We start from the raw sequence: 72,089 nt of genomic DNA on the forward strand, positions 1-72,089 counted from the left end.
CTGTGTAAGGGAAGGTGAGCTGAGTGAGGGGGAGAGCTGTGGGGGGTGTCTGAGCGGGGGGAGTGTTGTGTGTGTTTGAGGGGAAAAGAGCTGTGTGAGGGGGTACATGCTGGATATGCCCCCTACCTGTAGAGCACACATGCTCCGGGTGCCATGGCCACACGCTACATCGCACCGTGTATGGACACCTTAAGTTCAGCAGTCATTTTTTTTTTTTTTTTTAAGACATTCTTTCCTCATCTGATATAACCTTTTAGAATAACAAAAACAATCCATTCCCTGTTCCCCACACGTGTGTATGGTGTCTTTAGAACACAGGTTCTCAAACTCGGTCCTCAGGACCCCAAACAGTGCATGTTTTGCAGGTCTCCTCACATAATTACTAGTGAAATAATTAGCTGCACCTGTTGATCTTTTAAAACATGTCAGTGAGTAATGAATACACCTGTGCACCTGCTGGGTGACCTTGAAAAAGTGACCTGTGTGGGGTCCTGAGGACCGAGTTTGAGAACCACTGCTTTAGAATATATAAAATAAATAGCATATGAACAGACTTTTAATTCAAGTTAATCTACAGCCATAAACCGGGAGTATTTTATATGTTGAAGCTTCTGCTATACACTAAGCCAGAGGTTCCAAATGCGGTCCTCAAGGCTCCCCAACTGTTCAGGTTTTAGAAATATCAATGGTTGAGCACAGGTGGTTAAATCAAATTGACTGAGGCACTAATTAAGTCACCTGTGGTCAAGTATGGTTATCCTTAAAACCTGGACTGTTATGGTGCATATACACACAGTCAGATTTTTCTTCAGATCTGAACGATAACTATTTAAAAAAATCGTTCATATCTGAAAATCTGACATATCTGTCAGATGAACGATGCGCGTTCCCGATGGTCAGATAACGATATCTGACGTGTTTGCAGTCAGACCTGGACGATTCCATTCATTTTAATGCAGTCAAAAATCGTTCAATCGTTCATCTGACAAATCTGACCGTGTGTATGCTCTATTAGGGTGCCTTGAGTTCGGGAACCTCTGCACTAATCATAACCTCACACTTTGCTGTGTTTACATTCAAACAATGTACATGCTCACCCAATAGCTGGCACTATGACAAAGCCATCTGGCCAATGGCAGTGGCTTTCCAGTCCCCTGTGACAATAAGTATATAAAAGCTGCTTCCATGGAATAAGAGCTAGTGGTATGCAAACCTTGCCCATACAATTCATCAGATTCAAAGTTGTAATAGAAGTCAGATGATATGAGATAACCTCTTAGTTACAATGTTAAAAACAAATCCCAGGGGCTCATTATATATGTAGCTAAAATGTATCACTAGTGTTATAAACAACACTCCATTAAACCACGTTTTGTTCTCGCACAAAGAGGATTTCTGGTTACTTACCGTTGAATCCTTTTCTCTGAATCATGCTGTGGGACACTGGACTATGGGGTTGTAGATGGGACTGCAGGAGCTGGCGCTTAAATTATTAACAGTTTGTTATATAGCGCAGCATATTCCGTTGCGCTTTACAATTGTAAGCATTAATAGAACAAAACTGGGTAATAACAGACATATATAGGTAGGAAGGCCCTGCTCACAATTAAATAAACTAAACCTGTAGCTTTAACACCAGCTCCTCCCCTCTGCAACCCCATCAGACCAGTACAACTTCAAAAGTGCCTGGTAAGGAAAATCAGTAACCAGTGACACTGCTATAACAAAAAGAAAACAGAACCGCAGGGAGCAACCCGTCAACAAAGACAATGCAACACGACTGGGATAACCCCTATAGGTGTGTTAAACAGTTCAAAGTCTACTGTAATGAATGGAGCAGGGTCAGGCAGAGGGGCATTTAAAAGTTATCCAAGTTCTGTATGGTTACTGGTGTTACAGTTCTGTATTAAACATGGTTTTATAACAAGTTCAGTGAATGTCAACAGATATGGGGAAAAATTGTTATCTGCATACGTGTTTAATGTGCAAATCTGTTTTGTTTTTTTTCTCCATTTACTTACCTTTACCCCAATGGAAGCATATTGCAAAATGCAGTGAGCTGTGTGTTAGGAGGGAGGGGGGATACGCTCCAATCCCTTCAGCTTCAAATAGATCCAGCAACTCAAAATACATTTTAGGTTTAAAGGTTCACTTTGTTCTCCAGCAGATTACAATCCACATTGGTAAAACTTCCCCCCCATTGACCTGAATCTTCATGTTATAGCCTTACATTTGGCAACTAATGAGGTCACTCAACAATTTCCAACTGCTGAGCTGCCAGTAGTCTGTGGATGAGACACAATGGGCACGTGGGAAAGCGGTAGAAAGCAGGAGCCTAGCCAATACACATCCTAATGAGAGCAGACTGCACCTAAGGTGAGTAATGGTGTGTACACATAGCGATTTGAACAATATTGTTATATTTCAAATAGTTCTTTTAAATGGACCCTACCAACTTACCATCGCCGTGCGCCCACGTATGGGCAATAGCGATATCATCCATCGGCCGTGAATGCTTGTCCTAAGTGTGGTGAACTGGGGGCACAAATTATTAAAATCTCTCCTTGAAAAAAACGTGTCTTGACAATTTTAGCCTCTTGCTCAGTGTTTCAAATCTCTGGTATAAGTGTTCCTAGATGGCATAGATCAGTGGAGGCATCACACCTGAATACAAGTAAAACCTCATCCAAGTATATGTATGAGAAATAAAGTGACCATACTACAGTAAAGAGGATACTAGAAGTCATGGCAATGCTCAGTGACCACTGTAAGAGTACTCCCTGTAGTCTCATGGAGAGCAATTCTATTCAGTGCAGCGTTAATAGCGCTGGGAAGGAGTTTCCGGAGCTATTCAATTCAGTGCTGTGTTAGGCCAACTAAAGGATTTCTTCTCGCATCCTCCTGAGGGTACAAGCAGAAATCCAACTAAAGTGCTTGGCCCGTGGATGTTTGCCGCTTAGTGCTGCGCTAACAGCCTGCGGCCAGCACTTTAGTCACGCTAACCGGCATCCTCCGACTTAAGTCAGACTTAGCGCTCTGAATTAGAAAGCTCTGGGAACTCCTTCCGGGGGATATTCACAGCACGCCTAATTGAATCGCCCCCTAAATTTAGTATGGTCATAGAATGCCTTGCTGGCTTCAACATATTGTTCCGGGGAGAGTGTAATGTACTACACGTTACAGGATTGTGTGGCAGCCGGGCGTCAAACAGAGGATCCTGCACATCCGCTCCAATTGTATTTTAAACATATCACAACAGCATTCTCTTCCTGTTTCGAAGCTATGCAACATATGGTTGTAGAGGCACGGGTCATCCAACAATCAGAGGGGACAGGACCAAATTTTAAACCACCCCCCCCCCCCCCCCCTCTTTTTTTTGGATCCCCTACTGTGGGGGGGGGTTTGGTGTGAGATTTTATATTATGCACAACACTTATATAATACCATCAGTATTTGTAGATGGCAGGGCACATGAGCAGCCCTGCTGAAATCACTATTGGGGGAGGTGAAGTCCAGTTGCCGTCAATATTGGGGGTGTTCCCGGCCCCTACAGAGGTGCTGGGCTAACCCCAAGCTCTCCCTTAATGTGAAGGGATGCCGTGCACATCACAGAATGGAAGCGGCCAGGCTGTTTCAGCCCGCTAAACAGCCAAGTGTAAACACTATATATAGCTATATATCACAATTTGTATACCAATGTTTTCGAAATGTGTGCTGTATAGTACGTGGGTAAGTAATAGGCTTGATTATTTCAATATAGATGAAGGATCAATTTTTCCCCACTCTTGTCTATAGAAGCCAGCACAATAGGAACTGCTGTGCTATTTCAGCACCACCTACTTATAATACAGTAACAATAGATGCATTCATGTCAATGCTAGTCAGCTTTTACACATATAAACCCTGATAGACTGCAGTTAGCATTCATAAGTAGAACAAGCATCACAGCCAATCAGCATGGTGCAGTTTGAAGGAGGACACGTAATGGGGCTAATGTTCGTACAGTACGTACCATATTTTCCTCTTTAACCTGTAAATCAAATCTGCTGGAAAGAATATGAGCCACATTAATATTCTTGCATGAGAAGACATCATATAAAACTATTTATTCATAAATATTTTCCAAAATGAAAATAGGTTACGAAAAATATTTTAAACCAGCTTTCCATACCATTAATTCCATCGGTACAGATACTTGTATCGAGGATAGGGGTGGGAGAGGGTAAGTGGCAAGGAGGAAAAAAAAAATAATAAAAATAAAAACACTTTAAACCTTGATGCACTTGTTATCAAAACAAACAAAAAAAATCCAGTATCTGCCAAAAAGGACAAAATGATAGAAAACAAAAAAGTTGTTTTTAAAGAGGAAAACAAAAACAAATGGCAGCCAGTAGAAATCCCTCTACGAAGAGAGACGAAAACTTCCCGCCTGCAGAAACATCCAGGAGGGGGAAGAACAACTTTTCCTTCCTCTTGCAAAGACTTTTATGCACTTTGTTCATTTTTTTTTTTTGTCGTTTAAATTTGAACCAAATACATTAAAAATTGACTGTTGACATTTTTCGACCCCTTGTAGTCTTCTGAAAAGTGAAGAGGGTCTTTGTGAGATGTCGGGTGTAAATCATGTTCTCGTCCGCTCTCCACCATCACGCACAATCTTAATCCATTTTTAATAGAATTTTGTAACTGCATGCATTAAAGTGTTTGTCCGAACTTCCCCTCCTCCCAACTCTTCTTGGGAATGAGACCGAAGAGACTTCTGCCCCTCCCCTCTTTTCCCCCCGGTTGCGGTTTGCCCGTGTGACACTGGAAGGCTGAGTGGGTTGAGAGGTCATTGTAAATCACGATCCTCCAGATAACGGTATTCAAATGTGAATCCTTCTTTCTTCCTCTGGCCCCATTTCTCATAGTCAAAGTAAATATATGTCCCCTGCAGAAGGAAGAATGGAGGGTTATAGTTCCACATATCGTATAAAAGTAGAATGTACATTTATACACCTACCGTGAAAACAGAAGTGGTGTACCTGGAACATTTTGGGCTGAAGCTGCACTATGGTGTCATTAATGGCCAATTATACACCAAACTGTTGTAGAGCCCCAAACATCCCTCATGTGCATTAAATGTAGCCTAATAAAGCCAGCCTGGTTTCCTTAACTGCCTACGTCATACACGCTCACATGCCATCCTATACAGTCATGTTCACTGCCAGATTTATAAAGAAGCCACACATACTTTACCAAACCCCTCTAGCAATATGTATACCTGGGGAATCTAAAGAGATTTACGTGGGTTTCTTCTGGGTGCTTTGGTTTCTAACCACATTCCAAAAGCATACTGGAGTGTTTGTGGTAGGGAATTTAGACCAATGGAGCAGGGACTGATAATTTCCTTCATTAGGCGTGTACAAGTAGTAAGCATTAAAAACAAATATAGTAAATAGCACAAATATAATGCACACCTACAAATGATTCTCTTTACATCACTACATTATGACTGGTGCTGTATAAGGGATATCTTGGGTAGTGTTTGTTGTGGGATCTCCAATAGTTATTTTATTGAGGCAACACCTGACTATATGAGTGCTTTCTTCCATATGAAGGACTGTTTACTTTGACCCTTGATTGAATATGCTAACTGGTTAAAATCTTTGAGTAGCTGGGGTAATGGCATCAGTGCAGACCAAATGTACTGAGTAACAAACACTTTTCAAGTTTGCCACACACAGGCAGCCCAGTGAGAAAAACATGGCTTCCAGCACTCTAACAGGACCAAATGGGTTGATTAAAAACAGAGAACCTGTCGCCACTAAACACAACCTTTGCACAAAACATAATGCAAGCTATAGCCGACAGGTCGACAGTAGAATAGCATTCATAGGGCGGTATTCAATTGTTATAGCGCGCACAATCTCCCATCTAAAGTGATGGGAGATTGCAGGGCGCTATTCAATTGTTGCAGTTTTTCATGCTGATCGCACCCAAAGTAGTCTGGTTTAGCCACATAAAGCAGCTACCCCCGACCAAAGTGCTGAGCGCGACCACGAAAAGTGATGTTTGGGCGTCCAAGCATGTCACACTTCGCCCATTTCAGCTTGCACCCCACTGGGGCTGTGAGCGGAAATGGTGTACCGGCAGCTGATCGCGCCTGACAGGAGAAACAATTGAATAGGTACTGTTGGGCACGAACAGGGGCGCAACAATTGAATACCGCCCATAGCACTGTGCCAGTCAAAAAGGTGTCACAAAAGAACACTGTTGCACAAAATAGCTATCCCATAATTCTAAACACAGCCATAGGCTGAGAGTAGTGGTAGGAGAAGACTATTAACATGTGGAAGGTTATGGGGTCTTATGAAATGTAAAATAAGCAGGACCATTCATTCATTGTCTGTGAGAACCACTCACTCAATTGCAGAGATAAAATACAGGAATACACAAACCTGCTCAAACTCATCTGTTATCGTCTTGGGCTCTTCATGTCTCTGAAACCACATCATGTATTTGGTATGAAACCTCCAAGACTGTTTCTTCAGAGCTTTAGCAGCTAAATACTGTGCTTTCGTACCCTAAATGACAGCAATACTAGATTCAGTTTTAACTCAAAGAGGCCTACAGGGATTGTACAAGTCAGTATGTATTGAATAAATGCTTGCGCCTCCTGAGGGATTGTAAGAGTGGAAATAATCCAATAAATAAAATAAACCACCACACACATTGGTTCATGCATGAGGGAAAAATCCCATAGCCTTTAATGGCCAACATGGAGCCTCTAGAGCAAGTGAATGCATCTTGGCATGTATTGTACAGAGGTCTATTACTCTAGGGCAGGGGTGGACAAACTCAGTCCTCGAGATCTACCAACGTTTTCCAGGTCACCCAGCAGGTGCACAGGTGTACTCATTACTCACTGACACATTTTGAAAGATCCACAGGTGGAGCTAATTATTTCACTTGTGATTCTGTGAGGAGACCTGGAAAACATGCACTGTTGGTAGCTCTCGAGGACAGAGTTTGGCCACCCCTGCTCTAGGGGGTAGTGTTACTAAAGTGAGGGTTTTTAAGAAGTGGAAATGTTGTCCATAGCAACCAGATTCTAGCCATTATCTTCTGGAAGGTGTTCGATAAATGTAGTAGAACATGATGAGTTGCTATGGGCAACAACTCCACTTCTAAACACCCGCACTTTAGTAAATATACCCCTAGTAGTTGATGGTAGTGACCATTTTTACACAAAGATCAGATGCAAACAGACTAACTTAGTGCCGTGATACTAGTTGCGGGCTTACTGCATGTGCCAACAACATCGCACCCTGCACATAAGGCAGAAAACCCTGTTTACCATGATTAAACCCCTGGCATTAGGCGCGGTAAACTGCACGTCCTGACTTAAGCACGGGGTTGAAGTCTCTCCCTCTCCCTCCCCCCCCCCCCCAAAAGACCTGTCTTATCTTGCAGACCTTGTAGAAGGACCACCTAACACCAAAGCGGGAATTGCCAGATAAGAATCACAGAAGCTAAAAAAAAAATTTCATCTGATGCAGTTCAGTTAAGTTCACTACTCCATTACAAGCAGCTGAAGCTCTTCCTGCATCTTTAGCAGAGAGTGTCCTAATAAAAGCTTAGAATGCTGTCACATCACTGGTCTTACCCCTAGGTAAGAACCCACCAATCCACGCAGGGCATTCCTGCCAAGCAGTCATTCCTGTGCTGCTTGCTTAGTCCGAGAAGCAGGTCGCTCCTATAATGTTGTCCTATTCCAGAGGAGTGAGCACATGGACAGATTTAAACAGAAGCACTCTAGTTATTGCTTTATTATTCCTTTACTGTGTGTCAAACTGTGGCTTTACGTGCAGTATGTACTCTAATTAAAGTGGATCTGGTGGCTGAGACCATCCATTAACCACTTCGGTCCTGTGGATAGGCAAACCGTAATCCTGAACATCTCAGTCCCCCAGCAAGATAGAGATACTCTGTATGTGTTTCCATTTACCTGGGACACCACCAAGAGGCTGTAATAATGTAATACTCCCCAAGCCATCGCTATTTCACCATGAGACGCAAGACCATGTAATGGATGTGAAACCATAATCAGCCCAGCCATACACAAATACACAGGCTAATGAAGGAACGATAGCATATAATTAAAGCACAGAGGTTTTTATTAAAATTTCTTACACCAATTTGTCTACGCTCCTTTTGCCCAGGAGAGGGGAAAGACCGCATGTCATGAACACGGATGTAGAGGCTACTTCAGCATCAGGCCACATCTTGCTCTACACTGCCTCAGCTCCCTGATCACACGAGTATAGAGCAGTGCATTCGTTTCTACATGTAGGGAATGCTTTTATTTATGGCTCCTCTAACTAGGGGCTTGAGGAGAAAATAAAAATTTACACAGATTTGTCTGCATACATCCATCCTCAAATGGAGCCACATTAGCCCCGTGGACTTTGCGGTAAAGTTGTGCTGTGCACAAAGTACGAGTCATATTTGCATCACTTGCATTGCAGCTGCTGTGTGCCGCTCAGAAGATAACCTGGGAAAATAGGCGACAGCACAAGTAAGCCACCCTATGCTCCGTCGTGTTCCCTCTGACTTAAAACCAATTCCTTTATGACAAACACACTAGCCCCAAGTGCCCGGGACACTATAAAAGGACTGTGTGCAGCTACTAAGCAGACATACCAAATTCAGGAAAAAGTAGGAAAGTCCACTACCCATGACAGAATAGGTCGCACCAAGTATCTCGTACCATATAGTGCTAAAAGGAATGGTTTAGGAGGACACATCTGTAGTTATATAGGCTCTTTACTTCACTAGATTCACTCAGAAAACGAGATACTCCATTAAAACATCCTTTCAGACTTGTGGAGCAATTGCACACACAAATAGAAAAACCACTAAAGTGTGCCTAAATGGAGACTACAAATATAGGTCATTTGGTTCCTTTAATATAAAGACACACATACAGCCGCAGAACACAAATTTATACTCATTAAGTTTTCCATTGCACAAGTGTGTCTGAAACATGCATACAAAAGTCACAATCGGCAGAAGTTGATGGCGAAAACAGATATGGTAAGAACTTACCTTTGTTATCTCTGTTTCTACGAAGTTCATAGGGTCCACAGGGTTGACCTTGGGGTATAGCTGGATCTGGATCCACGGGCACCACGCAGTTAAAGCTTTGCTGCTCCCAGGATGCACTTGGGTCCGTCCTCCTCTATACCCCGCCACAGCCACAGCACCTCAGTTGGTAAGCAGCCAAGGCCGGAGGAGGAGACTAAACAGAGAGAAGGAAGACTGGAACACACAAGAAACCATACTCACAGAAATGGGAGACGGAAAACCGGTGACCAGCCACACAGCCCATTTGAAGCCAGGTGCGTCAGGACGGTTGCCCTGTGGACCCTATGGACTTCGTAGAAACAGATAACAAAGGTAAGTTCTTACCATATCTCTTGTTTTCTACTTCAGGGTCCATAGGGTGTCCACAGGGTTGACCTTGGGGATGTCCCAAAGCAGTTCAACTAAGGGCGGGGACGCTCCTGTGCTGAAAGGAGAACCCGGGGCCCAAAGGATGCATCCTGAGAGGCGAAGGTGTCAAACGCATAAAACCTCAAAAACGTCTGAATTGAAGACCAAGTGGCCGCCTTACACAGCTGAACAGCAGAGGTGCCACATCTAGTAGCCCAAGAGGGACCCACAGAACGAGTGGAATGTGCCTTAACAGAGGCTGGCACAGGTATAGCCTCCTGTGCATAAGCCTCACAAATAACGGAACAAAGCCAACTGGCTAACGTTTGTTTGTTGGCAGGCCAACCCCTCCTGTGAAAAGAGGACAAACAATGAATCAGACTTTTTAACAGAAGCAGTCCGGTCCACATAGATTCTAAGCGCCCGGACTACATCTAAGGAAGCCTCACCAGCTGAAAGATCAGGTGACTGAAAAGCTGGCACAACAAGTTCCTGATTGCCTAAAGTGGTCTCAAAGTTCCACATCAAAAACTCAGGACGAGTGCGGAGCACCGCTCTGTCCTGTTGAAAAATCAGAAAAAGAGAGCGACAGGAAAGCGCCCCCAATTCTGACACCCTCCTGGCAGAAGCAATTGCCAGGAGAAAAACGGTCTTAAAATGTCAGCCACTTGAGTTCCACTGACTCAAGAGGCTCAAAAGGAGGACCCTGCAGGACCCGTAGACCCACCGCCAAGTCCCAAGGAGCCACAAAGGGAGGCTGGATCCTGAGAACACCTTGGAAAAAGGTGTGAACATCTGGTAGGTAAGCAATCCGTCGTTGGAACCACATGGACAAAGCGGACACACATGGACAAAGCGGACACATGAACCTTCAGAGAAGCAAGGTGTAAGCCGAGGTCCAAACCTGATTGAAGAAATTCCAAGATTCTAGAAACTCGGAACACCTGAAGATCATAGCTTTTGGATTCACAACACTGAAAGTAAGTGCGCCACACCCTGAGGTAAACCGTGCGGAAGCAGGCTTGCGTGCCCTGAGAATGGTACCAATAACCGAACTGGAGAAACCCCGAGACCTCAAGACGGCTGTCTCAAGAGCCACGCCGTCAAAGACAGCCGACCCAGATCCGGATAAAGGCAGGGCCATTGAGACAACAGGTCCCGACACTGAGGAAGAAGGTACGGAGCGTCGATGGAGAGGCTCCTCAGATCGGAGTACCAAGGACGTCTGGGCCACGCCGGAGCCACCAGCACGAGTGTGCCGCCGTCCTGCTTGAATTTCCGCAGGACCCGAGGAAGTAGGGATATCGGAGGAAACAGATACGCCAGGTGAAACTTCCATTTCACCGACAGCGCGTCCACCAGACATGCGCCTGCGTCTCTTGTCCTTGACCCGTAAACTGGCAACTTGTGATTGTGACGGGAGGCCATCGAGTACAGCTCCGGCAGCCCCCATCTGTCCACGAGTAGCTGAAACACCTCTGGGTGAAGCGACCATTCCCCGGGATGCACGTCGTGATGGCTGAGGAAGTCCGCCTCCCAATTGAGGACTCCGGGGAAGAAGACCGCCGAGATCGCTGGAATGTGGCACTCCACCCAAGCAAGTATGCGAGACACCTCCGACATCGCTGCCCGACTGCGCATTCCTCCTTGGTGGTTGATATATGCCACCGTGGTGGCGTTGTCGGACTGCACCTGAACCGCCCTTCCGTGAAGAACGGGGCTGGACGACTGCAGGGCCCTGTATACTGCCCGCAGTTCCAGGATGTTGATGGGGAGAAGAGCTTCTTCCGCAGACCAACGACCCTGAAGCGACAAGGAGCCGGTCACTGCCCCCCAACCCCGGAGACTGGCATCAGTCGTGAGCAGGACCCAGTCCAGGATCCAAAAGGGGCACCCCTCAACCAGATGAGCTGTCTGAAGCCGCCAAGCCAAAGACTGCCGAACCTCCGGGGACAACACCAGCATCTGAGAGCGGATCCGGTGAGGTAACCCGTTCCATTCCGATACAATCAGCCCCTGCAGGGGCCGGTAATGGAACTGGGCAAATTCCACCATGTCGAATGTCGACACCATGGACCCCAGAACTCTCATAGCCAAATGGACCGACAGGCGGCAACTGCTCAGGCAACTGCGTATCCGCAGCTGTAGGGAGAAGACCTTCTCCGGAGTAAGGAAGATCCTATGCTGACGAGAATCCAGCAGGGCTCCCAAATGAACCATCCGCTGTGATGGAATCAGGGAGGACTTTCTCCAATTTATCAACCACCCGTTCAGTTGCAGGCAAGCGATCGTCAGGTGGAGATGTTGAAGCAGTACCTCCGGGGAGCTCGCCAGCAACAGGAGGTCGTCCAGATACGGCAGCAGCCGTACATTCTGGTTCCGAAGATGTGCGGCCATGACTGCCATAACCTTTGTGAATACCCTCGGTGCCGTGGAGAGGCCAAAGGGTAGCGCACGGAACTGATGATGCTGAAGGATAGCGAACCTCAGATACCGCTGGTGCGAAGGTGCTATCGGAACATGGAGGTAGGCGTCCTGGATATCCAGGGACACCATGAGATCCCCAGGTTCCATCGCCAGAATGATGGAACGTAACGTTTCCATCCTGAATTTGGGAACTCTGAGGAATTTGTTCAGAGACTTCAAATTGAGGATAGGGCGATGAGAACCATTGGGTTTCTGCACCAGAAACAGTAGAATAGTACCCCGTCCCTCATTGTGATTGAGGAACGGGAAAAATGACCCCTGCTTTCAGCAAGGACTCTATAGCCTTCTGAATCTGTAAAGCCTTGGTCTTGTCCTGAGAAGGACTCCTGCAGAAAATCTGGTGGGGCGGTCTGTGCCGAAAAGACAGGGCGTACCCCTGGGAGACCACTTCTCGAACCCAGGCATCCGTGGTGGTATTGTGCCAGCACTGGGCAAATTGAAGAAGTTGGCCTCCCACTCTGGGGTCCCCCAGAGGGAGGCCCGTCCCATCAGGCAGAAGGTTTATCTTCCTGCTTGGAAGAAGGGCGTCTGGCACTCCAGGCCTGCTTCTTGGGCTTAGAAGCGGCCTTGGTCGCCGACTGCCTCGGGAAGGACTGACATTTTGCCTTGCCCTGAACCCGAAAGGACCGAAAGGCAGAGCTCCGTACTTTGGTAGGTGCAGAAGCCGAAGGGAGGAAGGTTGATTTAGATTTAGCCAGAGTATCCACTATTTTGTCCAAGTCTGGACCAAAAAGCAACTCTCCATTAAAAGGTAAGGCCTCCAGGCCCTTTTTGGAGTCTGCGTCAGCTCTCCAAGACCGCAGCCAAAGGACCGACGCGCCGACACCCTAGAGGTCAGCAAACTTGCATCCAACGATGCTTCCCCAATGTAGGAAGCCGCATCCCTCATTTGTCCTATCAACGCTCTCTGGATATCCAGAGCATCATCCGGAAAGGTATCCTCCAAAGCGTTGGCCCAGCTCTCAATGGCCTTAGCCACCCAAGAGATAGCCATGGACGGACGGGCCACAGCCCCAGAGAGAGAGTAGATAGACTTTAAACAAGTCTCCACTTTCCTGTCCGTGGGATCTTTCAGGGAGGAGATAGACGGCAAAGGCAACGTAGCGCTTTTAATTAAGCAGGTGACATGGGAATCCACCGCAGGCGGAGTTTCCCATTTCCTGCAATGAGCCTCAGGAAAAGGATAGTTGGAAGCCAACAGTTTCTGCGGTTGGAATCTCTTGCTGGACAACTGCCAGGCCCCCGCCATATGATCCGTCAACTGGTCGGACAGGGGAAAAACAGTCGAAGCTACTTTGGCCTTTTTAAAAGTAGGGTACCTCGACCTGGGGAGCTGGCGCATCCTTCTCTATATGAAGGTTGGCCCGCACCGCCCTAACCAATGCCGGCACATTAATGGAGGACTTAGGGCCTGATTCAGACCCACTCGCGAGTGGCTGTCCGCTCGCAAGTGGGTCGATGGTCTGCACTGAGCATGCGCACGACGGAGGGAGCTCCGTCGTGCGCATGCGCCAGACGCGACGAGCGAAGGACTTTCCTTCGCTCGTTGTGTCTGATCAAAGGGGGCGTGCTGTCGATGTTGATTGACAGCACGCCCCCTTTGGTGGGCGTGCCTCCCTGACGGGGGCGTTCCCTAGGGAACGCCTCCCGTCAGAAGCCGGCCCACTGACATCACTAGTGATGTCAGTGGGAGTGATTTTGGCTCTGATAGAGCCAAAATCACTCCGGGCCTTGCGGTTGAAAACCTCAACCGCAGGCTCCGGCTCGCAGTTTTGATGGTCGCGGTGGTCACGACCATCGCGGCCATCAAACTGCACGCTCGTATAGGATGTGGGTGGTGACCCACAGCTATACGAGCGTCCAGGAGGACGCTCCATATTAATGGAGGACGGCCCTCATTCAGAGCGTGGGCTCTGCTCAGAGCGTACGGCTCTGAATGAGGGCCTTAGCCTCCACCTCCTGGGCCCCGGCATCCGAGTCAGAGTCCTCATGGATCTCTCAGTCATCCGAAGACACGTCCGTGTCCATGAACTACGCCGCCAGTGAAGCCAGAAAGGGGCGCTTAGATGCCTTTGGGGGCAAATCACTGTGCAACATTGATTGAAAAGCCGATGACGAGGCCGCTAGGCTCTGAACAGAGCTGGAGAGGACACCCACCCACGGAGGGGGTACCGTCTGAGGATACCCCTGAAAAGGTACCATTGACTGCTGCGTCACCGTGGGAGACTGCACGTATACAGGCAATCCCGCATAAGTACCCACACAGCCCGAGACCCGGGAGGAGACTGCACCAGATGCGTAACCCCCGGGGAACGGGGGATGGTAGGCTGGGGCAACGCCCTAGAAGGGACCAGTCCGCGATCGATGCCAGCACTTGTGTAAACATCGACCAAGGAGGATCCTGCGCCACCAGGGGTTTAGAGGGACCAGGTACCAGCTGGCACCGCCCGCACAGACCGTCCTGAGACAAATCCACCCCATCAACCCCTGCCGAACAGCGCCGGCAGGAAAACAACACAGGAGCCACGGAGCGCTCATTCTCCTCATCAGACATGCCAATAACTTTTGCAATAAAAGTGTATCACCGAAAAGAGGTGAGGCGTAAAACACCCACGCACGCAACACAAACAGCCCACAATATGGTACTGTGTAGCACACCACTGTATGAGACGGACCTCACAAATACGTAGATCTATATAAGTGAGGTACACAGAAAGAACACCCCTCTCCCACGCACCTGCGGGCCGTAGGAGAAGGAAAGGGATAGGTATAAGCTGACAGTAAGAATAAATAAGCACAGACAGCAGCACTAGCAAAAGTCACATACCATGCAGGAAGTTATACTCACTGCACCTTTCGCTACAATCAACCTCCCAGATTCAGTGTCTGGGAGGGCTATAGCGCTGCGAACACGGTCCTTAGCAGGGGAGAGGTACGCAGGGGGACCGGTCCACTTGATACCGCCTGGGAGTTCTGCGTTGCTGCCACTGAGATGGCCGCCGGAGAGCTCTGAGGAGTGGCTGAGAGATAACAGCCCAGCGATGCCAGCACGCATGAGAGAAGGCGTGCTGGGCTGAGGGGAGGAGCCGCTAAACCAGGGAAGGCTGCCTCCCCTGGCTAGTGATTAACCCCAGGGACGCTGGTCCCTTCCAGCAATTATTCCCTGGTGGTCCAGCAGTCACGCAGGGCATTCCTTAGCAGGGGGAGCCCGCCGCCGCTACTAGCGCCGCCGGTCTGTCCCCAGAGACCGGCGGCTAAAGACTGCATTTCATCTCCCCGCGCAAAGCGCTACACGTGGCTTACCTGGCCCCGTAGAATCCGGCAGCAGTCAGTGGAAGGTCCCGGAGCCACACTAGTACTGACTCCGGGGTCCCGCTGCGATCTCCAGATCAGTACTGGCGTCGCAGCGCCAGTGGGGCTGTCCAGATGGACAGTCTGATGCCGTCGCTCTGAAGATAGTAAGGGGGCGGGGTATAGAGGAGGATGGACCCAAGTGCATCCTGGGAGCAGCAAAGCTTTAACTGCGTGGTGCCCGTGGATCCAGATCCAGCTATACCCCCAAGGTCAACCCTGTGGCCCCCTATGGACCCTGAAGTAGAAACGTAGATTCTTCCGGTTTAAACAATCGCGCCCTTGTAGACGTGGCAGTTTGGCTCCTGGATACAGTGTGGCGATCTCAGGGACCCCTTACATGAAGTGGTTGAACATAAAGTGTGTGTTGTCCAACAGTGACAACCTTCTTACATGCGCTTAGGATTTCAGAGACTATTATTTGCCAAGCCAATGCCACCATGGGGCCATGCTGCAATCGGGAGCGCATATAGTTAGTTAAGTTCATACATACCGGATGATTTGAACGATATATTGTTCAATGGTATCATTGCCTTTCATATCATTAAAAAAATCGTCCAGTGTGTAGGCACCTTAAGTCAATGGAAAGCACTCAATTCTACCTTTAAGTAAAACGGCGCTGGGGAAACACTCACGTGGCACTTAAACATTTTTCTGAACTAGAAGACGACCCTATACACGGCTATACATTTCCTTGATAGTCACATTTTGTTTGCTGTTTTTTCAAGTTGTGCTTCTGCAACAGTGTGAGGAAGAAAAGTAATTTGATATGGCAGTGGGAGCTGGCTGTATGCACCCACTCCAAATCTATTACCACTTTAAAATTGTTCAAATCAGTGGTCTAAATCTAAAGCAGCTAGATTGAGGAATCTATGTACTAAGCCTTAGCGGTATATTTACTAAGTGAGTTTTTAGAAGTGGAGCTGTTGCCCATAGCAACCAGTCACATTCTACTTAACATTTATTTAGCACATTCTAGAAGATAATAGCTAGAATCTGATTGGTTGCTATGGGCAACATCTCCACTTCTAAAAACCCGCACTTCAGTAAATATATCCCTTAGAGCAGGGGTCTTCAACCTTGGCACTCCAGCTGCTGTGGAACTACACATCCCAGCATGCACTGCCATAGTTTTAGCATTCTGTTATAACAAAAAGGTGGCAGTGCATGCTGGCTGGAGGGCCAAGGTTGAAGACCCCTGCCTTACAGAGATAAAGTGGACGGATATAAAGTACCAACTAATCAGCTCCTGTCACTTTACAGGCTGCATTTTAAAAATGACAGTTAGGAGCCGATTGGTTGGTACCTTCTCTCTCCCTCCCTCCAAAGCTTAGTACATAGACCCTTTAGGGTGCCAACCGCCTCTGCTTATGTAAAACATGTAGGTTCTAGAAGACCTAACCTTTATAACATTTCTCAATAACATACTCTGCACAGGAGGGAGATGCAACAATACTGATGTACACAAAGTAACATAACATTGATTTTCATTTAATTTTCTATTCACTGTACACGTGAAGAGAGCATAAACATTCCCACATTCAGAGACGTCGCTGAACTCTTCCTATTGAGCCATCATAGGAAGAATGGAAAAAACTACTGTGTATATATAGACATCTTAGCCCCTTGCATTGCATCATACCTCCAGATAGTAGAAAATAAAGAAGAGTGTTTCTGTGGAGAGTCGCTGGTAGAATTCTACGGTGTCTGAGTGAGGCGGGGGCATCTGGTGGTGATATTGTGGCGTCGGACACGGATTTCGCGGGAGGTATTGCCTGTTAAAAGATTTGTATATTCAAACAAAGTTCAGAAACAAAAACCCATTGAACATATATGTGACTGAAAATCGCACAGAAAATTTGAAGCAACTATTAAAACATGCATCTGAGATACATTAATATATAAATATGGTATCAATTGTGTCTAACAGGGAACGCATCTAATTCAGTAGTGTTCTGGTTATAAAGCAGGCAATAAGGAAACTGTATTAGCATATACCGTATTCTTTCTGAATCTGACGGGTGAGGCATATGATGCCATGCTGCATCTTCCATTGCTTGCTGGTAAAGCTGATCTGTGGTGAGGGGCACAGGGCCCAGGGGACACACCCCCAATGATAGGGGGATGTTCACTTCAGAAAGCTGCGTTGAGGGCTGAGTAGCCGGAGGCTGGGTCGTGGTTGTAGTGATCAAGATTTCTAGAAGGAATAATATAACGTAGGTATGAGAGACAGCAGAACAATGTTTTAGAAACCCTGGGGCAGGAAACTTAGGGGGGAGATGTACTATAGCGACAATTATCGTGCTGCTAGAAGCTGTTCTTGCTTCACCAGGGGAAGCAATAACGTCAAGATGTATTAACATTTTCGTCCCTCAAAGTGGGGGGAGATAAAATCCCCCCACTCAGTCTTACCTCCTATCTGTCATACTTATGGAAACCTGGTAGCTGCTATCACGGAGTTTAAACTTTGGTGACTGTCTTGCCTTTAAAAGCTATAAGTTAGCTGGCAGGTGAGCTTTAAACCAGGTAAAATTTTTTCAGTTTAAACGCTGTGATAGCAGCTACCAGGTTTCCATAAGTATGACGGATAGTGTAGGACCTGCAGAGAAGTGATGTGGGCTGCAGGCTTAAATGCATTGATCAATCCATGAACCAAAACCCCATTATTTGTGTATTATTGTGAGGGATTTAACAATGGTGAGTGCAGACTTTTCTGATTTTATTTATTTAAGCAATGTGGTCACAAGCCACTTGTACCCCAGTCCTGGGAATGGAGAGTGCAGGTTTGCACCCCAAATCTGGGAGTTGCGAGTAGTGGATTTCTGACACACGAAAAAAAAAACTAATGCCCAAATAAATCCATTTAACATGTTGTATATTCATTTATTGCGGACAGATTTGGTCTTCATCATAAGTATCAACACTGAAGTTATACAGGCAGCAATATGGGGAACTTTGGCCAATTATGGATTCTATAGTTGACGTAATGCCAATACAAGTTCGGGTGGCGGACATGCCATTTTGTGCTACTTGATTGCTTTTGCACTTGCCTAACTCTTAAAGGTGCATACACACACACAACGATTTTGTTACCAACGATTTTATGAACGATTTTCTGTCAGATTTTTTAAAGTGTAATGAACGATTTTTTTGAACTACGAACAATTTTTGCATATTAACTTAATGAAAATCATTGAGTTGACAAGTCTAACTGAACTACAAACGTGAACGCGCATGAACGATAATCGTTCGTTTGACTCAGAAAGTGAACAATTTTTTTAAACGATTATCGTTAAACTATATCGTTTAACGATAATCGTTCAAAAAATCATTGTGTATGCAGCTTTATTACTACAGCAAAATAAATAAAATAATGTAAACAAGGTAGCAAACTACAATAACAGTGCCAATTAAAATGTGGATTTTGTACAGTAAAATATTCTGCTACAACCCTTTAAACAAAAGACCGACCATAATGATATCACATTTAAATCATAATCATTACCCCGTTCAGGCAAAATAAGAGGAACTGAATCTTCTAAGCTGGTTCCAATAGCTGCCCGTTCAGCCATGGATTTCAGTGTACTTAAAGGCTCTGGTGCCTAAAAGAGAAGGAAAATTTGTCACATTGCTATAGAATATGTAAATCATCCGCAATCTATGTGTAAACAACTTGGCTCTGTTCCGACAATTTAATCCATTGTAAGAAATGAGGCCACATTTTTTCAGGAGCTTGTTTCTCCCCATGTCCTGCAATGGACCAACCTATGAACAATCAGAGGGAACATTCCACTTTATGTACAGATGTGTCCTCATACTCTATTGGTGCAAGTGCGTTAAACAGCCCATCGCTGCACGCCAGGTCCAGTGCGATTCAGCTCGCATTGAGCGTTTTCTTCCCCCAAAAACGCATTATATTTATAAGTTGATGAGAAAAAACGATTCACAAGACTGCGCTAATTGGATATGAGACACTTGTATATCTGTGTGCGAATGAGGCAGAATTTGTATAAAAAGGGATACGATACAGCAGCCGCAGTTTACACCAAATTCTGTTGTGTTCCGTATACAGTCTTGTGAAGCCATCTGCCGCATCCTTGTGTCCAAGGGCCGTATTCAATTAGCGGCAAAAAAGTTTCGCCGGTGACGTCATTTCGCCAGCGGAAACTTATCTGCGTATTCAATTTTGGCTTTTCGCCGGTGTGAAAACTCAATTCAATGAACCTGGTGGAAAAGTTTCGCTTATGAATAGCAGTAGAAAAAAAGTGCAGAATTGCGATTTTAAGGAGCAAAGGTGGGGAAACCACCCTACACCCTTAGGACAGGTCCCCAAAAGGTAAACTGCGTAAAAAAAAAAAAATAGAGAACACCCCACAAATTGATTTTGGAAAAGCGGGCAAAAAAGTTCTAAGATGGGGTGCAAACTTAAAAAAGTGGCGAAATAGACTTTGGTGGTGTCTACAAGTACGGGGGAGATGTTTTTTTATTGCAGGTGCTTGCTGAAGGTGCGTTTTTCAAAACCTCACTTTTGCGATTTTTAACCATGCTTGCACCCATTTTCATGTACCCCAAATACACTGGGACTAGTTATTTTCACAAAAAAAAAAAAACCTAAATGCCATTCTTCACCACTTATGCAAAGTCGCTAATTAGCAGCTATTGAGAGCATTTAAGTACCCCAAATACCTTCAGCATGTCTATTTGGGGGTATCTATAGTGATCCCCAATGTTAGTGTATCTTTTGGGGGGTGTCAGGCTGATATCCCCAAAACTTACAGCACTTTTCCCTTGTTTGCGTTTCGCCCGGGTCCCGTTTTCGCGCCCTTTGGAATTTAATAGGGCGATATGCAGGGACGCACACAAAGCTTTTCCGCAGGTAAAACCAGCGATGACGGCAAAAAGTACGGCATGCAAAACGCGGCTGACTTCACGGCTAATTGAATACGCCCCTAAGACGCATTTTCAGCCAAAGGAAAAAAGACAAATGGCACAACTGGAGACACGTGAACTGGCAGCTCAATCGCGCACGGTGTCTCACACTGCATAGCGTATTGAGGTTACATGTATGAGGACACATCTGTACGTCTAACCATTTCACATGTTATAGAAGGCAGCAGTCACCTTGATCTCTGGCATGGAGCTGAATTGGGGTGGCCCGTTTAGCAATGGCTGGCTGGGTTTAGGGTCACTGAAGCTGGGCGTTGGCGAACTAGGAGGATTTACATTTAATGGTATAAGTAAACTGGGCCCGCTGCTGGTATTGCTGCTGTTGGATGGCTGTGAGACACTGTTTGTCTCTTTCCTAAGAGAAATGAAAAACAAATTGACAGTGAAGCGTTTACAACAGACAAAAAGCCAATTCCAATTCTCATCAGGAGGCCATTAACAAGACAGCATGTAACGTAGATCTGTATATACCTCAGTACTTACAAAAGGAGAGCTAAATACAACATCCTAAAATCGCACTTCGCTATCAAGTAATACATTGTATTTTTTTTTGTGGAATTATTATTCAGTAGGTCAGTTTCCACGAGGACACTTGTAAACCAAAGGGCCATAAGAAACGTTTATTAGAAAACGGATACACAGCAAATGCATAAGCAGCCAAACATTAAAATGAAATCGCTTTTCTATTCTGAATAAAATATAAATTACACTTTTATTCGGAAATAAAGGGGCCTATCCATTAGCAGATGTATTTCTGAGCGATGAAAGACAAAAGATATCCCTTGAATATTCCGGTGGCTGCTCTGAACGATATCGGTCATGTAAATGACCGATTTTGCAAAACGATGAATGATATCTTATGACATCATTCAGGGAGTGGATTTTTTTTTAAATGATTGTTTGAATATTCATTAAAGAAGGAATTCGGAGCGCCCTGGGAGTGGCTTTCTAAAAAATATCTTTTGTCGTTCACTGCACGGTATTGCTGATATCTTACAGCTATATGCGATAATTGACCAACTTGTTGGAGAGATAGATGCGATTTAATCGGCCGCGGGTGTGCGCATCTGTCATCGTTCAGGGCCTATCCAATAGCAGATATAACGAACGATTTATCGTTCAATCGTTCCTTTTATCTGCTAATGGATAGGCCCCTTATGTATATTTTCTAATTATTGTTGCTACAATGAATTACCAGCTTAGTGTGATAGCTATAAATGTCTGTCTCCTACAGGTCTCAGGATACTGCAACCAAAAGTTTATATGTTGTTATGTTTATCACCATACAGAAGAACCCCTCACTTTGAACAAAAAGTTACTTTAAACTACTGCAGGGATAATATTACAGCCCTAATTAAATCACATGCTGTGCTAAATCAGCAAGGGTTACACTCACTGCCACATCTGTGACCCCCTCAGTAATTCCTAAAAACCAAACACTTTTCTCTGAGAACGAACACACACACACACACACACACACACACACACACGAGTAAAAGAACTTAGGCAAAAATAAATAAAAATTATTCTGTTAATAACCAGTCAAATAGAGATTGCTTGAAATAAATGAAAAAATAAATAAATAAAAACAAACATAAACACAGACAATGTAAGTGTTAAACACCATAATGTTACTAAACATGTCAAAAACAGAACAATGAAATAGATAAATGCATTTCATCCAAAGAACAAGTTCAATACATCAAGTACTGTTGGGAATACATTATTTAACCCTCCCCACAAAGTAGTGGAAATGCATAATATACTGATTGAGAAAATGAAGACAGAAAGGCAGGGTGGGACAGATGGTCAGTGACTTAGCAATCTGAGCTGTACTCACGCAGTGCTTGTTGGTGGGTTGTGAATCACAGACTGGCTTGATTGTGACTGGCTGCTATTACTAAGTGCAGTATCTGTAGAATTGTCTGCTACTACAGAGCTGTAACCTGGAGAGGAGATAGGAGACTTCATCAGTGGCAAGATTGCATTCTCTCCCACTCTGTTATTCATGGAAGTTACATTTTCCTGTCTCTCCCTGTGGACAGGGCAGCCAGCCTGAGCTGCACACACACTCCCAGACTACAAGCTGGGCTGATCATTAGGATAAACATTTCAACCTGTGGCTACAGGGTGTGGCCAATCAGTGGGTGTGGTCAGAAACTGGGTCACTGGGTAAGGGCGTGGCCCCATTATAAATTGTACATCCATTAAGCTGTGATGAGGTCTGTGTGCATTTTTCTTGCATGGTAAATATATGAAATCAGTTTGCATATTAGTTCCAACAATAATTAGTATGTCCTCAGCACACTCATTCACATAAAATGTATAGGCATTGCTATAGGTGTAAGCACACCGCATAGTAATAATTATTTTTAATTTATTAGACATACAAATTACACGGTGTACCTCTTATAACTCCAAATGATTCTTGTGAATGACAGTTTATAATTACTTAGAAGTAGGCCTTAACTTTTGTTAAATGGACCATTTTATGCTATGTTTAAACCAGGATATAACCATATGTCAGTCCAGGTAACCTAGGAATCCAGTGCTCCCACTTTATATCTCCAGCTTTAAACATGGGACAAAACGGTTAGCAAATTTAAGGTACCTTTTATTACACATTTATGAACAGAGAAAGCCTAGGGATAGGCAGGTGATGCGCTACTTATACCCCTTTTACACCAGAGCTAAAACCCAGGTTAATCTGGGTAGCTCCTTGGTGTAAAAGGGGACAATCCAACCCAGGTAACTTGCGTGGTTTAACACAGGAAACCCTGCAGTGTAAATGGCACGATCCGGGTCACGATGACTTGGAGCGTGCCACATGCCGGCTGATTGGCCGCCTTCAGTGGCGCTTGGAGAGGACATCATCTCCAAGTGTCCACTTCCACGCCGGAAGAGCCAGGTCACTGTAGACCCGGCTCCGGTGTGAATGGCGCTGACTCGGGAATATCCTGGGTCGGTGCCAGCTAATACCCCTTTTACACCAGAGCAAAAACCTGGGTTTTTGCTGGGTCTACCCGGGTCGCAGCTCAGTGTAAAAGGGTCCCTGAAAAATAACCTGGGTCAAGTGACCCTGCAATCCAACCCAGGTAGCTACCAGGGTTGGACCCAGGATGGACCCAGGTAATGGTGCAGTGTAAACGGTGCAACCCGGGTTATCTGACCTGGATCATGCCTAAAATGAGCGGATTGGTGGTTGTGGAACAGTCACCTCCCACTTTTTATGACCTCACAGGTTTAGCAGGGCAGACCTGAGTTCTGTGTGAACAGGGCTGACCTGGGAGTAACCCAGATCAAAGGTGCAGTGTAAATGGGTCTGACCAGGGTTGGAACCATGTCCAAAAACCCAGGTCGGACCTGGGTTTTTGGTGGAAAAGAGGTATACGTTTCTGATCCGTTTTGGAAACCTGTTCCAACCTCTGGATCAGACCCGGAGTTTAGATATAAAAGCGGTATTAGATGGTGCAGTGTATTTTAACAGTTACTTAAACCAATTTTAGAAGACCTGTCCCTCCCATCTGCAATATATTAAGTTCATCATTAATGACCACACTTCCACTTGCTCAAAGACACAAGAACTGAAGGACAAGCAGATTAAAACAGGTAATCTTCAATTACTGGACAAAGAGCACATGATCCTATACACCGTGGTTTCAGACATTTTATGGCCTGAAACAGTACTAAAGTAATTGATTTTTTTTTTTTTTCAAAAGGTAAACCGCCCACGTCTGACACTTCCACAGATCACAAAAAAGTCATCCCAGCCGACGTTTGAATAACTACAGCCACAACAAGCAGCCAATTGGCTTTATCAATGTCATGTGCGTAGAGTGGTCTATTCATTCAGACTTCAATTTAGCTGGGATCAAATGAAAGTGCCCGTTACTGGCAGAGACAGGGATTGGTATCTTACGAACTGCATGGGGTTCTGAAAAGTGGGGGAAAGGGGTTGCCTGGCTTAGTTAACTAATTATGTTGCTACTGGTGTATTCAATAGCAACCAGTAATGTTATGGAGGCACACAATGATCACTATTCTTATTCCCGGTAAATGTACAAGACGGATTATATAATAATAGTCGTTTCACACATACAATGGCTGCAGTCACAGTATCAGCCCTACAACCACCAAGAGATGTATCAATTGTTGGCACAGTTATTAGTTCAAAGCACAGCATACTTCAAAAGTCCTATGAAACAGAAGTAACAAACAAGGTAAGAGTGAAGGAAGTGGCACTTGACATATGCCAGTCACGTGACTGGGCTGTGCCATTTCACGCCATTGTGAATGTTTTATTATTGTAGACCATTTACCTACTACAGCTGTTCTTTGCTCAGCTTTTTCATATATACATATTTAGAAATGTACCCCCATAGACCGGAGTTGGCCAAGCCAGTCCTCTAGGCCACCTAAAAGTTCATGTTTTCCAGGTCACCTGTTACTGTAGAATGAGTGTGTTAAATTGGGCATACATTTTGCAATTATCGGTGGATTGGGCCAATAATTGCATAGTGTATGGCTGCGACTGATCAGCAATGATTGGACGGTCGGGCTCGTGAAAGTACCAACCAATCAGCTTATAACTGTCATTTTACAGGTTGTGTTTGATAATGACAGGAGCTGATTGGTAGGTACTTTCTCTCTCTCCAGGCTTTGTTAATTCTCCCCCAAAGTGTGCCCAGCATTAGGAATGGATGCACTGCATCTTTTAAAATCTAACATTTAGTAAGGACTACCCTGTGCACCAGCTTGGTGGTCTAGAAACTGAATGGCTAGGGGTCCTCGAGGACCGTGTTGGTCTCCCCCTGCCATAGATGATTTAGAATAAATACTTTTTAGCAGGAAAAGCACTGATAAAGGTTTCAAAAGGGCCAATAATGAGTCAAAGACATTTGTGGTCCCTTTTCCGTTAGTCAATGACAGCTTACTTGCTAGTTTATGCTAATGCGAGAACACGCCTGTGTGTGCAGAACACCAATGTGTCAGCAAGTGGCATACCGTCCCGCCCACTGTCTTTCAGTCTGCAGCCACTATCATTAGTATCAGGACCTGCGTCCAACTCCATGCTGTCTGCAAATGATCCATCTGAAACAGGCATCCCATGCTACTGAAGTTGGCTTAATCTGGGTACACACCTGACAGATATATCTGCAGATTGACTGATCTGCATATATATCTGCAGATGGTTGTCTACACACACTGACCAACCGTTATTGCCATCTGGCTGGGGGTCACATCGCGCCCCCCTCCCTGGGGGCCTGTGCAGAAAGTGTACGGGCAGACGTCTGACTGCTCGTGCACACTACACAATGTGCAGATATATCTGCCATCGGCTGTGCTGCACAGCCGACTCGATGTGTCTGAACGACGTATTTCAAAGACATATGGTTTGTTCACATTGGCCAACGCGCACAGGATATATCAGTCGTTCAATTGATATGGTGGCCAGTGTGTACCCAGCATTACACCCCCCACTAGAGGAAACAGTTCTGTGCGTCTGCCCAGAAATGCCAATTTCAAGGAAAGAGTGCTCTGATCTATCTAGCTGAGTCTGTGTGGATATGCCTGATTCGATGCATATAGGATTTGACAATACATAACAAAGGCCATCATATTAAGAGGTCACTATAACATACATATATATATTTATTAATACTGTATGCACATGGGAAATGAGAATGACCCTTAGACCTACTTGTTGCTCCGTTTTGCTTGCTTGTGTTCTGCTGGACACTGGGTGGCCTAGGCTGCGATGTGTTTGTAGTAGATGGCGGAGGAGCTACTGCCTGTGCATAAGGTGTAGGTGTACCAGACGTGTGTCCGCTGGACGGGTTGTTTTTGCTGTTGTTGCTGCTCGTACTGCTGCTGTTCGACACTGCGCCATTGCTGTTTGTACCCGGCCCGTTTCCAAGAGACGATGACGTGCTGGAACTGCTTCCTATTTGGTAACTTGGAGTCACTGCAGGGGACTGCGGATGATGGTTGTTATGGATACTTTTAGAACCGTTCTTTGCTGGTGACTAAAAAAAGGAAACACCCTGCTACACTTTAAGGAAACATACATATACTCTGTAATGCTGGGAGTAGGGCAAGATTCCCTGCATGAACTGAAATGCAAGGAGACTGCCTAGCCTCATCTATCTGTTTGCAGCAATGGTTCTAAAGGAACAAGATATTTAACTTACTCCACCAAAACCTATGCCCGACATGCCATTTGTAATCTTGGCTATGGCTTGCCAGCAAGTGCCCATAGTGTAACATGCACTGTAATCTTTAACTATTGCATATGGAAAGAAATTAGATGGACAGACACAAATTCTCTGGTTTGCTTCACACAATTTCTTAGAATCCTTTCTACTAACCTACGGTTTTATTCTCGTTTATACATTTCAGGGCAATATACATCTCCTCTCCCTGACATGGATACTCTATGCATTGCCGGCCCTGGGTGTGTTAGCACCCTGTGCAGTTCCGTTTGAGGGCAGCAGTGCACCCTGTGCTGCACGCCCGCCCCTTCCCTCTGAGCTCAAATCTAAAACACCAGCGGCTAGGTGGAGGGAGGGGATGTCATCACCATCTCCTCCGGTGCCAACTGCAGGAACCTCCCTCGAGCCGGTCCCGATTCTATGTACCTGCACTGTGTCACCGACTGAGGGCCTGATTCATTAAGGATCGCTATTCTGCTAGAATGCACGCACCGTAGTTGCTAATATCAGCGGTGATATGTAAATGTTTGCATTCGCATTGCGATCACAGCCTAACATCAAGACGCCCACTTCACCTTACACACATCCGTACACTTGGGTAATATAGCGAAACAATCGGTAACATCGGACTCATACGCACAGTTAAGGCAGGTCAGACCTCACTCAGGAATTGCTAACTTCAGCGCACGCTATTAGGCCTCAGGCTGTGTATGATTTTGCAGGGAATAATTTATGCATGCCCCTGCAATGGCATCACAACGCACTGGCACGCCTGTTTTTGCCTGACCTTCCCCCCACCGGCACCACCCACAAACGGCACTTCCTGTCAATCAATGTGCTCTGGGTATCCTTTGCAAACGCAGTTCCCATCGCAATCGCTAGTTCGCACACGCCCACTGCGATGCATATGCATGCGCAATGCGAATTAATCGAACCGATTACGTGCGTCTTTGCTACTGCGATCCTTGCTGAATCAGGCCTAGAGTTTGCGGCTACCAATGACTGCACAGAAGTGATCTCTAGTACATAAAAATATGATCTTAATCCCTTTTAAATCTCATAAAAGTCTAAACACACCTCAAACGGGCAAAAACACATGTAAGCCAAGGCAATTTGGCACATTTATTAAATGGACTGCTTGATAGGCAACATGAACCATTACTAGTGTGCCGTTACTCTTTGTTTAAGAATGGTTGCTATGAATTGGAAAAATAGTCGGCTGTAGCAAGCCTTCATCTAATCCAGGTAGGGGATTGTCTACTACAATGAAGACAGGACAAGGCGTGGATACTGCTTAACAAATACCAGTTATCCCTAAATATCCTATCCCAAGCGTTAGGCACTTGCAAACAAAATTTTACATTTGAGCTATTCAGAGATAGAGACCAAATGGTATTGGGGTAATCTGTTTTGTAGTCAACAGGGCTAAAGCAACCTGGATGTTCACAACACTGACATCTACCACTAGTAGGACATGAAGATATGCACTGCACTAAGAAATGAAAAAGAAAATAACTAAAATACAATACATGACAGTGGTTCAAACATGTATAACGCTGGTAAATAAAGAAAAACAAATCCAAAAACACACAAGAGAACAAAGCACTGGTGTACAGGAAAACAGTGAAAACAAAAATACATATGTTGGTGATAAAGTGGCATCAAAGATTTAAAAAAACAAAAAACACAGGACTGCGCAACTCACCTGACTAACTTCACTGTCCGTAGACCTGCCTCGGATTTTCTTGTCATCTTCAGAGTTTTCCTACAAAATTCAAAACAACCTTAAGAGACCTATAGGGGTATTCAATATGGAGCGAAAACACCGTCTCTGCGATGTTTTAGCTCGGATGACGTCATTTTCGCCGCTTCTACTTTTACACCGTATTCAATTTGAAAACTTTTCGCCGGTGCGAAAAGTATATTGCATTCGACCCTGCGAAAAAGTATCACCAAGGAATGGGTGGCGAAAAAAAGTGCAGAATTGGGGTTTTGGGGTGCAACAATTTGGAAACCACCCTGCAACCTTCAGATAGTCTCCCAAAGGTAAACTGTGTAAAAAAAAATTTAAAAAATTCCTCAGAAGACCCCCAAAAAATCACTTTCATTTTGGGGGCGAAAAAAAAAGTTGGGGGGGGTACAAAGTTAAAAACTAGCGAACTACAATCTAGGGGGGTCCCCAAGTATGCCCCAGGTGTTTTTTTCATTGCAGGTGTTTGCGGGAGGTGGATTTTTCACGTTTTTTAAAACTTCACTTTAGCAACTTTTAAATATGCTGACCCCCATTTTCAAGTACCCCAAGTTTGCTGGGACTACCTATTTTCTACAAAAAAAACCCTTCTAAATACTATTCTTCACCACCTTCCCAAATCCCCAAAATAGCAGCTATTGAGCCCGTTTAAAGACCCCAAAAACCTTCAGCAGGGCTAATCGGGGGTATCCAGAGTGATCCCCCATGTCAGAGCATCTTTTCGGGGGTGTTAGGGCAATGTCCCCAAAAATCAGCGAAGTTTTCGCTGATTTCACTTTCGCCGTGTGCCGTTTGACGATTTCATATTGAATACGGGTATAATCGGGGGCGTGCGCGATACTTTTTTGCCGGCAAAAGCTCCGATGTGCGGTGAAAACTTCGACACGCATAGACGGCGAAGTTTACGTTTCATATTGAATACCCCTATTAATGTGCTATTATCACAAGCAACCATTATTTCAGACACCCCCCTTTATTTGGGTGTGGTATAGTTTGTTGACATTCAACAAAGTTGTTATCAGCATGTCGACAATGACGTCGACATGGATAAAGTTTTCGACAAAACGTTCCTGGTGGACCAGTGGTGACTTACCTGGTACGGCAGTGACAACCTGCAGCGGTTTTGGCGATGAATATCCCTAGCCCCAAACCTTCCCCCTAGTGTCTATCACTCACCCTCCGGTCTATGCAGAATGTTGACATTTCTCATGTCAACATTTTGAAACATATGGATATTCTGCAGATGGCGACATGTTCAATATCGACATTGTAAATGTCAACATAAATGACTGCATCCCCTTTTATTGCGATATGAAAATAAAATGAACATGGGCAGGAACTTACTGTGGTGCAATTGGCAGGACTAGGTGGAATAGGAGAGCTTGATGTGGTGGAGGTAGGAGTGCTGCTAGATTGGTTAAATATCTCATCCTCCATGTGACTGTGGCCTGGTGGGGAAGTAGCTGCCAGCGCCTGTGCTGGAAGAGGGAAAAACAAACAAAAACAAGCTGCATAAGAAAATGTCCACATTATGGTGCATACACACTGTCAGATAAAAAGGACGATCGAAACGATATTGTTTAAACCGTCCTATTTTTTAACCCCCTCGAACGACCAAACGATGGTCGATGCGTGGGCACGGATGGTCGATATCGATAATCGCCTGTGCGATATCGACCAGGTTAGCCTGTTTACTAACGATCGCGGGTCGTTACGTCGTTTGGGGGTTGGTGCATGTTGCTTGATGTTCGATATCAAACATCCAGCACATGGAGGACAATCAGGACAACGATATCTATGTGAATGCTAAATTAGATGTTGATGAGAGCTTAATGCAAAAAAAGAGGTCACTTCTCTATAAGCCATGTCGTCAGAACCTCAGTCTGCTAAATTGCTGCATCAAGAATGGAAGTCTGCAACAAGTTCTATAGGTAGCTTGCCACCATCAACAGGAATGTGTTACAGAATAGCGGATTGGGGACAGCAATGCAAAGCATTTATATCAGACACAGGTGTTCATTTAGTATGACAATCTCAGTACCTGAATATAGTGGTATCCAGGAGGTCATGTCATATCCAAGGGCAACACAAATGGCTTATATAAAATCCCTGGCTGAATAGAACACAAGGAACCACTAAAAATAAAGCCACTTATATAGTAGTACATGATTATTTCTTAATATTCACCAATTACTGATGACTCTCATATATATTCACATCAGATGCAGAATTTCTTTTTAAGAACTGCGTTTTTAAAGTGTATGTTTTTAGAATCTAACATACTGAGGGCCTGATTCAGAGCCGGACGCTATTTGCGGACGCTCGTTCAGAAAAAGGGGCTGGCTATTTAAATTGAGCGCTCGCTCTTTGCAGTCTGTTGACGGCTCTACGTCTGAGCGAGTGTCCGAAACATGCGCTCGCTATTTTGTAAAGACGCCCCTTGGCCGCTCGCATCATACGTCATCTCCGCCATTAATTAGATTAATCGAGTACATCGAAAGGCGTATGAACTGCTCGCTATTCTTGTGGTAGCATTTTCTACCGCAATCATGCGAGCAGTTCAGGCTAAAAGACAACCAAGTGACGTGGTCGATGACGCTGCTTTGCTAATTATGCACACCCTTAAAACGCCCGTTTTGACCGTTTGGCACGCCTGCGTTCGGATCTCCACTCCCCGTTTTCAAGCACCTTCCCCTGTTACCACCCACAAACGCCTCATTCTGTCACTCAAATTAGCAGGCATTCGCTATTTTGCGAGCACAATATTTCCGACCGCACTGACTGGTTGGCGCATTCCCATTACGAGCCATATGCATGCGCAGATGTGCGAACATTGCTCGAAGCGAACGAGCGGCTGCTTACGAGCGGCTCTGAATCAGGTCCTGAGAGCGTAATCAGATTTTCTCTTGTGTTTATCCTGATGTCACCTATCTACATTTTAAAATAATAAGCCCCAATTTGTAGCTTGGTTCCATAAAGTGGAGAGATATGAACATTTCTTAGCTCTCACAAGGAGTTGGGTGTATATAGAGAAGGGTGTAAGGCTAGACGTGAGAACTATAAAGCCATGTTGTCCCCAATCATCTACAGTCAGGTCCATAAATATTGGGACATTGACAGAATTTTCAGATTTTGGCCTCTATTCACCAGCACAATGGTTTTGAAATGAAACAAACAAGATGTGCTTTAACTGCTGACTTTCAGATTTAATTTGAGGGTAATTACATCCAAATCAGGTGAACGGTGTAGGAATTACAACAGTTTCAATATGTGCCTCCCACTTTTTAAGGGGCCAAAAGTAATGGGACTATCAACTCAAAAGCTATTTCATGGACAGGTGTGGGCTATTCCCTCATTATTTCATTATCAATTAAGCAGATAAAAGGTCTGGAGTTGATTCTAGGTGTGACATTTGCATTTGGAATCAGTTGCTGTCAACTCTCAATATGAGATCCAAAGAGCTGTCACTGTCAGTGAAGCAAGCCATCATTAGGCTGAAAAATCAAAACAAACCCATCAGAGAGATAGCAAAAACATTAGGTGTGGCCAAATCAACTGTTTGGAACATTCTTAAAAAGAAAGAACGCACCGGAGAGCTCAGCAACATCAAAAGACCCGGAAGACCACGTAAAACAACTGTGGTGGATGACAAAAGAATTATTTCCCTGGTGAAGAAAAACCCCTTCACAACAGTTGGCCAAATCAAGAACACTCTCCAGGAGGTAGGTGTATATGTGTCAAAGTCAACAATCAAGAGAAGACTTCACAAGAGTGAATCTAGAGGGTTCAGCATAAGATGTAAACCATTGGTGAGCCACAAAAACAGGAAGACCAGATTAGAGTTTGCCAAACAACATCTAAAAAAGCCATTACAGTTCTGGAACAACATCCTATGGACAGATGAGACAAAGATCAACTTGTACCAGAATGATGGGAAGAGAAGAGAAGGAAAGGAACGGCTCATGATCCAAAACATACCACGTCATCAGTGAAGCATGTTGGTGGTAGTGTCATGGCGTGGGCATGTATGGCTGCCAATGGAACTGGTTCCCTTGTATTTATAGATGATGTGACTGCTGACAAAAGCAGCAGAATGAATTCTGAAGTGTTTTGGGCAATATTATATGCTCATATTCAGTCAAATGCTTCAGAACTCATTGGATGGCGCTTCACAGTGCAGATGGACAATGACCCGAAGCATACTGCAAAAGCAACCAAAGAGTTTTTTAAGGCTAAAAAGTGGAATGTTATGCAATGGCCAAGTCAATCCCCTGACCTGAATCCGATTGAGCATGCATTTCACTTGAAGAAGACAAAACTGAAGGGAAAATGCCCCAAGAACAAGCAGGAACTGAAGACATTTGCAGTAGAGGCCTGGCAGAGCATCACCAGGGATGAAACCCAGCGTCTGGTGATGTCTATGCGTTCCAGACTTCAGGCTGTAATTGCCTGCAAAGGATTTGCAACAAAGTATTAAAAAGTGAAAGTTAGATTTAGGATTGTTTCGTTTGTCCCATTACTTTTGGACTCTTAAAAAGTGGGAGGCACATATAGAAACCGTTGTAATTCCTACAACATTCACCTGATTTGGATGTAATTACCCTCAAATTAAATCTGAAAGTCTGCAGTTAAATCACATCTTGTTTGTTTCATTTCAAAATCATTGTGGTGGTGAATAGAGGCCAAATCTGAAAATTCTGTCAATGTCCCAATATTTATGGACCTGACTGTATTTCTAAAGCCACTTACGAATGTCTTCTAAATCAAGGTCATCGTACAGGAACTCGTTTTCCTCAAAATCTGGATCTTGCGAAGAGTCCAAGTAGTATTCTACATCATCTTTAATCTTCCTGATAGAATCCACATTGATTGAGTCATTATCCAACATTCGCAGAATGGTTTCCAGCATTCGGATGTGGTACCTATGCCTTTCTATGTGCCGCTTCAGTCCTTCGATCCTGTCCTGCTTCTGCTGAGACCGGCACAATAGGTGCCGCAGGGTAAAGAAAAAAAAAAGGGCACAATAGAAGTAAATACCCTTTTTCTAGTTTTAAGAGATTATCCCTAAAACTAAAGAAATGATAAAAGACATTAGAATTGAATTAAAATACTAGTGGATATGTTCAGGTTCTGTTGCAAGACATCTTCTACTCCCAAAAGCAAACTCACATCCTTGTCTCCTTTCTTTTTCCGCGTTTGTACTGACAAAGACTCCACCTCACTCTCAAACTGATCCACGCCCATGTTCAACGAGTCAATTGTGTTCTGTGTGGAACAGATAAAAGAACCCCTTAGACTTTAAAGGCTAGAAGAGAACGTGGCACATAGAATCTAGATGCACACAAAGGGACAGAGATTAAACATGTCATTCATGGTTTCCTACAGATGTTTCCTGGTCCCTCTAGAAGGGGAAACTAAAAGTGCCCACGCTTCTACCTCTGCACTCTCTACGCTATTGTATCCAGTGACCCCTAATTGGATGTTAGAAAAATCTGGGTTTTAATAAAGATGTGTCCTCATACACTACTGCTGCAGTCACGCCAAACAGCCCTACTCGGTGCGCCAGGTCCCGTGCAACTTGGTTTGCATTGAGCGTCTTTTAACTCAAGAAAGTGCGTCTAAAGGGCCCCATACATCTGCCAGCCGTTTCCACATTTGGACCGAAACCACTGGTCGGAAATGCCGATCGCCAGCCATCGATGATAACGGATCATTCGGGAATCGGTAGAATTCGTCATGTTAAAAATCCCTGATTTGCTGATCCGGATCATATTTTGGTCGGGATCGGCAAATCAGGGAAATCCAAAATGTTGGATTTCACCGATGTCCCGACTCCGGCGTTTGGGATAGGGAAATTGCCCCAACACATCACAGATGTATGGGGACCATCAGTAGCAAAAATTGAACAATTGGATGTTTTAAAACAGCTTAACGAGATTGCACTCATTAACTTGATAGTCAACACATGCACATCTATCTGCATGCGAATGAGTCTGAATCTATATAAAGTGCTACGATGCAGTGGCCGCGGCTCTTTATCACGCCAAGTTTCAGTAAATCCTGTGCGGTTTGAGATGCAACCCAGCATCTTGCAAATTGAAAGTAAAAGTAGCTAGGCTACACTGCTCGGCACGGCTCACTTCCGTCGGATGTCATGTGCCACGTGGCGTATTGAGGCTTGGTGTGTGAGGTCACATCTGTAGACTTAATTCTGAATGTATTTACGAACCAAAGTTAGACAAACAGTAATTCTGATAAAACCTCGTCTAGTTTTGCCACACCAGTAAGTCTTACCGTTAGCCACTGTCCAACTTCTTCCTTCTCTTTCTGAGCTGGGTCCACCTTCTGAGCGAGCCCAAGACCTTCCTTGGAGTATGCTTTTGTCTTTGTCTCACGTTCTACTACTTTGAACCTTTCCATTTGCTGTAAACAAGGATATGGCTTACTTGAAGGGAATTTCAAATTTGTTAGTGGTGCTAACCAACAGCAGCTCGTGGCAAACTAATTCTGACCACAGAGGCGAGTATTTATTACAATAGACTCCGGGAAGGATATGCAGACTGCTTAATAAAGAGTCTCCAGAACAGTATACAGTGGACAAAGAATGTTCTCATTTGTAACACCGCATAGACCATAGAGCCAGTCTCCTTCTTTTAGAACTTTCATTCCTTATAAGTCACCATGTTTAGGCATACAAAGTTCTTACCAGAATTAATATGATCAAGAGTATACAGGACACACAAAAAACCACCAAAGAGCCAAACATCGCCTTCCACCTAATTGAAGACTGGTTTTTCTACCGGTCACACAGACAATATTGGTACTGTCAGCTAGACCACATTCACCTTAAAGAGTCTATATCAGTTTCTGAAGCTACTTATAATTATGTGGGAATAGGTTATATTCCTGGAATTCCAAGGGCCGTAAAACTGGACACACTAATCTCATGTGCGCTTTCATACCTTGAAAGCTGAAGAGGTCTTGAGATTGTGGAGGTGGCTTAGAACGTTTCTATGGGGCACACGGAACAAGCTCCTGGCAGTATATGGGATATTCATGCTCTCACTAACAATACATTTACATCTGCCCAGACAGTGGCTAACATCTTCCAACCATGTAAAAGCTTATATTTAGAAGTCATTCAGTAAATGTAACATTTATGTTGTTAATGTGTGGTTGTGTGCGCATCTTGCAAGTCCGTTGTTCTAAGGTCACAAAGTTTTTCACAAGAAAAGAAAATAAAACACCCAAAGGTCACATAGTGAACAGCTCGGAGAGGAACATAAACTGCTGACTGGAAATCACTGGTTTTCTTTACCGTTTCTATTAATTTCCGGTTTTCAATAAGCTGCCTCTTGTCTTTGATCTCATTAGATGCCACCCATGTCTTTATTTGGTCCCGCAATCTCTGTAACGGGGATAAAGACAATAGAGTTATCGCAAATCTTTCCGAAAGGAAAGAAGAATGAACAGTACATAAAGGCTGGATGTTTTTTGTTTTATTTTTTACATAGAAAACCAGATGCATAGGTACTTTGGCATAAAATGCACGAAAGACAAACCAGTATCTGTATTATTTGTTATAGGTGTACTATTTGGATGATGGTAAGCAGTGCAACACAGATGCAACAGACAGCTCAGGACTTAACCAGTAATATGTTTTATAGTGCAGCAATGCGTCTGTACAGCCGTACTCACAGTTTACATACAGGTGGTATCTGGATGGAGCGGGTATTGTATGGGTAGCAATGCACGGTATACGTTCGGGAAGCCGGCGGACGCAATGCCGAACGCCGGCTTCCCGACTGCTTAATCCTGCTAAATCTAGATGCCTGTCATTTTACAGACACTGGGAGATCGGCGCCCGGCATCCCGATCGAAGGGGTGAGGGGGGTTGGGAGGATTAGGTTTAGGGCTCCCGGGGGGGGACGGACGGGGACTTAGGGTTAGGCACCCCCTCCGGGAGGTTAGGGTCAGGGGTCAGGCTAGGGGAAGGGGGGGAGGTTAGGGTTAGGCACCCCCCGGGGGGAGGGGAGGGTTAGGCACCCCCCGGGGGGAGGGGAGGGTTAGGCACCCCCCGGGGGGAGGGGAGGGTTAGGCACCCCCCGGGGGGAGGGGAGGGTTAGGCACCCCCCGGGGGGAGGGGAGGGTTAGGCACCCCCCGGGGGGAGGTGAGGGTTAGGCACCCTAAAGGAGGGTTAGGGTTAGCCGGTAGAATTAAGTTAGTTTATACTTCCCTTTAGGACGATCAGGATTTCCTCCTCTGTCGGGCTGCCGCTCAGCGGTAAATCATACCGAATGCCAATGCACATAGCTTTATGATCTATAGCGGGTAACTCTGAGTAATATCGCAGGGTCTCTGTGAAGCTAAGTAGGACACGCCCATATCCCACTCTGGCGCTTATACACAGGGATAAGATGGTGCCGTGCATGCCATCTTGGTAAGGGCAAATACTTCCTTAGAGGAGCATTATGGAGTTAGTGCAGTCTATATTCATCATACACAACATCAGGGGGGAATTCAATTTAAAGCCATAGTCTGCCAGACATCGCAGTTATGCCCGATTGCACACATTCCGGCCATTTACGCTAGTGCTGTAACGTGTGATGCCAGCGGACATGATGTACCGAATCAGAATGAATTCCCCACTTGGTTGGGAATAAAGATGAGAGAGTTTGGTGTAGAATCCACAGAACAACATAAAACCTACCTGTAGCTTCTTAATCTCTTTCTTTAAATCTGCTTCATATTTCTCTTTCTGGTTGGCATTTGCCGCATTATGTAGCTGCAAACAAACACAAGACAACTAATAAAGAATAACAGCAGATTTCACTTCCACAATAGCTCACCACATTGTCCTAACAATGTCCTAACCATTCCTAGTCTACTACCCCACCAATGAGTAAGATCAACTAGATGCGAGGGGAGCGAGTTGTCACTGCATTGTGTCCTAACCATTCCTAGTCTACTACCCCACCAATGAGTAAGACCAATTAGATGCGAGGGGAGCGAGTTGTCACTGCATTGTGTCCTAATCATTCCTAGTCTACTACCCCACCAATGAGTAAGACCAATTAGATGTTGAGGGGAGTGAGTTGTCGCTGCACTGTGTCCTAACCATTCCTAGTCTACTACCCCACCAATGAGTAAGACCAATTAGATGCGAGGGGAGGGAGTTGTCACTGCACTGTGTCCTAACCATTCCTAGTCTACTACCCCACCAATGAGTAAGACCAATTAGATGCGAGGGGAGCGAGTTGTCACTGCATTGTGTCCTAACCATTCCTAGTCTACTACCCCACCAATGAGTAAGATCAATTAGATGCGAGGGGAGCGAGATGTCACTGCATTGTGTCCTAACCATTCCTAGTCTACTACCCCACCAATGAGTAAGACCAATTAGATGCGAGGGGAGCGAGTTGTCACTGCATTGTGTCCTAACCATTCCTAGTCTACTACCCCACCAATGAGTAAGACCAATTAGATGCGAGGGGAGCGAGTTGTCACTGCATTGTGTCCTAACCATTCCTAGTCTACTACCCCACCAATGAGTAAGACCAATTAGATGCGAGGGGAGCGAGATGTCACTGCATTGTGTCCTAACCATTCCTAGTCTACTACCCCACCAATGAGTAAGACCAATTAGATGCGAGGGGAGTGAGTTGTCACTGCATTGTGTCCTAACCATTCCTAGTCTACTACCCCACCAATGAGTAAGACCAATTAGATGCGAGGGGAGCGAGTTGTCACTGCATTGTGTCCTAACCATTCCTAGTCTACTACCCCACCAATGAGTAAGACCAATTAGATGCGAGGGGAGCGAGTTGTCACTGCAATGTGTCCTAACCATTCCTAGTCTACTACCCCACCAATGAGTAAGACCAATTAGATGCGAGGGGAGCGAGTTGTCACTGCATTGTGTCCTAACCATTCCTAGTCTACTACCCCACCAATGAGTAAGATCAATTAGATGCGAGGGGAGCGAGTTGTCATTGCAGTGGCGTGGAAACTCCCGACAACGCCACCTCAACTCACATGGACTCAGGGTTTTGTATTCACCCCTGTGGGGCTGTGAACAAAAGTCATCAAGTCCAGAGCTACCATAAGTGTGGCAAAAAGCTGCACGTACGTACACTGAACGCTGGGGTGAGGTAAATGAATCGACCCAAGTGTCATTATATCCAATCCCGTGACTCCACACCCCTATCACCTATGTTATTCACTAAATTGCTAAAATTAACTGTCCACACATTTAATTTACACAAACCAACCACATTACCTTGCCCCGTGAACTGATGACATTTCATAATGAATTCACATATAATGTATTTTAAACTACAGTTGCTCACAATATGTAAAAGCACCATCACTGTTCTCATCTTTCCAAATAATATAAGTGTGTTGTAAACTCCATCTGTATCGCTGCTCTTACTAACTTTACTGTCTTATCAGACCTCTAAGGAGACAGAGCAGAAGGGACCTGCCTGCTATGCAACGACAAACTCAACGGGGTCAATTTACTAAGAATCATGTCTGGTCAAGATTGCATTACCGTGCGAGTTTCCCCTGGCTTTGCAACTCAGATTTACTAATGGCAAACACAAGTGCAAAAACACGATCCCACACAGAAATGGACGACCAGTACAAATAGAAGTTAATAGACCATCAAACCAAAACGAAAGTACATTCCATAAACAGGAATACAACTGATGGATTTACTAACATAATACAAAATGCTTTGATCAAATCATAGCAAAATCCCCTTGGTTTTATTTGCTACACATATAGATTTGCAGTATATTATTGTTAGCGCCGATAGCAAAAGTTTTTCTGTTTTGTATACATTTACGACAATAATATTGCCTCACTGCTGGTACCATGTATGTTATGCCTTGTGCTATCATGGCAGCTTTCAATTAAGGCTATAAAAAACCTAGTTGGGTGTGACTTATTACAGCCAGCCCATGTATAGATGTGTCCCTCTGTATCTAGGAGGTGAGTACATTTAACTGCAATGTAATGGTGTGCTGGGCATATATGCTAGTGTAGGGACCTGCAGAAAAACAAGGGGTCCCTTTATGCTGGGCTGCAGACTTAAATGCTTTGATCAAATCATGACAAAATCCCCTTGGTTTTATTTGCTACACATAAAGATTTGCAGTATATTATTGTTAGCGTTGATAGCAAAAGTTTTTCTGTTTTGTATACATTTATGACAATAATATTGCCTCGCTGTTGGTACCATGTATGATATGGGTAAAACCGAGTGCGGGCATATTCCTTTTCTGTTTTGTTTCACAATAGAACATGAAGCAGTATAGAATAAATTAATAGAAGTGCCTGTGAGCTGCGAGATCAGTCAGATCAGTGCAGTGCCTCTCTGCCTCTAAGTGTTAATATTTAAAGGAAAAATACGATTCTTTTGTCAAATTTTAACCATTTACACTGTACACACAAAAGCACTGTACTGACTGAACTCGCACATGATACAACACGATCAGTATCACCTTCGAATCAAAACAGACAGGCAAACACAATTTTTAGTAAATACTTGATTTTGGTCACAAACAACTAATACGAATCGCAGCGTTGCCCAGCGGGTCGTTCGATGCCAAATCATCACAAAAAAAAGTAACTTTTCAACCCAACCATCTCAGATTTTTGTGAAATTTGGTAGGATGGTAGACAGCATAAAGTTACTTTCATATGTAAAATTTTAGCCTTCAGTGATACACAGTGTTCATGCTACGGGGTTGCAAACATGACAAAAAATGTATTATTTAAATTTATGCTTGCATGGTCAACTAAAACAAATGATAACTTTGCTTCTAATTGTGATAGAACTTTCATGTTGGTCTTATTTGAAGCTAAGGGACCATAGTTTTCATTAAAAAAAAATTAAAAATGATATTTAAATACTGACTTTTACATTTCACTGTAATATAATGTGACCTTTGACCTTGAATATCTAAAAAAGTATAGGTTTAATTTTTTTTTGTACATAAAGTATGCTATACACTTAAATACAATCTTTCTTTGGTATAAGTTTCATTTTGGGAAGCCTTTGGGAACAGGAGTGAAAAAAATATTAAGTACGGCAGTTGAACCCTTCTTGCCCTAACCATGCAACTGGCAAGTTCAGACTTGTCTTGTAGTGTCTCTCGCTCTCTGTGTTTTCGGGATAGCCATCGGTGGTTTTCTACCGATGGTCACCATCGATTGTACAATAACAATCTATGGTGAACCATCAATGGTTTGCACCACTTGATGGCCACCGCTGCCGGGTGCCTGGCAAGCTGCAGGCTAATCAAAAAAACAGGGGATGGGGCTTAGCGGCCAGCCAGGGTGCAGGGCTAAGCTCTGTGTCGTGAGCAGAAAAAAAAAAGCATCATCAGGTTCCACTTTGCCATCGATGGCAGAAAAGAGTTGGCTCTCTCCCATTGATGGCAAAACCATCGACCATCGGTTGTAAACTATTGAAGGTCGATGGCCATCCCTACTGTGTTCTTCTCAGTCCGGCTGCAGCTTCTACATTGAGAACTAGTGATACAAAGGCCTAAGGGCCTGATTCGGCAAGGATTGCAACTGCTAATGAACCATGAAATCGGTCCATGAAATCGGTCGATTGTTGCGTACTACGGATGCATCGCAGTGTGCAAACCGGCCACTGCTATCGGGACTGCGATGCAGTGACTATGCAGACCCATCACAGAATGACTGTTAGGAAGTGCAGTTTGTGGATGGTGACGGGAGATGGGGGTGGGGGGGTGTTGTCGGTGAAATTCAGGTGTGCCAGAGCGTTTGAACGTCCGTGTATGGGCGTGCATAAATTATCCACTGTGATGCCTTATGCAGCCTTAGTACGCCGAGCATGCAATGAAGTTAGCAATTTCTGAGTAAGGTCAGACTTTGTGGAACTGTGCGTGAGGCTGCAATGGTACTCAATGTTATCGATGGTTTCTCGCTAAGGATTACAGATGTGTGTAAGGTCAAGGTCATCCGTCACATCCTCAGATCTTCTGTACATGTAGAAAGATCTGAGGATGTTGTTAGCAATGCCATGCTGCCAAATGCATCGTCTATTAGAAGCTTTAGACTGCTGCAACCCATTTGATATTAAAGGGACAGTAGCAGTAGAAAATTATCAGGCACAGGTTCCTCAGCTGAAATATGGAATATAGCCTTTGTTAGAACTTTTTAAATGTTTACAGCTTTCCTTTTGCAATAGTTTTCTTCTTTCATTATGTTCCTTTAGATAACTGATGCTCCCACACTGCTTAAAATGTAATTTAATAACTGCAAACCTGATTCAGTCCTGCATGTTGCCACTTCTGTGTCACTTTCCTCATCAATTGATGTGCTTGGTCCTTCCTCTGCAGTTAAAGAATCCCTATTAATTTGTTTCCTACAGTTATCACAAATCATTTGATCACTGTTGACATGTGGCTGCATTTTAAACATCCATGGTAGCACCTTCCTTAATTGTTTTCTACTGCTGCTATGTCCTGTAATATGAAATGGGTTGCAGCACTGAGCCCTAATCCTTATCCATTTGTCATGCTCGTGATCAAACTACCACTATTCACTGATAAATTATTAGATAAACCAGAGGTTCCCAAACCTGGTCCTCGAGGCACCCCAACAGTTCAGGTTTTGGAGATATCCATGGTGGTTAACTCAAAGGGCTTGATTCTATTCAGCGCGAAGTGAATAGCGCTGGGAATCAGCTCCTGGAGCTATTCAATACACCGCGCTGCTAAGCCCGACTAAGGATGCGAGCAGAAATCCGACAAAACTCCAGGCGAGAGGCTGTTTTCTGTCCTTCACACCTGGAAAACAGCATTGCGCCGGGAAGTTAGGTCGGGGAATGCCCGTTCTTGCGCCTTAAACAGGGTGTTTAGTCGGGACAACGGGCATTCTCTGACTACACACCGCGCAGAATTGAATAGCTCCGGGAGCTATCTCCCGGCGCTATTTACATCGCGGGCTATTGAAACGAGCCCAAACTGACTATGGTACTAATTAAGTCACCTGCGGTCAAGCATGGATATCCATAACACTAGTACTGTTAGGGTGCCCTGAGGACTGAGTTTGAGAACCTCTGAGATAAACTGTCTTAGGCCCTCATTCAGAGCCGCTCGTTAGCGGCAGTACGCTCGTTCCGAGCGATGTTTGCACATCTGCGCATGCGTACGGTTTTTAGTACGCATGCGCGAACTAGTCAGTGCGGCCGAAAATCGTTTGTACGCTATATTGCGAGTGCCTGCTATTTTGAATGACAGAATGAGGCGTATGTGGGTGGTAACAGGGGAAGGTGCTTGAAAATGGGGAGTGGAGATCCGAACGCAGGCGTGCTTAAAGGTCAAAACGGGCGTTTTATGGGTGTGTATATTTAAAACAGCAGCGTCATTGTCCACGTCACTGGGTTATTTTATAGCCAGAACTGCTCGCAAATTTGTGGTAGCAAACACCAACCACAAGAATAGCGAGCAGTTCATACGCTGGTCGATGTACTCGATTAATCTAATAAATAGCGGACATGACGTATGGTGCGAGCGGCCAGGGGGCGTTTTTAACAAATAAACGAGCGTATGTTTTGCTCGTTCGTTCAGACTTAGAGGTGTGAACAGACTGCAATGTGCGTACGGATCATTTGAATAGCCACCCCTTGTTTTTAAACGAACGACCGCAAATAGCGAACGGCTCTGAATGAGGGCCTTAGTCCCTTGTGTCATACTTGCCTACTCTCCTGAAACGGCCGGGAGCCTCCCAAAAATTGTGTGGTGCTCACGGCCCCCCAGAAAGCAGGCAAGTCTCCCAGCCAGCTGAGTTCCCTCATCCCCCTAGACCAGCCCGGAATTCCCACACAAACCCTCGCAGCTGGAGGGCGATGACGCAATTCCTGCTGAATCGCGTCATCATGGTCCCGGCTCCCTGCTGCACAATGCCGGTAATCTCTGCATTGTGTAGCGGTGGCGGGGCCAAAATGGTCACGCCCCCTGTTCCGCTTCTAATGCAAGGTAATATTCCCAGTCATGCCTCCTATGCCGCGCTATGTGCCCCCACACTTTGCCGACCTGGATGCCCCTCCCGGAGGCAAACATGCCTTTTAACAGTAGTTCTCAATGCAGAATTGAAGAGATTGTATAACATACTTTATGTACAAAAAGATTAAACACACATTTTTTTTTTAAAAGCTATTCAAGGTTAAAGGTCACACCATGTGACCTTGAAATGTAAAAGTCCATATTTAAATATAAAACTATTTTTTTTATGCAAACTATGATCCCTTGGCTTCAAAACAAGACCAACATAAAAATTCTACCACAATTAGAAGCAAGGTTACGATTCGTGTTAGTTGACCTTGCAGGCATAAATTTAACATTTGTTGGCCTGTTTGCAACCCTGTAACATGAACACCCTGTATCACTTAGGGCTAAAATGTTATATATGAAAGTTACTTTATGCCATCTATCACCCTACCAAATATCATGAAAATCTGAGATGGTCGAGTTGGAAGTTGTGATGAGTTGGCATGGAATGACTCCAGTGTGTTTAAACACGGGCAGACATGATTCTTAGTAAATTTACCCCACTGTCACTCGAAGAACATTTGAGACTAGAGTCCCTTTAACAATAACCCACATCCATTAAATATGGTTACTTTTGCTACATCGGAAGCCAATACATTTGGCCCTAGGTATTAGCCAAACAGACTAAGGCGTTGGGACTTCCTTGCTCGTAAGCACAATAACCCACACCCGGGCCTAGGGCATCCACTCTTAAGATAATATTCTCAACAAAACGCTATCCTTTGAAATGTAACCTCACCTAAAAAAATGTTTATCTAAAATATATATTAGTATGTAATTTTACCTTTTGCCAAATGTCTTCAAACTGCTCCACTCCTTCTGACACCTTTTTCAAGCACCGATCAATCTCACCTGAAAGCAGACAGAAAAGTCTCACAACACGTTTCGCGGGGATCACGGGACTCTAATGATATTTACTGATAAAGAACAACCCATAATGAATGAACAACATTTAACAATTAAATCAAACTTAAAAACAATGTAAGAAAAATAAATAAAAAATACAAGAATCTGCCAACCCCGGTTTTTGGACAGGTCTGAAAAAAGCAAAATAAGAAAGAAGGGGAAAATTAGCAAATTTCCTGTCATACGCAGAGATGTACATCAGTAGTATAAGTGCCTGGTTAATGACAAGGCTTCATCAGTGTATTTGCAGACAAGACTTCATCAGTGTATTTGCACCTGCCCTGTAGCAGGTGAAAATTATACGCATCCAAACAAGCTTATATATGTATTTTTGTATATTTGCATAAAACACTTTACTGTACTCAGGTAGATCGCCAATTCCCCTCCACAGTCCGCTTTCCAAGTGCAGGTAGCAGAATCACACATATGTTTGCACCTTTGCATAGGCATGCAGACAGCGATCTCACGCAAGACATGCAATCACCGTCGGGTGAATAGATGACATGCGTATGCGAACGGCATCTGTTCACGCTGCAGGGAGTGTTTTGGGGCTGCCCGGCATCTCTGTGAGTGCTAGGCACGCCCCCTATAGTGATGATAGTGGGACGCGTCTTACGGACACGCCCCCTTTTTGAGTGACCACGTCCCCCTTCGGATGCACGCGCCAATAGTGCCTTTTTTACCCACAGGCGCCCTGCCTCACTCCAGCCCTGGAGTTACCGTACTTTAGTCCCATGCTGTTAAAAAGAGCTTTGCAGAAAACAGCTGGAACACAAAGGGCCTGATTCAGGGGTGCGCGCTATGTCAATGCCGCAAGCAAGCGGCTGATGTTTTCAGTCTGCGCATGCGTTCAAGTAGCCGAAAGCCGCAGAACAGATTTGGAAGCTGAGAGAGGCAATTTCAGTGGGCATTTCTGGGGGGTAATAGTGGGTGGCTAGTCAGAAGCGGGCGTGTCACTTTTGCCACAGTTGCACGGATACCGGCGGCCATGTCCGGTCGGAGAGTCTGTGCCTCCATAGGGCTGGTGCAATGCCCGAAGGTGAAACAGATACTGTGACTGATGCGTCCAATTGTGCATCTGAATACACACAATGGCGGTTTAACGCATAAGCCGGTGGGTCGCTCTGTATGAATCCTATTGGCTATGGCATTAAGATGCAGTCGTGCGGTGGCAAAAAAACAGTCGCAGCTGCAATAGCGTGTACCTCTGAGTCAGACCCAAAATGGCTCAGGGTCTTGTAACATTCTGCTAAAATAGTATTTTAGATCAGTCATTTGCTGCAAAACAAGTTGAAGTCTGCATCTTATTTTTTCCTCTGTCTCCCAAACCATCTCTCTTTCACACTCAGGGCCTGATTCAAAGCGGGACGCTCTGAACGAGCGCCCGCTCTGAATCAGGGCGTTTTTTTTTTTTATTGCAACCTGGCCTTTTGGACGCTCGCATAGCTGTGGGTTACCACCCACACCATATGCAAGCGTCCATGATGATGGTCGCGATGGTCAAGACCATCGCGACCATCGGGCTTGCGACGAGACCCTTGCGGTAGGGTCTCGTGGCCGCAAGCTCCGGTGTGCTTTTGGCTCTATCAGAGCCGAGAGCACTCCCACTGACATCACTAGTGATGTCAGTGGGGCCAGACCCAGACGGTAGGCGTTCCCATGGGAACGCCTCCATCTGGGCAGCCACGCCCCCGGCACGCCCACCAAAGGGGGCGTGTTGTCACTCACCATCGACAGCACGCCCCCTTTGGTGCGAGACCCCGAGCGACGGCTTCCCCGTCACTCGGCGGGTCTCGCGCATGCGCACGACGGAGCTCCCTCCGTTGTGCGCATGCGCACTTGGGCACCATCGACCCACTTGCGAGCGTACAGCGCTCGCGAGCGGGTCTGAATGAGACCCTCTGGCCCTGATTCAGAGCCGCTCGCAAGCGGCCTGATGTTTGCGCTCTGCGGATGCGCCGCTTCCGGCGTGCGCGAGCCCCGCTGAGCGACTGAAGTTCAGTTGCTACGGGGCTCACAACAAGACGGGGCGGCTGTCGATGGTGAGTGACCCTCCTACCCGCTTTTGTGGGCGGGTAGGAGGGTGGCTGGACAAACGCAGGCGTTCCCTTAGGAAAGCCTGGCGTTTGTTGGGAGGTCATACTGACATCACTACTGATGTCAGTAGTGGACTTCCTGCTCTATTGCGGCAGCCTAAACCCTGCCGTAGGGTCTCGTCGCGAATATCGCTTTGCGAGCGACCGGAGGATAAAAAAAAACAAAAAACAACACGCCCACAAACCCAGCGAGCGCCCAGCGGCCGCGAGTGGGTCTGAATCAGGGCCTCTGTCTCTCCCCCTTATGAGTTTCTTTCTTTCTCGTTGTCACTTCACCAAACTTTTCCTTCCACAGGTGAGATCTCTGTTTTGTGGCAATTTTCCCCAGGGCTGCTCAGTTATTCCCGGAGCCTGTATTTGGGCTTCGCCTTCTTGCCAAACACTGCAGCCAAGATGGCAGGTTCCTAACTGGAGATAGAGACTGATCGCTGCCGCTTTCAGTCCCAGTGCAATCTGATTCATAAGCTTGTCAAGCAGCTGTCTGCCAAGCTCATCTCCATCAAAGACTGATGATCAGTGTGAGGCCTACCCTGGTGACCGTCGCTGATCAGTGTAGTGTTAAACTGCGTACACACGGGACGATTTTTGTCAACGATATGAATGATATCGTTAGATCGTTCATATCGTTTACTTTTTTGCACTTAAGGACCAACGATGCGCGTGGCAGTATGGACGATAACGATATTGGAGGTCGACCGTACAGACTGGCCAACTTGCTCGATATCTATGAATTCTTCATCATTTAAATACTGGGCCTGATTCAGAGCCGGACGCTCTGACAAGAATTGGAGCGGCCTCCTGGCCGCTCGCATAGCTGTGGGTGACCACCCACAGCTTATGCGAGCGGCCAAAAAGATGGTCACGATGGTCTGCGATAGGGTCTCGCTGCCGCAAGCCCAGGAGTGCTTTTGGCTCTATCAGAGCCAAAAGCACTCCCACTGACATCACTAGTGATGTCAGTGGGGCCGGCCCCAGACGGTAGGCGTTCCCATGGGAACGCCTCCGTCTAGGCAGCAACGCCCCCACCACGCCCACCAAAGGGGGCGTGCTGTCACTCACCATCGACAGCACGCCCCCTTTGGCTTGGCCATCGCTACGCGGGTCTCGCGCATGCGCACGATGGAGCTCCCTCCGTCGTGCGCATGCGCACTAGGGCACCATCGACCAGCTTGCGAGCGTTCAGCGCTCGCGAGCGGGTATGAATCAGGCCCACTGTCAGAAATCGTTCAACGAAATTGTTCAACTTTAAAATAGGAAAAGTCGTTCAACGATATCGATGATCGAGCAAGTCGTCCCGTGTGTACACAGCATTAAACTACACAGGCTTATTCCAGATTGACACCCCGCAGACATTTCATTATACTCCTTTACATCACAGAAGCATCAAAATGTCTACCTGTATGTATTTATATCTTTTGATTTAAAACTTAAAAGTGACAATAGCACCCCTAAGGAGAACGTGTAGGGTAGCAGTGGATAGAAGGGTTTACTGTTTTTTGTGCCAGGCCCTCCGAAAAGCAGGACTCTAGCAATGCATAATGTTTAACATAATTAACAGGCACTAATTAAATACCATTTCTAATTAAACGTAAAGGAAATGAATGTGATCCAACAATAGCAGGAAGACAGTTAGTGAAAACAAGATAGTGACGAGCATTGCTGTAGATCTCAGAGTGCAGCTGGTGCAATACTGTAAAATGTGCTCCATTATATAAAGACACTGGGCAGCAAATATCATCTTATGTGGCTCCATATAAACACATACTTAAAAAATTTCACTTGCCAATAGACTGATAATATTCAGAATTACCACCAGACACATAATACATGTAACTTTGATCCATCCTCATCAAATCAAGACGTTACATGGAGAAAAATTTTATTTTATGATTATCTGATAACTAGCAAATGTGACTAACCACTGATCGGGCACAGACTCCATTATACGCATCACCCTGCAAGCGCATTGCAGACACATCAATGCACAGAGCTTACTGACTTTAAAGAGAGCTGCAAATTACAGGACATGAAAAACTATAATGAAATGTATTTATTTTACCAGGGCTTGCAACTAAGTAGGGAACCTGCAGTTTACATCAGCAATAATAAAAGAGCAGAACTATAAATTCTAGAAAAAAAAAACAATGGTAGCAAGATATTAACACTTCCCCTTAATCACTTCTATATAGCGCATTCACTCACCCTGTAGTTTTCTCTTATCCGCCATATTTCCTTCACTAGAGATGAGTTTTCTTCATACTTTATACAGGCCGGATGCTGTGAAACAGAAAACACACTTTATTGCAATATGTCTGCAGATTCCCAAACCGAATGTTAGATTTTTATTTAACTTGTGAGTAGGTGTTCAACGCAATGTATCTAGAGCCCAAGTCTGTAGGCTCTGCATACAGGACAGTAATATAATGTCCTAATGAAGTTTGATATGCTTATTTGGGCAGTCATTTTCCTCCTTGAAAAGTGATTTATTATGCAAATGACGTGTGTGAGCCATGTGTCAGATTAGTAAGGCTCAGCTATTTACTCTGAACACTGGCTAATTGCTCGGCTTCCCTGCTTTTACCTTTCCTTTTGCTCAGCAGAAGCCGAGTGACTTGATCACACAGACCTGAGAGATATACGATGATAGCCTGACAAAAAGAGAGAGACAAGGATCCTACTTAGCTTTCCTTTCATAATAACTGGACACTGCTATATAGGGAGTAGGAAAACCTGCTGTGATATACCTACCTACTTAGCAGGCAGGATCCTACACTTGAAGCTGTAAGCAAGAGAAAATAGCTATCAGCTGAGATCATTTCTTGACAATGAATTACTAAGGCTCTGGCAGATAATGGGTTAACCTCAGATCATGCTTAGAAGCTAGTTACACCTATTAGGGGAACTAATTAAATGTTACCCTGTCAAAACGAAGATTATTCTCCCCAAAATTACCATGCTTTTAACTTGCACAGAATGTCAAAGAAAAATAACATCAGAGTCGGTTAAAATGAGATATTTAGCTACTCTCGGCTCAATGTTACAGCTAGTGTGATAATAGGTACAAAGTGGATTCAGAATACACTGCTATTCTCACATGCAGCTTCCAGCACATCACCTTGTCTGAGCAAATGACTGAGCGATTAAGGGTAACAAATCAGTCACCTACCCGTAGAAGAAACCATTTCTCAGTAATTACAATTGGCTGAATTTTGGCTCAGCCTACAAAACAGCTGCCTCCACTGGGGGTAGTTGCTGGTTACACTCTGGAAAGGAGCAGCAGCAACTCTATCACATTAGGCTGCCTATGTGCTGGTAATATGGATTGCAACCACAGCAGTGGGACATTTAAAAAACTGTAGATCGGATTGTGCCCTGGACAGACTTGAGGATTCCACTGTGAGTGCAGGTGGGTTAGTAACAGAACTGCTATAAGTCAAAGTACTTTGGTCACACATGATCCAGCATAAGCAGCTGGTGTGAACAATTATTATATTGTATTTCTAGAAGGGTAACTTTGTATGCACTGTTGTAGAACTCTTTGGCTCTTACAGTATTTTCATTAGCTGCTGCAATACATGCTGCAGCCAAACAGATTAGCTGTCACGTAAAGACACTGGTGCGAGAGCCCAATACCTATACTAGTACAAATCCAGATGTAGTGTTACTGTAACTGGTAAACAGACACTGGTGAAAAGATTTCTCTGCAGATACTTTATGTACACTTTACAAGGATACCTGCTGACAATTAAGCTGGGTACACACTAGGTGATATGTAGTCCACATAGGCCAGTGTGTACCCACTATGAGCGTTCCTGCGGTGTTGTTCGTTGCACCGCCAGATCGAGCCTACATGCTGCTCAATCTGTCAATTTGATGAACGACCTCATGCTTTTGGAGGCGCCTGGTGAACGATCTATCGTGCAGTCATTCACCAGATCGTGTGGTGTCCAACAACCGCACTTTATGCCGTTCATCACATTGTGCGTCGGCCGGGTACATACCGTTTAGTGTGTACCTGGTGTAAAACTATCAGACGGAAGCCTTGCATGCCCATACACGGCTAACCTAAGTGTATGAAGATAAACTTTAAAGACCAGATTTTAGGTAAAATGCACTGACATTTTTTTTAATATTTACCAACACAAAACAGGAGGAAAATAGTGAACACACAGTATTGTAATAAAAAAAAAACATGTAAAGATTAATCTCAATAAAGAAACTGTAACTAGCTCACCTTCTGTTGTGACACTAGGCTCATTGACAGTTGTTCTCCCAAGTGCATTGGAACACCATCTACCTACAGAACAAAACAAATTAGTAGCTTATTAGGTTGTTAAATGCATGACGCCTAGAGCACTCTAGTCAGGCCACGATATCTCTGAACATACAGGCCTTGCAGCTTTTCATGACCGCTCTCACTTTAAACAACTATAAGGAACATGGGTCAAAAGTGGTCCTGTAGTGGAGTGACACTATTTAAACAGCTGCAATATCCCCACTGAGAGAAATAAACAAATTTAGTGGCTTAAAAAGTGTTTTTTTCTGTATAATTCAATATAAAATAAATACATTTTAGGGTATAGTGGAATACTACAACACTAAATTGAATGTGACTACCAAGACTGACAGAAACCACTGGTAGAACAAGATGGATCATTAATACTCCTTTTACACATACATAAAAAGCCTGAGTTTTTGCACGTGAATGAGCATCGACCCGAAATATTGGTATGTGTCAAAAGACACAACCCGGGACTAAGTCCCGGGTCCACGACCCTGCTCTTTACCAGGGTCAGCCTGAGAATTTGCCGGGTTGATAGACCTGGGGATTTCCTGGATCTTAAGTCTGAAAGGGGTAGTAGTGGATGAAACGTTACAATCATATCAAATTTAAGGGGAATCCAAACACTAGCCGAGTAGTCTGCATCATCACGATATTTGAAAATGCCGTAGGGCTATATAAAAAGCTAAATACAGAAGTTCAATAGTGAATCTTATCATCTGTTTGCTCTTTGCCAGGTCTTTATTCATATTTAGCTATAACTTGGCTATTTCTTCCCACATCCCAATAGTAAATAGAAGGGAATAAATGGTGTGCAAATGCCCATCATGTTTCCTGACTCTGCCTTTCAGTGCGAGGTCTGGGAAATGGGACCAACGTGCAACCAAGCCGTATCAGAAAGTGATGTAAACATTAAGCTCCTGGGGCTGCATCACTTCTAGAATGACTGGGGTCTGACAATGGCCACACACCTAGGCCAATAGCAGCTATATAACATTGTCCTCAACATGCCAGATTATGGTCTGATTGATTCTGGTCAGACCACAAGATGTAATGTCTGGCCCGATGGGCAATATCACAGCATGGTGCCAGTCTTATTGTAGCTACATAGTAAAAACAGTCACTGTATCAATAACTATTTCTAAATGACAATACAAACAACAAAATAGATATACACAAGTCTTTGTGCCATTACTTTCCTTACCACAACTGCTGTAAAAAATTTAATGAAATCTTTGCCATGTTAAATAGTTAACATCCCATACATAATGAAATTGGTGGCTCTTGCAGACACAACTGAAGCGCTCTGAAATATTAATACGATGATGCCAAGAACAATATAAACAGGCTACCAATACAAAGCATAAGAACCGAAGGTCTAAATTACTTGGCTTCTTCTCTAAGGCGTACAAGGCTAATCAAACTAAAAAATATTGCAACTACAATTTGTTTCTCATAAATCTAGTGTGTGTCTAAACTTTAAATAGAGCGTCTGCTATGCCGTAGTTTATTGCCAGTCAGTCAAAAGAAATATGGTAGATATGCTTTCAAATATATTATTTAAGGTGGATCTAATAAAGATGCACAGGGAAACTAGTCAGATTAAAGCAGACCTAATTCAGTCTGTTAGAATGAAAGGGCCCAAAGCAAAGATGAACGTAAGCGTGCAGATAGGGCGGATCCACATTAGACGCATGGAACTAAAGGCCTCAATTGGTACGCTTGGTTTCATAGCCATCATCATCATCAGTACTTACACCAGCCCTGTCCTTGCCCCAAAAGTTCAGTCTGAAAACAGGCATATAGACATTTTGGCATAGCCTCCAATTCCATCTACACTCCCTCGCTAAACTAATTTACATGTGACTTGCAGTTACTGCCTATTTATGCCCTCAAGTGGAGATGCGTACAACTCTGTATAATCCATAGTTGCGTACTCTACACCGTGCGAAAACAACATACATCCGCAAAACAGACTTACATTCAACTCTGCAATAGGCCTAAAAGGTTTGTTGTGGCGAAGGCTGAACTGCACTGTGTTACTTTTCATTCAATGGGAGGTGACTCAATTCAGAGCGATTTGTAATAACGGCGGGAAGGAGTACCCGGAGCTATTCAATTGTCTCCAGCGCGCCCAGCACTTAAGTTGGGAGATACAGGTTACCGCTCCTTAAGTCGGGTGTTTAATCGTGGTAGCCTGCATTCTCAGACTTAAGTGCCCGGCCACGATGCTAATAGCGCACATTCTAAGCCCGAAAACAGTACTGTGGCACTAGTTCAGTTGGATTTCAGCTCGCACCTCAGCAGGGTATGAGTATAAATCCTCTAGTCTGTGTTAACAGTGCAGATAATTGAATAGCCCTGGGAACTCATCCCCAGTGCTAATCAACATTGCACTTAATTGAATCACCCCCAATGTCAGAACAGCAGTTTACTTGGCAGATGATGTAGATGTTGCTCACAGACCTGTCTGTTCTATGAAAGTTTGCTACCCATCCTTAGTCACTGACTGCTTGATAAACAGGCCAATCAGCAGTGATCTACACACCATACCAAAAAAAAAAAAATATATATATATTTTTTTTTTAAGAGATCTACAATCAGAGTAAACGCATGTCCATTGGCCTAGGATTTGAATTTGTCGTTGACGTAACACAGAGCTTTGATCCGCAATTTGAGGGAGATCCTTATGGTAATTTCTAGCCAGAACATGCTGCAAGTACACTTTTTCATTTCTATAATGTAAGGGAAAAAAAAAAAAAAAAAAGTGAAACAACTCCAAATAAAAGAACTGCAGATAATCCATGAGGCGGTGTGCTGCAAATAGCAAAACACATGGACAAATAAAATGTTGGGGTGTGCAAATATTGATCTAAAACGTTACCCCAAACTTATCTCTTGTGACATCACAGGAAATGGTGGGGCAAAAAGAGTAGCAGCATTCGCGACGAGGGAATGAAAAGGTCCTGCTAGAATGGCCTGCACTAGCTTTTATTAATGTGGAAGATTGTTACAGTAACATCATCTAATCTTTGCACAAACCTCTTTGCAGTTTTCTATCTCCTGCAAAGTGTGATAGTAAGATTCCTTTTCTGCTAATCTATACACTGGTGCTGCAGCCCTGGTTACAGACTGTTTTGAGAACAGGCGATGTCTGCTTGGTAGTGAAATTATATGGCAGAGCATCAATATATACAGAGATGGAAAACTCGACAATTGTCAAACATTTCTAAACAATGAAATCAACTTAATAAAGAGACCCCTTATTTTTGTACTACAGACAATGTACAGATTCAATTTTTTTTTCTGTACTGCCAAAAACTTTACTAGATTATTATTCAGGAATGAAGACCCATCATGGCAGTAACTCCATTTAAAGGATATTAACAAGATCCTTAAAAAAAAAAAAAAAAAAAAAAGTGTGTTCCAAAATTCCGTTTTAAAAATGAACAAACCAAAAAATCCATAAAAGAGGAACATTTGTTTGACTAACGGTTTCTTGGCTAACTTTCTAGATTTGCATTGCCCATGTTTTAAAGGGGGTGCCAGATTATATATATATTTATTAGAGATGAGCGGGTTCGGATTTACTCGGATCTCAAAACGGCATTTTATTGACTATCGGCTATCACGTGTTTTGGATAGCCAATAAAATAAATCCGAACTTGCGGGAAATTGGCGATAACAACCGAGTAAATCCGAACCCGCACATCTCTAATAAATATATATATATTTTATCATGAGTGAGCGCTGAGGGTGGCTTTCTGTATGACCAGATGAAAAAGAGACAATACAATCCTGTAGGATCACTTGCTCTATGCAGAGCACACGCTGGATAACCCTAGTTTATGTATACAAAGAATTTTGCCTTAAACTGTACAGAAACCATGGTTTCAGTTATATGTGTATTGAAACGAAATGCAGCTTTCATCACACAACTGTAATTCCCACAGCTACTCCCAGAGTATGACACCATAGACAGATGATACTGAAGAAGGTGACTGTTCCCAAAAGCTTGTACAATCATGGACTGAGCTGATTGTTACAAGATATCAGTTATATTACATTTTGTTACTTTACAGTAAATTGGTTTTTCATCGAGGTATTCTGAACTATTCTTTCACTCCAGCTGCAAATTTAATAAAACCTAAAACACGTATACACTGATAGCTCTTTAGATGCTAATCTATCAAAATGACCTAATAGAGTACAAAACCCTACTACAACTCTATAAATTGGTGCAAGGGTTGTGTGTATATTTCACTCATGCTCCAATTATTTTCTTTAAAAAACAACCAATGGACTGGTGGGTATACCATTGCATAGACAAGTTAATGGATCATAAATGGTGTCCATAAGGTAACAACCTAGGTGCATTAATTGCCCTAGACTGCAAGGAGTTAACTCTGGAGATAGCCTCCCTTGTGGGTGGAGTTAGACTAGTATAAAAGGGAATCTTCTTACTGGACCCCTGTCTTTCCATCTTCTGTACCTGTCAGTAATGACCCTGTAGCTCTGAAAGCTACAGCAGTTCTATCCTGCACTTTAATGGACAGTACCAAGTTCATAGACTGCACAAGCTTGGGAACTCTTTGCACCAGTGGAAGCAACTTCATGCAATTCCAGGTCAGATTGACTAATGCGGGATAAGATATCTAAAGGAACATGACTATATTGGTGTAAAAGGTAAATAAGTATTACATGGGATTGGAAACTAAATTGTAAATCCTATAAAAGCAAGAGCCTATGAAAATACAATAAATACTAATTATGCGTGACCCTACAAAACAAATATTTATACAGGCTGGACTTCCAACTAAACAGACAATTAAGAGGCTATTGCATTTGCTAGTTGATTCCCAAAGTTTAAACTTAAGTATTAGAAATGAGCTGTGACTTCCTTATAAGTCGCTAAATGCCATTACTAGACAAGACAGGTAATGCAAAGAAATGGACAATACAATCCTGTATGAACTGTTTCAAAATCAGATCTATTCCCCAAGGAAAACACTTTCAATGTGTTGCATCAACAGTTTTTCCATAACTGTATGTAGCATCTATCTTACCAATAATGCTTTTGCAGGAAGAGAAGTGTGAATCTAGCCTATTAAGGAAAGTAAAAAGCTAAACCTGACCTAGGTAACACACAGTAATGGGCACTGGGGCACACAAGTCACTACACAATTATCTCAAACCATACTTTCAATTAAACAAAGCAATGATCGTAGTAAAGATTATAAATATGTTTGCACTGTAATGTTATACACAAGGACAACAATGCATACTAAATATTAACAACTTAATCAAATTCCTACAGACACTTAGTTATATTTCTTTTTTAGTCTCGGACAGGGTAAAAAAAATAAATCCGCATTGAATAGCAGTGCTCTAGATGTGCGGGAATTCATACTTCATTACCAGCCCCAGTGACATTCGGGAGACCACATCTTAGGATGGTTGACTTAAAAAGGCACGCATGAACCCTGAGATCCCAAATAACTCCTGCTCTACGGGAATACCAGAGCAGCCCAAACATCACTGGCCCTTTCAGGTGACTTGTTCACTTCTCCCATACATTCAATATAGCATTTTAGAGGAAAACGTAGGTGTGCAAAAGCGAAGGCGGTTTACCGGCACCCCAAAAACTGGCTGCACAAACCATTCAGATGTGCAAATACTTAAAATGTGGCCCACAGAACCCATGGAGGCATGTCTGACAGCCTATGTAAACATGCTTATGCAGTAGACCAGCTATGGCATCTCTGCAGGACGGACAATGTGTTTTAACCCTATAGTCACCAGCTGGTGACTATGTGCATACTAGACACTTCCAACCACACAGGTGCATAATAATAATAGTATCCCTGATGCCATCTGGCTGATGACTGAGGCAGAGCAAGGTGCTGGCATAAAGTAAAAATAAAAAAAAAGTAAAATAAGTTGTAATACTAGAGCCCCCTCCTTCTAGTGTCAGGGCAGCTGCAGCCAGTCAGACACGCAGGGTAGATGGGGAGCCTCATACACACATCATCTGTGACACAGGGGCACTATCTTCCCCCCCCCCCATCACATCCCATCTGCCAGTGCCCAGGCCTCTCCTGCCCCCAGCACCCCGCCACTCTTCCAGGGATTTCAGGCAGGGGCCTGGGCAGGCCACCCGGAGACAGACACAAAGTGCTAAAGGAGAAGCTCTCACCGCCCCCAGGAGGATGCAGAACGGTGGGGGGAGCCGCTTCCGGTGTCAGGGTTGTTTTGGGTCTATTTCCCCAACGTTACAGGTTTTGTCCCCAGTGCTACTGTAATAACCAGGAGCTGGACTCCCAGGGCGAGGCGAGGGAACGGGCTACGGCCTGGCATAGGCTCCGGAAACTGATTTATTGCCTCTTTCGCTCTCCGTCCACTGCTCGGTGGGATCCAAGATGGCGGCGGCGGGTTCGGCCTCCCCCCTCTCTCTCTCTCGCTCGCTCGTTTGCTCTCTTTCCCCTGTCTTCCACTCTCCTCCGCGGAGGAACCGAGGCACGCCCCCTCCACACGTGTTCTGAGACAGCACTGGACGGCTCTGCTGTCAGTCAGAGAAAGCGCCAAGGGTATTGGGAACCGCATCTGTCGCTCATGGCGGCCCGCCCCCTTTGGTGACTTCTATTGGACGCAGCGACGAGTAAGAGAGGCGGGGCAGTAGTGTGCCGTTGGATAACCAGGCGTCAATCAGAGCAATCCTTACAAGAGCGGGCTGGTGGGCGGGGTTATAGAAAAAAAAATGACAGGCTGGTTTGGTGATTGGGAGAGGCGGACGTCGGTCTGTAAAGGTGAGGGCGGGGAACGCCGTTGGTTGGCTGATGCGTCTGTCAATCGCAGACAGTTAAAGAAGGAAGGGGAATGTGATTGGCGAGAAGAGCTCACGACATTTACCGGGGACACCGAATTGATTTTTTGCATAGGGCATACAAGGATGACAAGGAGTGAGCGCTGATTGGCCAAGTGTCCTGTCAGTTATGGCCGGTGCGATCCTATTGGCTGCAAAAAGTTTACCTGCAGGGGCTTAATTCATTGTACGAGAAGTGGCACAAATGGAATGCTGTGATTGGCTGGTGAGCTGTCACTCAGGAGGCGACATGTGTCATTGATTTAGGCAACCTGTGTACAGCATAGCTGCCAGTTGTTGCCAGGGTCTTTGCGAGGTTTTAAAGATTTGTACCGGAATTAAATTTTTTGCCATGAAAAATGTCCCCACCTTACAGTCAGCCTTACAGTAAATGTCACTTTTATTCTGTTAACCTGAATGGGGCAATTCAGTTAATAGCATTGTAACGTGTTGTTGGAACCCGGCACCTCACTGCCACCAATATCGAAGACTATTGAAAATCTGCAATGTTGCTGTACTGCGATTCTGAGCGCAACTGTACATCACAAACTATAATCCCAGGGAAATAAATACTTGCCTAAAGGAAAGGTCCGTACACACTGGACGATATGAACGATATCACTGAATGATATATCGTTCACATCGTCCAGTGTGAATGCACTCACCGACTAACAATGCACGCTACGGCGGGTCATTAACGATATCCCCATTTGGCTGTACATTCAGCTAAATCTGGGTATATCAGCGAATGCAAAATGGCCCCGCTACCCCCCCCTGGCCGACGATCGTCGTTGCTGGCATCGTCAAGTGTGGATGCACTTAATGATGCTGACACGCACGCCGCTGACGGCATCTTCCCGTACACACGTCCAGTGTGTACGGGCCTTTAACGGCATATTTAATTAGACGTGAGTTGCTGCTGGTAGCTCGCGCTGCGCACATAAGCGCAATTAGGTAACCTGTTTCTGCTCACTCCTCCATTGCCTGAGAACAGAAATCAGCTAAAAGTGGGTACACACTTGGACAATGGTGCGACCCACTGTTTCGGCAATGCGATTTCAGGATATAACTAATGGTTGTACACACTACACGATCCGTTGTATGACGAAAGCAATATATAACATTACATGCTTCGTGTAACAACACCACCGTCCAAGGAATTGTCCCATTGGACGTGCAGAACATCGAATGGGACGATGCAATGAGTAACTGATTGGGGGTACGCACTATACAATGGTCTGGCAGATTGGTTGAAAGTACCAAGATTGCGTGAGAGATAGAGATAGATATATATATATTGTCTATATCTCATAGGAGCCTCCCGAAAATTGGGTGCCGCTCTCTGCCCCCCGGAAAGGCAGGCAAGCCTCCCAGCCCCTGGTGACCCGTCTGGCCCCCTCCACAGTGAAAGCCAAACGATAACTGCCAACGTTGCGCTCTCCCACAGGTTGTTAGTCTTTGTTGTTCATCGCCCGACATGCAGGCCAACCTGACGATATTGTCAGGTTGTTGCATGTTCGGGAATGAGGGAGGGACCCCGGCACTGAACGATATCTTTCATGATATCATTCAGTGTTTGTGCTCAATGTCATTAACGATATTGAGCATTCCCCTGCCGGGGACACACTAGACGATGTCACTCATAAAGTGAATCGTCTAGTGTGTATGCCCCTTAAGACTTTCATTGTGTGCTTGTACCTAGTTCCACAGCAGCTCCAGAGTCCTGGGTTGCCAACCTCTGTTCTAGGCATTCAAGTTCTCAGGGTTTATTTACTAAGCTATTAAAAGCATTGCCCTTTTTATTGATGTCTAGAAGCAGAAGCTTTAAGAAGTGGCCTCTTTGCTAATAAACTCCCTAGTACTTTAACTTGTCCTCTTTTAGTGAAAACACAGTACTGTATTTTTATCTTACACTCTACAATGAGGTGCCAAAAGTCATGGGACAGATGCCTAGCATCGTGTAGGACCCCCCTCTAGACCGGCAAAGTGCAGTAACTCAATGTGGCATTGATTCCACAAGTGGACTGAAGACCTCTGGAGAGTTGTAGACCCATACCGTCTGGATAACTTCATGAGCTCAGAGAAGGAAGGGAGCAATGTACAAAGAGCGAGTGAGAGACTGATCGATCCAGTGAAAATATAAGGTGTTTACATGCAGTTAAATGGTTAATCACTAAGTGCTGTCTCCTGTTTTTGCATCAATCTGAATAAACATCACATGTCTGAGTTAATGTTATTCACCAAACTTAAAGGTCAAGCTGTCTAGACTCCAGGTGTAAGACTTGTTTATATGGCTGTATAAAAGTGTCTGCATGTGCCAAAGACTGACACTGTGTTATAGGAGCGTCATAATGCTGTACGGCTGTACAGTACTTGGCCCAAGAGATTCATATCATATCAAATTGACTGCTGCTATCTTCCATCAAGTGTATCCTGTTATATTCAATGAAACCTACTCTGATTCAAAATTAACATCTGGACCAGCCTTCTTGCTCACATCCGCTATGCACCTACCAAATTGTAGTCATCAGCCAATAAGAGGAAGATGGTGATTAGGTATACATGGCATCCTATGTGGGTTTATATTGTGTTTGGCAGCAGAAATGGCAGTTTTTAAAAGATAAGACATATAATGCTTTGTATATTATCTTTGGCACCAGATATGGCTCTTGTTTTTTATTAATAATAATAATAATAATTAATAATAATAATCAGTGCTAGAAGTGTGCCGGTATGTTATAACACATGACTTTGGCACCTGGCGCTAGGACTGTCACTGTCCGAGCACTAGTCGACAAGCGGCTGCTTGTTGAATTTTGGCTCCGGCTGAGAGTCAATCAGTGGCGACCGGACCAGCAACCAATTGGCAACGCCCGTTGCTATATTGGATTTGGTGCCGGCCGCGAGTTTATCAGCTGCGTCCAGCATTATATTGGAATTGGCGGCGCGAGCCATCAGGGGTGGCCACATAATTGGCTGCTGGTCCGCGAGCTGTCAATGGCTTGTGGCCGTCACCAAATTCGAAATGCCACCAAGGAATGAGGGGAAGGGAGCGGTTACTGGTGCAGTTCCGAGCACAGCGCTGTGAGGTGTGGTGGGAGGAGAGGTGTGCTAAGAGGGAAGGAAGTGGGGTTATGGAAATATGAGGGGGGGCTCAGGATTTGAGCCTGCCTATGTAAAGCCCCCCTAATATTTCCATACCTAAACTTCGACCACTGAATAATAATGTTATCTAAAAGGACTCACAGGGCGGAATTCAATTGTTTAGGCGGTCCGGATCTCCCGTCTAAAGTGACAGGAGATCGCGGGCCGCTATTCAATTGCTGCTGTTTTTCGCGATGATTGCGCCCAAAGTGGTCGGGTTTAGCCAAGTAAAGCAGCTACCCCCGACCAAAGTGCTGGGCGCGACCATGAAAAGTGATGTTTGGGCACCCAAACAGATCACTTTTCGCACATTTCAGCTTGCACCCCGCTGGGCCTGCAAGCTGAAATGGAGCGCTGGCAGCTGATCGCGTCTGACAGGAGCAACAATTGAATAGCTCTGGGCGCGAAGGGGTGTAGAAACAATTGAATTCCGCCCAAAGTGCTTTACATTTGCAGAAGAGAAACAAGATTACAAAGAATGCATCCATCTTGGGTTCACTACAATGGTTTTAATAGGTGAATACAAAATATGAAATGCAAAGATACAACATAACCATAAAATCATCAATCCACAGATTTTTCATCCCACCCATGAAAGTGCCAAGTGAGGCAGCCATCTTGGGTATACTACAGCGGTTACAATGAGTGGGATAAGCCATACCTTGAAATGTGACACAAATTGTGGAACTACGAAATACATAAAGTGTGATTCTTCTAAATTCTTAGCAACTATTATGGCTTACCATATTCTTGACACCAGATACTGCTCTGCTTTTTTGTGTGTGTCTGTGATTAGTAATTTGGCCACAAGGAATGGTCCTGCTTATACACTACCTAGTAGAGAGAGAATTACATATTTTAATACTAACCACCAAATCAATACCCTTCTTCCTATAGTAGCCACCAGCTTAGGGTCTACATTGTACACTTGGTAGCCATTTTTGTTGTTTGTTGTAGACATGGGCCTGTTTATAATCCAAATGACTTTCCAGTCTCAGTGGTCAGCTTGACATGTTTACTAACCATCTGCTTGGCTGGAGCCATCACTAGGTGTGACAGGATGGGCTTACACTGCCAACCACTCAGGACGGAGGATTTAACAGATATATTTTTTGGGATCCAAATACTGTCAGTAATCTGCTATCACTGGCCATATAATACTGGTGCTATTTGGCCACCAGACACTCCGTAAGCATCAACAGCAAATTACCCCCAGTTGGAGGATTATAGTGGATACCACCAGGCTTCTTTGCTGGCACCTGGAACCAATTGCTTCTGGGTTGAGTGTGTAGCTGTTTTAGAACTCATTTCCTACCATACTAGTTAGTTTGTTGCGGACTTTGGATGCTGTGTTCAACGAAGATCAGCCGGGGGATGGATGAGTCTGAGCTCTAACATGTAGGAATACAGAAGGTATATAGACCTATCAGAGAAGGATCTTTGGAAATGGTTAATATTAATTTTCTCAGAAAGAGCTATGCACCGAACACACACTTTAAGGTAGTAGATATTACACACAATTTACAAGGAGCATTTCTGCCATATTATATACAGTTTCAGTTGGCAAGGTGTGATCCTGTCTAACTCAGCTAAAAAAACAGATCCTAAACATCTAAATCAGGCGCAATACTAAATGAAAACAAATAAATATCACAGGTGTTTATCCTAATAGCAGCTCACAATAAGTATTCTGGAGATGCTAATGAACAATATTAAAGGACCATAAAGGCACATAGGGAGCACTTGACCAATTATTTAATATGATTATTTAGATAAAAATATCACATAAGGTTTATAAAAAACATACATATAATAAAGGCTAAAAATTCAATACATAGAGAATAAAATGCTCCAAAACCAGGATATTAATCCACTTAATGGGCTCCATAGAAAAAGATCCACAATGTAAAAATTATTGGAAGAAAATCCAATGACTGTAGGCACTTGGAAGCAATAATGTGTCTGAAGAGCTGGCATAAAAACTCGACCTCCCCGCTATAGGATCAGCTCACCACCAGCGCAGATGTCAATCTCTGGACACAATCACAGAGTAGCAGCGGTGGGAGAAATCTTCAGTGTATTAAACTCCCCGTTTAGTGGAGTGAGGCAGCCACCTGGCGTGATGCTAAAACCGCGTCCAGCTGAAGTCACGGTGGGGGCAAATCCTCAGTGTGCAACAGTCCCCGTCTGGTTGAATCAGGTAACCACCTGAGGTGATACTAAAGCAATGTCTAATGGGAGTGACACTTTAGTATACGGAGTGCGGGTGAGGGAGAAAGTAACTTGTGTATCAAATCAGACATCCATATTTTCATCAACGAAGTCTCAAGCAATGTTCGGAGCAGCAAAGTGGTATTGGAATTCCTGCTTAAAGTCCAGGAATTGTCAGCTCCTTCTGAGGTAGGATATTTAATTTTAAATCTCCCTCCCAAATCATTTAGGAATTTGTTCTTTGATATTGACTGCAGGGTTATTACCCAGACCTGGGTCAGCAGTCTCTCTGAAGCACTTAGGGCTCCAATGTGACTTCCTGAATTAAATTGAAACTGGGCAGTAACACTAGAAGCCCCTTCAGTGCCACTGCCATGTGGCTACCAGCTGGACCTGATTTGAGGTGTCTAGCTGATCTGTCCAGGGACCGGACCAACACTGATGAGAGACCTTTCACTACATCAATTCTTGTAAGCACTTTTTTTTACATTGTAAACAGTGGCTCATTGAGCATATCACACATATGGAGCTACTGCAAAACATTTCCATCATGTGGTTTGAGAAATTCATGCTACCACCTCGCCTGGCAAGCCACTATCACCTCACTGCAGTATTGATCTTGGTGAAGACATGAGAAACTAAGGGCGAAGGGGATTGCCCAAAAAAAGATAAATGCTACAAAAGGGAACATGTTGATCATTCTCTGAGCTGATAAATGGGTCTTGGCAGTCAGGGATTCCACAAATTCCTCCTTCACTTGATCATTGGAAAAGGCACCAAAAAAAGGTTGGAATAAAACACTCTCTGATGTCCAAATACAATAGAATGGCAGCAACCACCTGAATAGAGGGGATAAGTGGAAACTCAGTTGACTATATTGAAAATCCAGTTATTTATATAGGGCATACATGTTCCTCAGCGCTTCAAGAAGAATGTTTGCTCATTCTTCAGTCCCTGCCCCAGTGGAGCTTGCAATCTATATACCCTACCACAAGTCATACTTGCCAACTCTTCCTCAGTGTTAGGGAGACTCCCTGAAATAGTAGCAGTCTCCCTGTCTCCCTGAAGAGTATAGCAATCTCCCTGATTGCACCTTACCCCCATTATGAAACTGTTATATTAAAAAATATATACATTCAAATGGGATCATTCGTATAATTTCCCTGCATTGGTTATAAGGGGTGTAGTCAGGATGCCGACGGTCAAAATGCCAACCGCCAGAGGCCCGGCATGGGACTAAAGCTAGGCGTCTAAATACCGACGCCTATCATTAGCCCCACGCCGGAATCCCAACGCCCGGCATTCCGATTAGTAAGTTAGGCGAGCCTTCGCAACCTGTTAGCTGCGGGGGGGGGTAGGTTTGGGCACCCCCCTGGCGGGCTTCGGGTTAGCCCCCCCGGGAGGGTCAGGTTTAGGCCAGGGGAAGGGGGGGTTAGGGTTAGGCATCCCCCCAGGAGGGTTAGGCTTGGGGTGCGGGGAGGGGGTGTTAGGGTTAGGCACCATGGGGGAGACTTTGGGTCAGGCACCCCCAAGGGAGAGGTAGAGGTAGAGGGTTAAATATACTTACCAGATAGCATTGGGATTATGGTGTGTCGGGCTTCCAGGGTCGGGATTTGAACCGACTGCTTTTAAGCCGTTGGTATTTCATACCCAACCCAGTTATAAGACACAATGATCCCTATGGCTACATGCATTTTCTGAAAAGTATCAGTGTGTTTTAATCAACAAATAAATCTTACTTATGCTGGGCATACACTACCAGATAAAATGTCTGTCAGACCGACAGACATTTTATCTGGCAGCCTGCCAGCCGCAGAAGTCGCCGGCATACACTGTGAGAGAAATCTCACAGTGTATAGCCCGACATCCGCGCTCCGCCCCCGGGGTCGGAGACATTTCCCTGTTCCTTCCGTAGGAAGGAACACAGGAAATATCTGTCTGTCGGCTGCGCTGGGCATACACTGCCCGATGCGGCAGACAGTTTACCCGCTAAAGATCGCATCGGACGGGCATGCTGGACAATCCAGCATGCCCGACCGAGCAATATTTAACCCTCGGTCGCCCCCCCCCCCACACGCTACAATTATCGCGGCGATCCGCCGATATCGGGCGGATCGTCCCGATAATTGTAGCGTCCATGGCCAGCATAACTGCTTTGGGGCTTGTTTACATTTGCATGTTAGTCAATTTTATGACACACCTCCCAGATGTAGCAGTACACGTCCACTTTACCACCGCGCTCATAGGTGCTGCTTTCACACTCTCCCCGAAATGCTTTTTCAAAAGTAGGTAAGTATGCCTCCTGTACAGTACACATACACAGTAGGGTTAATTTTTGTTGAGAGTAAATTACCCTACCATTATATTTTTGGGATTGTGGAAGTAAACTGAAGCACCAACCCATGCTAGCACGGGAAGAAAGTGCAAACTCCACACGGTTAGGGCTGTGGTGGGAGTTGAATGCATGACCTAGCTTACTGCTCTGCTTTGTTTTGCTTTGATCTACAAAGTGCTTCCTTGATAGTTCTGTCTCCTCATTGCTTTCAAGCTGTGGCTGACTATGCTGTCATTGTGGCATCACTCCCTGATACACAGAAGGCTCGCAAGAGGAGCAAAGTGGAGAGGGCCTGCTGTGGACCAAGGAGTGGCTGCTGCAGAGAGACTCCATGTCTCACATGCCCTTGCTCATGGAGATTAATGAGAATAATCCCAATGATTACCGCAATTTCGTCTTCGGGATCCACCGGGATACCGGGAATATTATGGTTGGAAGACCAGGTATCAAATAGTTAGTTTCAGCTCCCAGGATGCCCTGGGTCCTCCATATATACCCCGCTCCTAGCCATAGGACTTCAGTTGTTCATTTGGTGCGGCAGGATCAAGATGCACCTTTGTATCAGGAGGACTGTTAAAGCAGTCCTATGCTTTTATTTTATGTTTTCTGAGTTGGCAGTACCAAGCGTCTGAATTAAACGCATGTACTGCAACTCCATCTACCTCCGCCGGGCCACAACATCAGTAATTGTGCTGCTGATTTCGGCGGATCGCCCCTGAGCTTAGCTAGCAGCAATGCTGTGACCTGGACTGCACCGGATCCACGGAGATGTCAGGTAAGGCAATTCCTCATGGCAGTCCTTGCTTTTGGTGTCAGAGACGCACAAGAAGACACTGCTGTCAGGGCCCAGGATTGTCCGCGTCCTCATTACACCAGCCAGGACCTTATCATCTGACGCCGAGGATCGGCAGCAGATGCTATCTGCTACCACGAGGCCAGTGTACCCGGCTGTTTGACGCAGCTTAGGGGAGGTAGGTGGTCCCCTGGCAGCTCCTCCCCCAACTCTGACGCAGTCCCTACAAAGGGTTTTGCGCATCTGGGTTGCTCCACCTACCCTCCTCGTGTATATGAGATGCTCACGGTCCACGTTTAGTGCGCCTTGTAGCTGTTGGTCTCAGGAGGGTCTAGGTCAGTCTCCCTGTATACCTCTCCCCTGGTTAAGGTATACGGTGCTCTATGTCCTACCATTCCTTTTGCGTTGCTGTAGTTGATTTAGAGCCGATTGTAATTATATTACATATGCATTGTATGTAACTGTGTGCTAGCTGCTGTATTGACACTGTTTTTATTTTCTGTCTGTCAATTATAAATGGTTTTCTCTCCATCCTCTTGGGGTTGGGGTTTCTTTGAGTACTTCACATTCACTAAGATATTTGTGAAGGTGGTCAAATTGCATTGCTACTTTTATACGTATATATGCTAAGCGTAAAGAGAAACAGGAGTTCAGGCAGGTTTTATTTATGACTGTCAGTTATAACTATCACTGCTATTGCTCCATTTGACCCTCAACTACCAGGATGTGTAGGGTTTAAATTAGGGATGTGCAGGCTCGGATAGGTTCAAGTTTGCACGCTGAGTTCGGATTTTTCCCTCCAAAAAAACAGATCTCAGAACGAGGCAAAACGTCATCTTGCATGGACAAACATCATCATTCCTGGACTTTTGCCCAGGAATGATGATGTTTGTCCATGCAAGATGACGTTATTAGAGCGGTGCTTTGGGGTGGATTGGCTGGGCTAGTTTGGGGGTGTCCTGAGCTGTGGATTTGAGCCTTTGTATGTTAGGGACCTGCCCGACAAGAGGTTACCCGGATATGGTGGGCAGGCCCATAAGCTTGGCCAAGATTATGCCAAAAACCTCTATTGTATTTACTGCAAAATTTATTTATTTATATATAATCAGTTAATTTGGAGTTGTGCACCTGTATTTTTTCTTTGTGTATATATCAATGGTATCACAGGTAGCACCTCCAAATATATATATATATATATATATATATATATATATATATATATATATGTCCAGAATGTGCAGTCTGAGATCTATTTCAAAGTATTCGCCAAGTGTCAGAACAAGGGTAAACACAAGACTGTTGTCCCTGTGCTGGTGTCATGTAAATCCTGTGTAGTTGGCCTCTCAGGATTTCATACAGGATGGACTGTGTGTTGATTGTTATACACCACAACCATCCACCTCGCCAGCACCTGTTCAGGGGTGACGCAGTTAGTGGACCGCTTATCAGCCCCCACACTGCCTCCCACTTTGGGTTAACCACAGTGATTACAGCCTGCTATGTTTCCTCTTACCATACATCCTTCCTGGATGGAGGGTTATGTCCACTCAGTTCTGAATCTGGCTTTTAGCATATACTTATCTGCAGATGTTACAGGTGAATAAGGCATCAGCTGTCTAAGCATATAAATGAACTGCACCATCCTCTCAGTCCACCCTGCTTTTAGATTCTGATATATCATCTGAGGAGGCAGAGGATACACAGGTTTCTCCCTCTGGGTGTATCTCTGAGAGGGGGAGCGTCAATCATCAGTGGATGTTCATCTCTAGCAGGGGCGGTTAATTAAATCCTCATTAGAGAAGATGAAGTACCGACTCCTAAAGCCTAATAAACCTGGTGTTCAGACACCAGAAGGTGATTTAGGCTGGATTCCCTCAATCTGAACAGCTCACTGAGCTTATGGGGGAAGCATGGAACACTGTTTCAGATTCCAAAATGACTAGTCTTTTTACCCTATTCCAGAGGGAGAGTGCATTTGGTGGGAAATCCCCCTCACTACTGGGGATTCTTCTGTGACACCTTCCTAAAGGGTTACCCCCCAGAAGGTTGTTTGCACAACTCCCCCATCAGATCCTATCAAGGCCATTCATGCCCTTCTAAATTCAGGGGTGATAATCCCGGATTCCTTTAGCTAACAAGGAAGGAGTTATTCCTCAGATTTGTTTTTGATTCAGAAGCTAAATGGGTCTCATCGTTCTATTCTGAATCTGAAATCTCTCTATAGGTTCATCCATGTGCCCAAGTTACGTATGGAGACCCTACTCTCAATTATGCTGGCAATGGAACCTGGGGATTTCATGGTTTCCTGGACAAGGGTTTCTGAGCTTTGCTGTTCGTCAGCAACATTACCATTGCCCTTTGGTCTGTCCATAGCTCCTCGGGTGTTTACCAAGATAAAGGCGGTCATGACTGCTCATCTCAGAAGGTGTCCGGACACTGCCATACTTGGATGACTTCCTGATATTGGCATTCTATAGAGGTTTTACAACATCATCTCCAGCTGACCACTGCCTATCTACAGGAGCAGGGCTGGATAATCAATTGAAAAAAGTGTTTTCTTTCTCCAACACAGCAGACGGTACATCTGGGGGCGCTACAGGATTCCCTGACACAACTGATCTTTCTACCAGTGGACAAGTTTTCGTCTCTACAATTATGGGTGCGCAAATTGCTCTGCAATCAGAGAGTATCCATTCACTCAGCAATGCAGGTCCTGGGGTCCATGGTATCCACCTTCAACATGGTGGAATATACCCAGTTCCATTCCAGGCCTCTACAAAAATTGATTCTCTCCAGGTGGAACGGACAGCATCATCTTATAGGATCTTTAGGATCCTTCTCACTCCAAAGGTTTGTCACTCCTTCCTGTGGTGGATGAGAAAGGATCATCTAAACAAAGGGCACCCGGTCTGGACTCCAAATTGAGTGCTTCTCACCACGGACACAAGCCTTCGCGGATGTGGGGCAGTGACAGGTCATCACACCTTTCAGTAAAATTGGACAAATGGAAAGTCATCTGCCAGTAAACATTCTGGAACTGCGAGCAGTAAACAGAGCACTGATCACGGCACAAGACCTGCTCCAGGGCAGGCCTGTCCAGATCCAGTCCGACAATGAAACTACAGTGGCCTAACTCAATCATCCGAGAGGCACAAGAAGTTATGCGGCCATGAAAGAAGTGACAAAGGTTCTGATTTGGGCAGAATGTCCTCTGGCGGCCATCTCGGCAATATTCATACCGGGAGTGCTAAATTGGGAAGCAGACTTCCTAAGTCGCCAGGACATACACGCCGGAGAGTGGTCTCCCCATCCGGGAGTGTTTCAGCTCCTGGTTAACAAATGGGGTCTACCAGAGATAGTTCTCATGGCATCACACAACCACAAGGTCCTCAAGTAAAGGTGCGTACACACTAGGCGATCAGGAAAGACAGTACGATTACGACATCGTAATCGTACCGTCCTTCCTGATCCCCTGTAGTGTCTGCACTGAACGATCAGTCGTGCAGTGCAGGCACTGTCCATCATTCCTGAACATGGCAATCTGTCGTTATCGTAAGATTGTGCTGCATGTTCAGGCGATGGACAATGTCGGAAACGACCAGCGGGAGTGCGCATCGCTGGTCGTTTCCAACATAAAAGTGCACGATTTGTGCACGATTACACGATTACGATGTCGTAATCGTGCAGTCGCTCAGTATTATCGCCCAGTGTGTACCCACCATTAGGGTCCAGGTCCAGAGACCTATCAGCAGCATTTGTGGATACACTGGCAGTAAGATGGGACTTCAAGCTGGTGTATCTATTTCCTCAGATTTCTCTACTCCCAAGAGTTCTCAGAAAATTCAAGCAGGAAGGTGGAACGGTAATACTAGTGGCTCCGGCTTGGCCCAGATGTCATTGGTTCACCGACATACAGAATCTGTCCATAGACACTGAAGCAGATTTAAAAGAGAACATGGAACTTTTAATGAGTGGTTTAGTAGACAAGAATATGGCAACATAAAAGTCCGGGTTGTATTAAGGTGCACTTGGAACTGTAGTGAGGCAATGGGAAAAAGTCCAGGTAGTGACAGACAGGAGACAGTCCAGTATTCCAGGTTATGTGAGGCTGAAGTGAAGTGCTAAAGAAAACATGATCCAGTGGAATGCAAGTGGAGGCAAGGTACAGGGTACAGGAGACTCAGGCAGAGGACAGGGGAATCCAGCGGAGTTGGAGCAGGCAAGGTGAAGCAGGCAGACAGGGATTCCAATGACTGGTGGATGAGCACAGGAACTCTCTCGCAGCTTCCACTGAGAAACACGTTGCACTGGCAATGGAAGGGTGCTCTGAACTCCCTTAAATACCCAGTGCTCTACCGTGACAGGCCAGAGAGAGAGCACATGACACACCAGGATAGGGCGACTAGGTCACATGGCCAGAGGCAAGATGGCTGCGCCCATGCCGGAGCGGAACGGAAGCACCGCCAGGCCTAACCAGCCCAGAATGACATCATGCCCGCATAGGATCACACACAGCCAATGCTCCCCGCCAGACACCAGCACCACCGCCAGACGCCCCTCGCCATAGCATCCTCACAGGTATTACCCGCTGACCGCCATGCCGAGAAACCCTGGTCGTGACATTATCCTCTTCCTCTATGACAGGATCTGCTAATGCAGGGTCCTTGCCGACATCCAGACTTGCCCCATCTGGCTTTGATGGCATGGCTCTTGAATCTTCCATCCTAAGAGCAAAAGGTTTTTCCAGTTCTGTAATTCAAACGATGCTTAGGGCACGGAAGCCTGCCTCTGCCCGCATCTATTACAGAGTTTGGTATACCTTTTGGTCAATGATGTTACCATAGGAAATTTGATCCTAAGATAATCAGGATTTCCAGGTCTCCGACTGGCAACTTTGAGAGTGCAGAAACCTGCACTATCAGGCTGGTACCAGAAGAAGATTGCTTCAATACCAGATGTTAGAATTTTTCTCCAAGGCGTTCTGCGAGTTCAGCCTCCTTTTTGTTCCACCGGTAGCACCGTGGGATTTGTCTTTGGTTATTAAGGGGCTACAGGCTCTCCCATTTGAACCCTGGGGATTTTAAGTGGTTAACAGTGAAGACCCTACTCTTCTGCTCGCAGAGTCTCTGATTTGGAAGCACTATCTTGTTGCTCCTATATTTTGATTTTTCACCAGGATAAAGCTGTTCTTCAAATAAGGTAGTGTTACCTTCCTAAGGTAGTGTCCCATTTTCATGTGAAGAAATTGTTCCAGCTTTTCAGGCTCCAGATCTTTCTGTAGGTGAAGTCTCCCTGGATGTAGTTCATGCTCTCCGGATTTATGTGTACAAACTGTGTTAGAAAATCAGATGCTCTTTTTGTATTGTATGGTTTTCACAAACGAAGATGGCCAACTAAAAAGTAGACACTGGCTTGATGGTTACGTTTGACTATCTCTCAGATGTACACACAGGCTGATCTCCCTGTCCCAAGCACGGTGACAACACATTCTACTTGGTGTGTAGGGCCATCGTGGGCATTTAGTCGTGGTGCCTCTGCTGAGCAATCGTGCAAGGCAGCCACGTGGTCTTCTGTCCACACTTTTCTTAGGATTTATGCCTTTGATACTTTTGCTCTCAGGATGCTTCCTTTGTCGACGAGTTCTCCTTTCTGCTCAGGAGCATCCCCCACCCTAGGGGAACTGCTTTAAGACATCCCCATGGTATCCCTGTGGACCCTGAAGAAGAAAATTGGGAGTTATGGTAGACTTAGATACCTTTTTTTTTTTTTTTTCTTCGCGGTCCATAGCACCCATCCTGACTCACCTGGCTTCATTGGGTGATTTTTCTTTCAGTCACAGATTGCCTCATTATTGTGTAAGAGTGTTTCTGGTGTACGATTGTTCTTCCTTCTCCTGTCTTGAGGCTTGTTAACTAAAGTGAAGTCCTATGGCAAAGGGGCGGGGTAGATATAGAGGAGGACCAGAGCATCCTGGGAGATTAAGTTTTAACTGTTTGGTGCCTGGTCTTCCAACCATAATATCCCCATGGTATCCCTGTGGACCTCGAATAAAAGCAGTTATCTAGATAAGTCTACCACAACTCTAATTTTCCTATGCATGGATGATGTTACCTCCCAGGACTTGCTGCATCTGGTGACTCCCT

At 44.9% G+C, this 72,089-nt stretch overlaps 1 protein-coding gene across 6 annotated transcripts; it reads right to left on the reverse strand.

Annotated features, from left to right (window-relative positions):
• Positions 1-4,071: 4,071 nt before the first annotated feature.
• CNOT3 (CCR4-NOT transcription complex subunit 3) lies at positions 4,072-57,109 on the reverse strand. 6 transcript variants are annotated; one of them, XM_088450930.1, is made up of 21 exons: positions 56,798-57,109; positions 50,554-50,616; positions 49,068-49,098; positions 48,901-48,967; positions 48,522-48,596; positions 44,102-44,169; positions 36,936-37,031; positions 35,543-35,632; positions 34,519-34,647; positions 33,394-33,489; positions 32,974-33,193; positions 29,569-29,702; positions 28,180-28,239; positions 25,964-26,288; positions 22,103-22,208; positions 20,437-20,617; positions 18,821-18,917; positions 17,314-17,512; positions 16,958-17,090; positions 6,441-6,566; positions 4,072-4,930 (listed from the first exon to the last, which is right to left on the reverse strand). In XM_088450930.1, the coding sequence occupies exons 5-21, from the start codon at positions 48,544-48,546 to the stop codon at positions 4,832-4,834; spliced, it is 2,184 nt and encodes a 727-aa protein (XP_088307056.1). In that variant the 5' UTR covers positions 48,547-48,596; positions 48,901-48,967; positions 49,068-49,098; positions 50,554-50,616; positions 56,798-57,109; the 3' UTR covers positions 4,072-4,831. The 6 variants fall into 6 exon arrangements, with proteins under 6 accessions (XP_088307056.1, XP_088307058.1, XP_088307054.1 ...); XM_088450932.1 differs by having other exon boundaries at positions 36,936-37,010; positions 56,798-57,108; XM_088450928.1 differs by having other exon boundaries at positions 32,974-33,196; positions 56,798-57,108.
• Positions 57,110-72,089: the final 14,980 nt, after the last annotated feature.

Source organism: Taudactylus pleione, unplaced genomic scaffold, assembly GCF_031769625.1.
Source record: "Taudactylus pleione unplaced genomic scaffold, aTauple2 ptg000535l, whole genome shotgun sequence".
Classification (NCBI taxonomy): Eukaryota; Metazoa; Chordata; class Amphibia; order Anura; family Myobatrachidae; genus Taudactylus; species Taudactylus pleione.

Bases quoted from the DNA above. Each gene is read 5' to 3' on its own strand.
- CNOT3 (XM_088450928.1), bottom strand. From the start codon at position 48,546: ATGGCGGATAAGAGAAAACTACAGG. The intron at 29,703-32,973 runs GTAAGTGGCTTT...TCCCTCTTCCAG, and splicing joins CCTTGATTTAGAAGACATTC to CACAGGCGCTGGCAGCTACT. The intron at 20,618-22,102 runs GTGAGTACAGCT...CATTTCTCTTAG, and splicing joins AACCCACCAACAAGCACTGC to GAAAGAGACAAACAGTGTCT.